Source organism: Lolium rigidum, chromosome 4, assembly GCF_022539505.1.
Source record: "Lolium rigidum isolate FL_2022 chromosome 4, APGP_CSIRO_Lrig_0.1, whole genome shotgun sequence".
NCBI classification, from domain to species: domain Eukaryota; kingdom Viridiplantae; phylum Streptophyta; class Magnoliopsida; order Poales; family Poaceae; genus Lolium; species Lolium rigidum.
This window is the reverse complement of record NC_061511.1, coordinates 190,577,310-190,648,290: the sequence shown is the minus strand read 5'-3', so window position 1 is coordinate 190,648,290 and position 70,981 is coordinate 190,577,310. Positions and strand designations below refer to the sequence as shown.

General features: G+C 44.8%; 5 protein-coding genes across 7 annotated transcripts; 1 reads left to right on the top strand and 4 right to left on the bottom strand.

Moving 5' to 3' along the window:
* Positions 1-11,595: 11,595 nt before the first annotated feature.
* LOC124706706 (heterogeneous nuclear ribonucleoprotein A/B-like) lies at positions 11,596-18,685 on the bottom strand. Of its 3 annotated transcripts, none has more exons than XM_047238374.1 (14): positions 18,583-18,685; positions 17,601-17,824; positions 17,420-17,509; positions 16,893-16,958; positions 15,992-16,057; positions 15,773-15,861; positions 15,640-15,685; positions 14,611-14,665; positions 14,158-14,234; positions 12,757-12,928; positions 12,540-12,673; positions 12,357-12,461; positions 12,117-12,251; positions 11,596-11,960 (listed from the first exon to the last, which is right to left on the bottom strand). In XM_047238374.1, the coding sequence occupies exons 2-14, from the start codon at positions 17,616-17,618 to the stop codon at positions 11,883-11,885; spliced, it is 1,131 nt and encodes a 376-aa protein (XP_047094330.1). In that variant the 5' UTR covers positions 17,619-17,824; positions 18,583-18,685; the 3' UTR covers positions 11,596-11,882. The 3 variants fall into 3 exon arrangements, with proteins under 3 accessions (XP_047094330.1, XP_047094331.1, XP_047094333.1); XM_047238375.1 differs by having other exon boundaries at positions 12,757-12,925; XM_047238377.1 differs by lacking the exon at positions 17,601-17,824 and having other exon boundaries at positions 17,420-17,557; positions 18,583-18,676.
* Positions 18,686-23,844: 5,159 nt separating this feature from the next.
* On the bottom strand, positions 23,845-30,380 carry LOC124647955 (dirigent protein 11-like). The gene is made up of 4 exons (XM_047187795.1): positions 29,926-30,380; positions 29,633-29,825; positions 29,514-29,527; positions 23,845-24,060 (listed from the first exon to the last, which is right to left on the bottom strand). The coding sequence occupies exons 1-4, from the start codon at positions 30,378-30,380 to the stop codon at positions 24,048-24,050; spliced, it is 675 nt and encodes a 224-aa protein (XP_047043751.1). The 3' UTR covers positions 23,845-24,047.
* Positions 30,381-31,227: 847 nt separating this feature from the next.
* Positions 31,228-42,081, bottom strand: LOC124647954. The gene is made up of 14 exons (XM_047187794.1): positions 42,015-42,081; positions 38,946-39,074; positions 38,782-38,814; positions 38,588-38,655; positions 38,064-38,161; positions 37,817-37,868; positions 36,949-37,041; positions 36,268-36,378; positions 34,933-35,131; positions 33,908-34,320; positions 33,625-33,734; positions 33,391-33,449; positions 32,852-33,039; positions 31,228-31,456 (listed from the first exon to the last, which is right to left on the bottom strand). The coding sequence occupies exons 1-14, from the start codon at positions 42,079-42,081 to the stop codon at positions 31,247-31,249; spliced, it is 1,830 nt and encodes a 609-aa protein (XP_047043750.1). The 3' UTR covers positions 31,228-31,246.
* A 156-nt stretch (positions 42,082-42,237) lies between these two features.
* On the top strand, positions 42,238-45,300 carry LOC124648734. Its single transcript, XM_047188447.1, has 4 exons — positions 42,238-42,310; positions 42,902-43,021; positions 43,165-44,137; positions 44,862-45,300. The coding sequence occupies exons 2-3, from the start codon at positions 42,916-42,918 to the stop codon at positions 44,133-44,135; spliced, it is 1,077 nt and encodes a 358-aa protein (XP_047044403.1). The 5' UTR covers positions 42,238-42,310; positions 42,902-42,915; the 3' UTR covers positions 44,136-44,137; positions 44,862-45,300.
* Positions 45,301-47,027: 1,727 nt separating this feature from the next.
* On the bottom strand, positions 47,028-49,624 carry LOC124648730 (acyl carrier protein 2, mitochondrial-like). The gene is made up of 2 exons (XM_047188443.1): positions 49,365-49,624; positions 47,028-47,515 (listed from the first exon to the last, which is right to left on the bottom strand). Exons 1-2 carry the CDS (start codon positions 49,584-49,586, stop codon positions 47,339-47,341), a joined length of 399 nt encoding a protein of 132 aa, XP_047044399.1. The 5' UTR covers positions 49,587-49,624; the 3' UTR covers positions 47,028-47,338.
* Positions 49,625-70,981: the final 21,357 nt, after the last annotated feature.

The window sequence follows — 70,981 nt, the reverse complement described above, 5'->3', positions numbered from 1 at the left end:
GCTGCTCGAGAGAATAAATGTATAACTTAATGAGACTTTTATATTGTAAGCTAAGTTGGGTTCACCTCGAACCCAGGAGTATTCCTCTTAGGACCCAAGAGGAGCTCCGAGACAACATGTGTGTGATATTTGTAATAATAAATGAATGAGTTATGGACCTGCTATGTTCTGTTGTACTACTCTGAGGGATGTAATATTTACGGAATGGTACTTCGTGAATGTTATATCAACGACTGGCATACTACAACATGCAGTGGTATGCAGGGTCACCACACAAATGGACTGCCCGCAAACTAAGTCTAATGTACAAACATTTTTCTTGGACAACTGAGTAGGTTTACATCCAGCCCCTTACCTATGATTGTGCCACATCTTAATCATTGGCCAAAGGAGAACAAGATGCCAAGAATAATGCAAGCAAAATAATAAGACATCATACCTATGAACTCCACAGGTAAAGGGACTATCCCCAAACTATGTCTAGTGTAGAAGCAATGTTCTTGCATATTTGACTAGGTTTAGGGCCAGCCCCTTGCCTGTGATTGTGCCACAAATTAATCACTGGCCGAAAGAGCGGCATGATTAGAACAATAATGCATGCTAAACAATAAGGCCTCAAATCAACAATCACCGCAATTGATGCTATTCAACCTAGTACAAGGCACAGGGAGGAATGTCTGTGCTTTTCTACAAGGTTGGATAGCATCAATTGTGGTGTCATTTTGTTCACAGGTTCATATCATGGGCCATAGCATTGAACATATGACATAATAGTTGGGATCATTGAACATATGACCACATGAAATTACATCAAGTTTGGCGGTGCAAATATTGGCTAATTATGGTGCATTACAAGCCAGGTTATCTTACGTCACTCATCACAAATAACCCTAATCCTCTTAAGTTTGTCCCTGTTAACAGAACCAACTGTTAGCAGGTCGTAGACGGCATACTCAAGCTTTCTCTTGTCTTGTTTTAGTGCCTCAATTTCTGCCCTCACTGCCTCTCTTTCTCCCTCCCACTCCTCCTTCCTAGACCTCAGGATTTTTGCTTGCATTTTGTGCACGTTCTTCAGCATTGCTATCTCATTTTTCAAACCCTCTAGTTCATCTTGGCCTCGGTTCTGAACAAACTAGGGTACAGTCAGGCCTCATTAATCGTAGCACTAGCTAGTGGAACAGATGTTTGATTAGAACCTTATGGCATATCAAACAACGGACTTCGATCATGGCACTAGGTTCTGAAGAAACATCTCTCCAGTGGCTTAGCGCTAGTGTGTAATCATCGGCATGAACAGTAAAACCCCAATCTGCCACAATGTCAACCTAAAACCTAGATCTGGCCAGAACGACATGTTCTTTCCTACCAAAACAAGGTGCAAGAACACCGCTCTACCGATTTAAAGCCAATAATGCAGCTAGACAAGAAAGAAGAACAAATTACAACCCCAATCTAACCAGATCTAAGATGCATGCGGCAAATAACTGTAGATCGGACACCGGAGAACCGCGGATCTATGAAGAATCAAGCCTAAAAGCTTGGACTAGGGTCTTACCACCATGGATGTCGTTGCCGAGCAAAGCTTGAACCGGGAGAAGAAGCGGGTTGTCTACGTGACGATGATGATGGCGTCCCCAAATGTCCTCTCCTTAGGCCTACTCGCGGCGGTCTTCGATCTACCGCTCGTGGTGAGAGGACAGAGAAGGGAGATGTGAGGGCGAGTGAGAACAGGCGAGATTGAGAGAGGAGGGTGGGTGGTGAGGGGAATTATGGTGCGCCATCACGAGGGCGTCTCCCGCCCTTCCCGACGCGTGCAACATTCCCCCCCCCCCGCTCGCCAGTGCCTGGTCACGGAAAAACGGCCGAATCGACCGTTCCCGTCGGGCCAAGTTTTTCCTGCATCTGGGTTGCTTTAAGAACCGTGTTGTGCAGGGAATTTTTTTCCATCTAGGCTACCAAACAACCGATTTTTGGCCTAACTCATGCTAGGCAGGCCGTTGTTGGCAACCAATCACGCCCGAACCCTTGAAACCGTGAAACTCGGCTGTTCCTTGTTTAATTAGTTCATTTCTTTTCACAAATGCAACATCCACACTTCCTTGTTTAATTAGTGGAAACCGTTCAACCCGTCTTTGCACAACGCATGGATGACAGTCATGGTGCTGAGATTTGCGAATTGTCACCTGTGCAAGATTCTAAAATTCAAGACATAGGTTATTTTTTCCAGGGAATTGCAAGACAGAAGAGATCGAGAGAAATTAAAGTTATATATTTGGGCTGGCTCATGAGGCCCTGAAAATTTGGGAGCATTTGGTCCTGAGTCCCGTCCATCGCCGCGTGCCAAAAGAACCGACTACAATCCAGTTCGTATTGTACACGGACCCGCGGGCGTATTCCTCGTTGTCCAAGGCAACAGGGCGGCCGGTACACCACGCGGTGCCGTATCTGAAGCGGACTTCCCGATCCTTCCTGTTACGGCCATCATATAGTGGCCTCCGAGACACAACCCTGCACAAAATGTACCCCAAAACGATCTAGGTATTCCAAATCTCGCGTCTCCAATGGCGCCGGTCCGAAGAAACCCTCGCTTCCGACATGAACCCGATGACGCCTCGCGGTACGGCCCCGTGCAATCGAAGCCAATAAGTCCGACCTATGCTGAAGATCGGAGCATCGCCGGGAAAACCATGGAGATGTCCTCGCGCCGGCAGCTTGAGCAGGCGCCAATCTGCGACCACATCGACAAGCCGCTGTTGCCGATAAAGAAGAGAGCGACGAGCGATTCTAGTAGCAGCGGCCTCAGCAGCGCCGACGGTTCATTCGTGATTCCATCGAAGAAGAGACGGGTGGAGAGCTGGAGCGATGGAGGCAGCGCAGCCTACGAGTACGACACGGTGACGGTATGTGCTATGGCCGCTTCGCTCCCAGCAGCTGCAGCAGAAGAAACTCACGCACGACGCGATACTGAGCGGAGGCATGCTGTCCGACCAGCGAGGCATGGCCTGGCGGGCATGGAGCGAGCAGAGACGTCCGCGGCCGGGGCGGCGCGAGCGAAGAAGAAGACGACGAACAAGAACAGAGACAAGGGGGCACCGAGGGTTGGCGTCACGTTCGTCCCCTCCAGGCCGCTGAGCCTCAGCGAGGAGCTGAGCCGCCGCCTGGCGGAGCTCGGCGTGGTGGACACGGCCCCGCGTTTCGTGTGCATGAAGACCCTCGGCAAGAGCGACGTGGACGCGTACCAGAACCGGCTGCTCTTCTCGTGCAAGCGCAAATCCATCGAGGGACACCCCATCACGGCCATCGTCGCCCGGAGCCCCAGGGACAGGTACTTGGTCCACGAGCACGAGCCCGGGCTGCGCGTCAGCGCCATCGACGGCCGTGGCATGGAGTTCGAGGTCAAGCTCAGGTACCTCTACTCCAACTTCGCCTACCGCTTCATCGGTGAGTGGGGCCGCTTCGTGGCGGAGCACAACCTGCTTGACGCATTCAAGAAAGGCCGCCGTGTCGAGGTGGAGCTCTGGGCGTTCCGGTCGCCGCGGCTGGTCGGGCAGCCCGTTCTTGAAGACGAGGAGAAGCGGAAGCTAGTCGAGGGGCTCCAGGATCATCCCAAGGGCGCCCTCGGGCTAATCTTCCTACCTTACGTGGACGGCCTTCGCGCCGACGAACTGGCCCTACCTTACGTGGACGACGGCCATGGCGCCGCCGAGGAACTCGCCGTACCTTACGTGGACGACGCCCATGGCACCGACGAGGAAGAGCGTGCACCGCCGGTACATGAGACGAAGAGACACGCACCGACCAAGCTAGTACATAGGACGAAGAGGCAGATACCAACCAAGGTGGTACATGGAACGAAGAAGCTTGAAGATCATGTGAGCGCGATTACGATCGAGGAGATGATTAGGACTGATGGGCCGAAAAGAGCGGGTGCATGCGTGGGGCTGCTGAAGCTAGCAAACTATTTTCGTCAACAAAACAGGCACAGCTCTGAAAATGCCGCGCTATAGAGCTGCGCAGCTAACCCCTCCGCCGGCAGATTGCCAAAGGCTGGTCCAGTAACATAGAAATTCCTACTTTTTTACTTTCCTCTTTATGTCAAAATATAGTCTCTCAAAATTATTTTAAAGTCAAACCATGTAAACTTTGATCAAATTTAAACCAAAAAATATCAACATTTAGAATTTCGAATCAATACCATTGGATTCATCATAAAGTATGTTTTAATACCGTATACATTAAGTATTGTAGTTATATATATATTTCTAATAAATTTAGTCAAAGCTAGTCAAGTTTAACTTTTGCGGAAACCAATGCGCACTATAGTATGGCAAAGGGGAAGTAGTTTCTTGTCATGCCCCATTAAACTGTTTAGTTGGCATTACATGCATTTGCATGCTATTACTTTTGTTAGCCTCACTATGAGTATTCTAAGACGATCTAATGATGCATTTTCCCTCTCCCTTTCCCTGGCTCCCGTGAACGCGCTAGCTGAGTCGATCACGTACGTACGCGCTAGGTGAGTCGATCCAGCTAGCGTCTGTCTCTCCTGGCCGGTTAGGCGTAAGGGTATTTTCAACGGGTCGGCGTGTTTTAAACACCATTTGTGTTCGTTTGTGTTGGATTCGAACATGAAAATGGTAATGTTGTCTGTATATATATGTTCCTATCCCAACGGCAGGGCGCATCTTTTATCCAAAAGACAGGTTATATGGGTCATGTAATAATTAGAGAGGAGAGATGTTAAGATGCCTTTTGTGTGAACACATGAACAGAGTGTATTAGTTAGGCAAGGAGAGAGGACCAGCCATATGCATTCGTGGCGTAAATTTGAACCGTGTTTTTGGACGGATGTTGCGATCACTTTGGACGCGTTTGGTAGCTTGGCCTCGCCTTAGCTCACATCGGCCCCGCAGTTTTTGGGCCGTTTGGTTTTCTGGGCTCTTCCGCGTTGTCGCATCGCACGGGTTTTAAAACACCTCCAGGACAGGCCCAGTAGGAACTTCTAGTTTGACAGTTTCTCAAGGGATAGGCTCCGGGGAGAAGAAAATCGACAACGTCGTTCGCGCGGGCGCTCCGCCTCGGCATGGCGGGAGAAGGCGAAATCCGAGCTGCATTGCGCGTCAAAGTTAGGGGTAACCTCCCTCTTCGATTACCCTCTCCATTAGCCCCCTCCCAAATTTTCCCTTTCCCCAATTTTCGCACCGGCGGCGGCTGCGGCGACCCAGATCTGGCTGCGTGCATCTCTCTTTGGTCTCCGGCGCCGGACCAGGGTCCTCGTTTCCATCCGCGGCGGAGCTTGCCCACATCTGCGGCGGCTTTCAGCCGTGGCCATCGTCCGCCATGACGAAGGTAAGGGGAAACTCCTCTGCTCTACTGTAGTGTTAGATTCATGTTGGTAGAACTAGTTGGGTTCGATAAGACCGTTTGTAATGCCTAGATCTTGTTTGAGTAGACCAACCAGCTCCATCTTGTGCATCACGTTGCAGCACTCATAATTTGCATACAAGCATGTATCTTGATGGTGCACAAGAGAGCAGTTAGGCATGCTGCTTTTCCTCGTGTCAGTTACGGTCCTATGTGACAACGAGATCAGGAGAGATTGCCAACCTAAACTACATATACAACTCCAATGATGTCGGGGCTATCTAGATGCTTCGGATGAGAGGATCCCCTTTCTATCCACTTGTGAAAACGTTCAAGGATATAGGACTGTTGGTTGATAGCATCCACACCTCTGTCGAAGAACAAGTCGTAATGTTTCTTTATGTCGTGGGTCATAACTGGTTTAGAGTCATCCATAGCACATTCAGGTGATCCATGGAGACTATCTCTCGGTACTTCCAGAAGGTGTTGTACGCATTTGAGGAGCTCAGAGGTGACATGATCAAGCCAGCATCATCGAACACACCACCCAAGATCAAGAACACCTACAGGTGGTTCCCGTATTTCAGGATGAGTACAAAATCATGTTCGTTCTACTTATCAGATGTGTGATACTGTCAGAAACATGACTGTGTGCTAATTTTTTTGACAGGATTGCATTGGAGCTATTGATGGTACTCATGTGACTGCAAAGGTACCGAGATCAATGTTTGCAGCATTCCGCGGGAGGAAGCACTACACCAGCCAGAACATGCTAGCAGCTGTGGATTTTGATATGAGGTTCACATACGTGCTTGCTCGATGTGAGGGTTCAGCTGATGATGCGAGCATCCTGGCCGATAGTTTGTCAAGGCCTGATGGGTTGCAAATCCCTGAGGTTAAGTTCTACCTTGGAGATGTTGGATATGCATGCCGACCTATTCTACCTCCCTTCAGGAAAACAAGGTACCACCTTAACAAGTTCTCTCCCAGGCACCGACCTTAGAGTACAAAAGAGTTATTCAATCTGAGACACTCAAGCCTTAGAATCACCATTGAGAGGGCCTTTGCGGCATTGAAGAACAGGTTCAAGGTCCTGACTAGAAACCGTTCCACACTTTTGACACTCAAATAAAGATGGTTCTTGCTTGCTGCATTCTTCACAACTGGATCCTAGGTTGGGGCGAGGATGAGTTCTTCGAAGAGGTTGCCACTTTGATGAAGTAGAGACCGGCCATGACGTGGAGGCAGGCGACAATGAAGCCTGGAAGGAGAAGAGGCAAGAGTGAGCAGACGTAATGTGGAAAGCCTGAGGCAACACCACCATCTGAGAAGAAGAAGTGAAGAAGAAGAACCCCCTTTCATCCCCTGTTTCTTGGACCCCAATTTGATCCCGTATGTTGAAATACCCCGTGATGATAAACTGCCATTCGTAGTAGCTAGGAAGCATCGTTCTGAACTACCATTTGTACTAGCTAGGGCTGATTTCATAAACTGCTAGCTTCGTTAGTCTACAACTGTCATGAACTGATTTTTATGTGATGGAAGGTGATAGCATGGTAAGGCTACCAGTTGTAAAGAAGAGGTGACCTTAGGCATGCATAGATGGTACCAAACAGCCGTAATCCCATCTCATCGAGATTTGGTGTTGGCTGCAGCCAAACAAACAAAAAGGCCTTTTTAACCGAAACCATGCAACCCGATCTACCAAAAAACACGCCAATTTCAGCCCGTGGCTCGTTTCGAACGTGTAGGTGCCCTCGCGCCACTACGTCAATAAGCCACGATTTGAACCCAAGCAACCAAACGCGCCCTTTATGGCAAACTGCTAAAATTGAGATGCTCTTAGAGCATCTCCAACAGGCGCGCTATATAGCCCGCGTGGTATATTAACCACCGATTTGCAGCGCGCGGAGGCCGAATCGCTCCTCCAGCATGCGCGGAAAACGGCGCGGCGCTGTAAAAAAAATTAGGGCGTGCGGCGTTTTGCACAATCCCGAGCGCCAAATGTAACGCGTCGGCTACAGCGCGCGGCAACGCTCGACGCACGCGCGAATACTCAACGGGTGGAAATCTCCCCCCCCCCCCGCGCCCTCCATTTCCCACCGCCCCGCCGCCGCGAAATCCAGTCGCCTCCGGTCGATTCCGTCGCCGGCCCCGCTGTTGCTCGCCGCAATGTCGTAGATCCACCTCGCATGCGCCTCCTGTCGGCAGTAGCGGCCGCTCCGCCGCGCTGTACCGACCACGCCACTGCCACCAACGGGCACAAGCCGGCGCTTCTCCCCGCCTCCTCCTCCGCGCTGCCGTCGCCATGTCGTCGTCTTCGTCTTCGAGCTTGCTAGCGACATGGCACGACCATGATGCTCGTCTATTTTCTCGCAAGGTATGCACCTCCACCGGCCGGCCACCATGATTTTTCTCACCGATTAGCTACTATTGTTAGTTATAGTTAAGTAATTTCATGTGTATGTTTGTAGAGTTCATCATACGATTCATCGGATGACGAGTACGACCAAGAGGAAGAGGAGAACATATCACTACTATTAGCATACCGCGCCGTTAAGAAGCCAAAATTTGGTGGATCGGTGTTCGGTAGGCAGAAGTTATGGAGATAAAGGATTGAAGGGCATGAAGTTGATGCGGTCGTATTTCAATGAGAATCCGATATTTCCGGAAAGCTATTTTCGGCGGCGTTTTCGAATGAGTATCAACTTGTCCAAGCACATCGCAATGGAGGTGTCCAAGTATGATCGGTTCTTTGAGCAAAGGAGAAATGCCGCCGGAGAACTTGGTCATAGCACACATCAAAAGGTGACCGCCGCCTTGCGTATGTTGGCATATGGTATACCGGCGGATCTAGTTGATGATCATTTGGCCATGGGAGAGAGCACTTCTATCTTGTGTGTGAAGCGCTTTGTCGTTGCAATTGTGAATGTTTTTGGTTCCACACACTTGAGAGCGCCCAATGCTCAAGACACGGCAAGGCTTTTGGAGATCAACGCCGACCGGGGGTTTCCCTGTATGCTTGGTTTCATTGATTGTACGCATTGGAGTTGGAAGAATTGTCCAGCGGCATGGCATGGACAATTCAAAGGGTATAAGAAGGATGCAACCATAGTCCTTGAAGCGGTCGCCGATCAAGAGACTTGTATATGGCATGCATTTTTTTGGAATGCCCGGGTCTTGCAATGACATCAATGTTCTTCAACGATCACCACTAATGACAAGACTTGCAATGCGGGAAGTTCCATTGGTGGAGTTTGAAGCAAATTGCCACAAGTACAACTATGGCTACTTCCTCGCCGGCGGCATATATCCAAGGTGGAAAACATTTGTGAAGCCGGTTATTCAACCACGAGGTAAGAAGCAAACCCAATTCCAAAATGCACAAGCGGCGGCTAGGAAAGATGTAGAGAGAGCATTTGGGATTTTGCAAGCCCAATTTGCCATTGTGAGAGGACCGGCTAGATTTTGAGACCAAGAATGCCTTTGGTATATCATGACCGCGTGTGTCATCATGCATAACATGATTATAGAGGATGATCGTGGGAAAGATGTGGATCATACCCACTACAAGTTGATGGGGGTTCCCGTGCAAGTGAGGAGGTCCGCACATAGGATTGCCCGGTTCATTGCCTTGTACCATGCCATTCGCTCTACACCTGGGCAAAGCTCGGGCCGGGTCGGGCTTAAAAAAGCCCGCGGGTAAAAAGTCAGGCCCGAGCCCAGCCCGGCCCGACCATCGGGACTATAATTTAAGCCCGAACCCGGCCCGAACGACCAAAAAGCCCGGCCCGGCCAGGCTAAAATGCGCGAAAATGAAGGCCCGAGCCCGGCCTGGCGTTCGGGCTCAGATTTCAGGCCCGAGCCCGGCCCGAAGTGCAAGCCCGACCTGGCCCGGCCCGGGATTTTAGGGCCGGGCCGTCCGGGCCAGGCTGCCCATGCCCAGATGTAATTCTCTCCAACGACACACATGATGAGCTTCAAAAAGATCTCATGGAAGAATGGTGGAATTGGATGGACAACAATAGTTGCATACTTGTTGTATTTGTTTGAAAACTATGTGTTGTATTGTCTCAAAACTATGTTGTATTGTTGTATGTTGGTCTCTAAACTTGTTGTATTTGGTGTGAACAATTTCATGTACTTGTTGTATTTGTTGTGAACAATTTGTTGTATTTGTATGGTACATTTTATTTGTGAATTTATATGGTTGTTTGATCTTGTTTGATGCATACTTGTGTGTTTGTTATTTCCGCCGCGCTACGGGCTGCAAAATGAAGCATCCGGTGGAGGTGCTTTTTTACCGCGCCAACGCGCTGCAAAATGGAGCATCCGGCGGGGCAAATTTCAGCCCAACACACGCTATCCGTTTACAGCGCGACGAAAGCTTTAGCACGCCAATTTTTAGTGCGGATGTTGGAGATGATGATGACGTACGTCGTCGTTTTAATTAGCCTGGCCAAATGAATGATTAATATTTCCTTGAATTAAATAATGTAGGTGCGCGGGTATCTCTAATAGGGCGACGCATAGTAACCGGGCGTTAGCGAAGATGTAAATGCGGCCTAAATATCCGGTACATTTGTGTCTTCGCGGACAATGTGCCAAGTGACCACGTTGGTTGCATCCGGGTCTGCTAGGCAGTGACTAGGTAAGCAAAATAGTTCCTCGTTACTATTGTTGGCCAAAAGGACCATCTTTAGAGAGAACGTTAGTCGAGTTAATCTAAAACTACAACGGCCGTACACTCGTCGTTGTGCGGCCTACCACGGCCGTGGTTACTCGCAGTCGCGCAGCCTACTACTGGCCGCCAGAGAGGCCGGCGCCATCGTCGAAGCGCGTCCGCCTGACGCACACCTTGCGTCGCGCACGCCGTCGATCGGACACCTGCGGCGTTCGAGGGCCTCAGCTAGAGAGGAGTCCCAGTGGACTCTCTTCGCCGCCGCCTCCGTCGTTGCCATGTCGGCGTGGTAGCGGGCCATGTCCCTAGCCGTTGTCGCCACCGCTTCGCCCCTGGTGGCGATGGTGTCCTCCAACTCGCGGTTCTCCCGATCGACCCGCGCGTGCTCCGGTCACAGGTACGCCCGACTCATGGCGAGCGCATGGCTACGACCTTCCTCTTCCGCTTCCCGAGCCTGACAGCGATCGACGTCCCCAGGTAGGCTCTCGAATGACGCGACCCGCAGCTCGCCGCCGAATTGGATGTGATCGTCCTCATCGTTGTCGGCGATGTCGTGGATGATGGCATCCGCGGGTGGGGCCGCCGGCAACGGAGGAGCCACCGCAAGGGCGACACTAGCCACCGCCATCTCCGCCCGCGAGCTCCGCCCGCGCCTCGGCGAGCTCCGCCTGGAGTTCCGCCATGGCCGCCGCCCGCCGCTCATGCTCCCCCACACGCTCTGGCGTCCTGGTGAACATGTGCCCTGCCGCCTCTGCCTCCGCAACCTCTGCAACCTCCGCCGCCGCCACCTCCCCGTCCAACTGCTCGGCCTGAAGGGCGTCGGTGGCGAGTTGCTCCTCATCGGACGCCTCCGTCGCGCGGAGCTCGGCCAGGTCCGGATCATCCGGGTAGATTTCGGGGCACATCTGAACAACACGAGCCCAGGTGAGGTTGTGCTCAGCCATGGATGGATGCTAGGGTTTACATTGAGGTGTGTCCATCACGCCCGCCAGCATCCACCATATATAGCCACGGTGGGGCTGGAAACTGCGCGTAGGTCATTTCCCGCACCCGCGAAACACCGGCTAAACGCGTCAATCTGTTGGCCACGCGGGAACCACCATCGTCGCGCCGGAACCAGTAATCACCGGCAACAGGACTCGGCGGGGCGTTAAACCGCCATTACCGACCTTAACTATGTCAGTGATAAAAAAAATGCGTTTGCACAGCTGGAATACCTCCGACGCAAACGATCATCTCGGACCCGTATGGCCTCCGCATGCCGACGCTAACAATCAATCTGGGTGTCTAAAATGCGTCCGCGGTTGGAGTCGATTGATGGATGAATGCGAGTCAGTGAGTCTGGTCTGCCTCCCGTCCAAAACTCAGTTCGTATGGTACACGATCCAACCTCCGGCCAGCTCCTTGTCCTCCAACACAACAGCGGCCCCGCGGATCATCTGCAATCTGCATCAACAGAGCGACGTGGACGCGAACCAGAACCGCAGAGCATCCACAGCAACGCTGGAGAAGGGAACGGAAATAGGGATTTCGTAACTAGATTTAGGGAATAAGTAGCCAGATGCTTTGAGATTCATTTTTCCAGGTGTCAAACCCATAACTTGGTCCAGCCATGGGAGCATACGACCCATAGGATTTTCTTCCCAAGCCCAAGAAAACGTGTTGCCAATATCCTGAGAAAGATAAGTGGACATAACAATACACGACCCTACTAGCATCCAGACAGCAGAATATCCTTGTACACTCCCATTTTTCTCAGTATGATATAAATAGTCGTATTTTTTCACGTTAAAAATCACGTCGCACGATGCTCTGGTACAAGCTCCAAGAAGATGCCTCAGTACGGTCTGTACCGTGGATGTACTCTTGACCTGCTGCTGCTGCTGCCGCTGCCTCCACTGGGACCATAACCATACTGAAACATAAGAAATATTTGTTAGAGATGTCATAACTCAAGATTGATCAACGCAACAACCGACTGACAGAATTATAAAGCCTATTCCATTTCACATATATAAGCAAAACCACCGGAAAAAAAACAGAAACAGCTTTAGCACTGGTGTCTACTTACATCATAACCAAGACTGCCGGAGAACTGGCCATAAGACAGCATTGGGCCATAAGCTCCATATGGCCCTGGCGGTTCCATGTAACCGCCTCCTCTCGAGCCGCCACCCTCAACTGGTTCGGCTGAGTCTACAGCAACCTGGGAAAAAAAAGGCAGATCAATGAAATAATTTTCGTAATACTTTTTGGCTGGGACGAACATATGCACAGATTAAGCTGAGGCAGTGGCTCGTAATTGTCTCACCTCCTGCCCCAGAATTTCATGACTTCTTCGTGCTACACGATCTGCTACACCATCTTCAGCAAAAGTAACAAAACCAAAACCACGGTGGCCACTTCTTTTAGGATCCTACAAATAGCACTAGGTTTGGTAAGCTGTCAAAACATTTAGAGCATTACCAGCAATGATGGACAGAGCCAAACCTACCTTTGGGATGTAAGCATCCACGATTCTGCCAAATCGACCAAAGTAGTCCCATAAATCATCAGTATTTGCTTCTTGGGGAAGTCTACCAATAAATATCTTTTTGCTTGTTGCAACGGGCTCATGTAAGTACCCTCCTAGCCGATTTCGATGTAATATTCCGTCACAATCAATTGCTTTCAAGTCAAATATCAGACAAAGAATAGAGCTTAAGACTTACTTCCATAAGCAGGTCCAGGATGATCATACAGTGTTGGTACACCCAGAGTTGCGTATCTGGTAGCAGCTGTAATGTATGCATTGTATGAACCATAACCACCATCACCATGCGCGGCTCTCCTTCCATCACCATGCGCGGCTCTCCTTGGAGGGTGTCTCACATCTTCATCCTGCTACGTAGTGGGGAAAAGAAAGATCATAAGTTGGATAATTATCACACTAGTGCAAGGTTATCAATGTCCTGATCCTTTATCTCTCTAATCAAATAACACTTTATCTGAAAATTCATGTACATCTGTGCAGTATTCAAACAGCTCTGTTCAGCAATTATTGTGGTTATGTCTGGGATTCAACAAGCCATAGATCCTGCGGACCAACACTTGCAAACAATTTAGTACTCCCTCCGTCCCAAAATGTAAGGCGCCTAAGCTTTAGTCAAAAGTCAACATATTTTAAGTTTGACCAAATTTATACGTAAAAATATAAACATTCACAATGCCAAATCAATATCAATAGATTCACCAGAAAGTATAGTTTCTCAAAATGTCCATTTGATATTGTAGATATCCATATTTTTTGTATAAACTTGGTTAAACTTAGAAGATGTTGACTTTTGGCTAAAGCTTAGGCACCTTACATTTTGGGACAGAGGGAGTATTTAGTATCTGTTAATGCACTTTATATGATTTCATATTGCCTCCATTTTTCAGTACAAAAGAACTGTTATTGAAAATATTACTCCCCCCGTTCCTAGATGTAAGGTGTATAGTTTTTTGAGAAAAAAAATCCAAAATATAAGGTATATTGTGTTGTGCAACCTGTGTGGACATTTTTTTAGGGATTTGATTGTGTTAGCTTATCTTCTGAAAACTCCTCTATTTTCTCCATGTCAATTATCCGGGGTAAATCCTGCCAAAATCCTGTGTAATTTTCCCTCCACATGTGTTTCTTAATTTCCGTGCCAAAAACTATACACTTTATAGCTAGGAACGGAGGGAGTATCACTTATGGTTGTTAGAAGCTATAGTTTCTTCCATAATTCTACTATTATAACTTCCATTGAAAATCATAGACCTATCTTAGCCTTGGCAAACAATTTCTTGACATTTAACTTTGTTCGGCTTTGTGCATACATTGCAATAGAATTTAATAGTCAAAGTTGCATTTTGAAGACTGTTCCCGCATAACCATTTTTCAAGCGCTACAGGGAGTAATTGGGTAGGGGCGTGCACACAATTTGATATTATAACCTGGTTCAGCTCAACCCTAAAGCAGGTCTTTCCTAGTATTCCCATTGGTGTCAACCTCGGTTTATAGAATCTAGTTCAAGTACTAGAGAAATAGAGATGGCATGTACAAACTGATACTACATGCATTCAGAGCTAAGAAAAATTGAATGTACCTTGGGAGTTGCACGGTCAACAACAACAGTCGTACCATCAAACTCATGGGTTTCTTGCATAAGATTGTCCACACATTCTACAAATTACAAATCAAAGTTACAAACCAAAGGTACACAATTTGTTGAAGAATACTATATTTACTAGTAGAAAAGCAAATGCAAGTTCCAAGCATAATTTAGGAATATAATTTCAAAATTAAAAACAAATCCTAGTCCATGCAAAGTAGATGAGCACACATGCATAAGAATGATAGATCTTAGATCTGAGTCAAAACTCCAGTTACGACACAGACAAGAACCAGTTAGAAAATGTAAACTGGGTGGCTTGCAAGCACCACCGCCATACTGCAAGTAGTATGAATGCAAATGTTTTCATTACATGGAAGACCAAATCCTTAGTTTAATATGAGCTGACCAACGTATCACGCCTCTTACAAGATTCTATACACATACCAGCACTCCGGAAAGTGACAAACCCAATTCCACGATGGTCTTTTGAACCCAATTCCTGCATGCGATAGGAGGGAGAACACAATCTACATTAGCAGAAGCTAAGCATGTCGACTCAAACTGCATTCTCTGTAGAATTATTTGGCCATAATAATCATGAAATTGTTGCATCAAACAAGTAGCCAGCACACAAATAATCAGGTATGTACAACAGTACAGGGACTAGAAAACTACAAATATTAGGAATGTGCAGTTCCAATTTCAACCATCTTGCCTATTCTAACTGGAGTGGTGCAAGCAAGCTGACCAGGCTCCTTAATCGGCTGTATGAGTACACAGGTGTCTAGCAGTAGAATATTCTTTAAGTTTTATCCCTCTTCCACGTTAACCACAATAATTTGGTTTCATTATATTAGATATCAAAGTTTCAAGAATAGAAGAAAATATATTCTAACTTCTAAAGAAAATTGTCCAGAAAATCCATAGTTCTGGGTGAATATATCTTCAGCAGTTCACACTTGACAAAGTAAGGCAAAGTGTCCAAACTATTTTTAATGGATGTATTGAAAGTAGCTTGACCATATTATAACATGTTTATGTTTATGCATTAAAATTGTTGAAGTATGTCAAATTCTTGAACAGCATTAACTTCAATTGTCAGCCAGGAAAAAACTACACCCAATGTTCTTAGGTATTTGCCTCATTTGAGTGTTCATAAATGGCCAGGAAAGATGTCCAGTTACTAAGTATTTGGAGAACTTTACTGTGAAAAGTATCCTTCACTAAGACACTCCACTATCTCACAAATATTACCTAAAACGATTAATACACTCTGGAAAAAGAAAAGAAAAAGGTTTCAAGTCTTAATAGAAACCAAAATTAACATGCAGAAATTGATGCCAATCTGCAACTATTTTATAGGTTTGAATGTTTGATTGAGTAAATAAATCAGCACAAAACCAAAATAGATGACGGCACTTAGATCCAGAATATTATCTCAATGCAGTCTCACAACAGTTTTAACTTCCTCACCTTGGGCATATAAAGATCTGTTATTTCTCCAAAAGTTTGAAAATGCCTGTTGAAACAATGTCATCGCTTAGACAAGATCACATATTGAATGATGCATAAATCAACAACTACAAAAATGTGTGCTGGACATCACCTGCGAAACATTGCCTCATCCACAGACTGTGGAATTCGAGCAACAAATATCCTGGTAGCTTTCTTGTTTCCTGGAGGTCGCATTTCTTCCTGTGTTCAGAACTCATCACATCATTACCAAAAAAAAAGGCAAAACAAGCTAATGCCTGGCACTGAAGAACTGTTGTATGTTGCATATGGAAGATGAGGTCTGAATTTTGAAGTCATCTGTAATATTTACCTTGGGAGTTGCTATCTTCACTTCCAGAGTTCGGTCTCCAAGAATATGCTCGGAGTTCACGACATTCTAAAAAAACATCCAGAGAGAATGAGACATATATAATGGACAGAAAAAATACCCATAATTAAACTAGCCAAAGATGTCATTCTATCATTTCCTAGTTACTTTCTCCCAATTTTCTTCATTCAGTTGACTAGAGAATGACAAGGACAGAGATAATTTTATTGCTTTACTCATAAATCTCACTATGCTTCAGGCATATCGTAGATGGCTAGCACACTGATCAAGAACTATCAATAACTTCACCACTTCCAACTATAGAAAATGTTAACACCTTATGTGCTTGCCTGCCCTATCAAACACGCCTTCTAAAGCATGTATACAAACTGCTTGGTTACATATGGACCTCGATATAATGCAATCGAATACACGTAATCATATCCATACCTATCAAATATAGTGATAGTTTAACATTTACCATTTATACTTATTTGTGGTATTAAGCAATAAGCATGATCGGTTTGGGAGAAGCAATAGCAGGTATTGAATGACTATTTGCCCATTTATTCAAATGCTTCATATTCATATCCTGATTGGCACGCCGCATTACAATTTATAAAAAGTAATTTTCTGTTATAGAAGACAAAATGAAAGATACTATAAGAGAATGTTCAAGCTGAGGAGAATCTCTCACAAAGTAGGGACCAACTAGAGGTACAATATACAACCACATGATAGTCAGGTAAAAACAAAATAGCAATGTTGGCAAAAGGCAATGTGAAGTTTAGTTGCATACATTGTCAGGCAATATGAAATGTAAAGAGAAGCATATGTCCTTTGTCGAAGTGTACATTACCATTTGCTAATGGCCTAACAAACAGAAGGGATTTCATATTATTACCTTTGCATCCTCTACAGACGAAAATGTCACGTATCCAAAACCACGAGATCGACCAGATGAGCGATCCTGACATTTTGTATAGGTAGAGAATATGTTGGAAAATTAGCAACAAAATACCATCGGAAAACGAACAATAATTATGTAGCTGAGAGCTAGGAAAGGAAAGTGCAGTTGTCCTTAACAAATAACATAATGGAGAATGATATAAAAAAATAAGTCAAACATGATTGGAATGAAAATAATGTGTCTTTCAAAAAAAATCCCTATTGAGTACTCCATCCCTTCCATAATATTTGGCATGGTTTTAGTTCAAATTTGAACTAAAACCACGAAAATATGGAACAGAGGAAGTAGAACAATTGGGAGATGGAAGACATGCTATCAATGAGACAAGAGGGAGTTCAGGTTTTAATGTTACAGGATGGAAAATATGACTTACTTAAACACATGTACTGAAACTTAAGAGATGGCGCAAGAAAGAGTGTGCCTCTTATCGAAATTATTGTGCACGTTGAATTGTCACAAACCTTCATAACGATGCAGTCATCCAGGGGGCCAAACTTGGTCATGTACTCTTTTAATCCTTCGGTATCGACATCCCAGGGGATTCCAAGAACCTAAGGGCATGAAGTGGTCACCCCCGTTACTCCTGGTGGAAGGCATCCCTAAAACAGATCTCATGAAATAAAAAAAGGATTAGCAACTAACCACAAGCTTTGAAGCCATGCTATCACTACGCAGCTCTCTTGTTGTTCTCAGGCCAAGAAAACTCCCGGTCTATATTCCTTCAGCAGCAAGCACGGAGATTTAACCCTGGATCCCTCTCAAGCTATATGTCGAAAGGAAAAGGCTCCCAAGTCTGAGACTCTCCCTCACTCTTGACGCTGAATTGGCGACCTCCACTCTTTATCTCACTCAGCTCACAGTAGTAACTAGTAAAACAATGGTAAAAGTCACTCGATTAGTACTTCAATATCTAGGACACGAAGAACAGAAGAAGCTCTTTGTTGTAATTACTCTTCTACGGTACAATACAGAGAACAACTAAAACACAGGGTAACGTAGGTGTTGCTTGATCTCACACTAATTGTAATACTCTAGCATGAAGATTTCATCAATCAAACTTCAAGGGTGATACAGTGTCTCCCAGGTGAGGGCAAGATTGTGTGCTGGCACACCAGAAGTGGTGAGTCGTTGGATGGAAAACAACCTCATGCCTCAGAACCAAATGACCGGGAGTGGTGGAGACCGCAGGAACGCAATGGAACGGAAACGGGCGATGGCTAAGACGACACACTGTGAGAGGCGGGGGGTGTTTCGGGTGGGATTGAGGCGTCGGTGGTGACGCTAAGGTACGCCACGGCGGCAGATGTAGTGCACGGTGGTGGATTAAAGGAGAGATTTTTGTAGGTCGGGACCCGGGAGGAAGAGGGAACAAACGTGCTTACGGGGGTAGGGCTAGAGTTCGACTCTGGATGGATGAATATATGGATAATCATCAAAACATCGCCCCCGGCGAAACACAATTTCCAAATCGAGGGCTCGTCAAGCCAAGCAAGTTATGGAAAACCTAAATCTCGAACGAATTGCTCCCAAGATAGGACGAGGAAGAGGCTGAATTCCGGCACAGGGAACGGACCTGCTACATCTCGTGGAAGGAAGAGAGGAGAGGTGTAACAGAGAGGCGCACCTTGACGACGAAGAAGGAGAAGATTTCGGCGGCGGAGAGGTGGATGCCTCGGCGCAGGAATCGCCCTCGCGAGAGAAGAGGGTCGGGGAGCAGATTTGTGTCCTTGTCAGGAAAAAGAACCAGCTTATGGATTCATCCTGTGGCTTATGTGCATTCGAGTCCTCCGTAAGATGGGGCATTTGCAGTCTACCCCAACTAAAATTGTTTTTACCCGCATTTTGTACCATGTTTTGTGTAGGGGATTCGATAGAGTAAAATACATCATTAGTCACGAAACTGAACTCTTATGCCCACCTCCATCACCTTACACGCCTATACACTAAATACAGTCACCAAAGACACACGCATATCCCATTCAATGTCATTGTTCAATGTATTTCGTTGTATTTGATGACATGGCGTTCGTTGGTCCCTGAACTTTCGTTGAGGGGTTTAAGTGCAAAAACAGTGACAGTTACTAGAGGTCCTAGTCCTCCGTGGGAAATCAGACCACAACTTTCCCTCTTCTCCTACGCGCTCTGAAACCCTAGTTACGCACGCTGCCAATGGATCTCTGCAAGCTCGACGTGCTCTTCTATGTGTCGTCGTGCCCCCTACATCCCCTTCATCTCGTGCCTAGGCTGCAATGTAGTCGTGAAGCGCTACACTTCCAGCACATCGCCTCATGATGGGTGGGTGTCCTTCAAGTGTGAGAAGCATGTGGTGCCTCCTCGTTTCTCTTTCTCTACAAATTTCTTTGTTTTGATTCGGATGAGGTGCTTATTGTATTGAATTTTGTTAAGTATTAACTAAATTTAGTTCATTTTAAATGTGAAATGTTTAGTATTTAAGTAAATTTTGGTTTGCAATGCACAACAAGGCTGCAACTTCTCGCACTAGGAGTTGGACTATGTCATCTATATGTTGGACAATATCTATCTTAGAAGAGAAGCTAGAGTAGAGGCACTAGGCTGGGCAGAGGACAGGACGCTCGAATTGAAGGTGAAGGCAGAGGAACTGGCAGCCACAACTCCATGGCAAGATCAAGTGATGAAGAGCAAAGCCATCACTCTGATGGATGAAGTTGATCTTCTTCTGAATATTGTAGATGTAGTACTTGTGTTAGTGTGTGTGTTGCTTGTGGTCAAGAAATAAGCTCCGTAGGTGTTGCTTTATTTGGATCAGTGAAATGTCGTCTATCTATGTAGTTATGTAAGGATGAGTGCAAATGTGGGTGTTATACGTTGATGAACATGTTGGTGCAAGAATGAACATGTCTATCTATCTATTTGTGTTGTGCTTATGCATGTTTCAGTTGTGGTTATTATATTTTACTATAATGTATGAAAATGTACCTAGAATGCATGATCTAAAATGTAGGACAATGATGGTAAATTGAGGTTAAAATAGAAAAGATGCAATGTAGGATGATCTTTTTTAGGTATTTCGCATGCTGTACACGAATGAAAAATTGGAATGTTGCACAGTCTTGCAGCAGTCACCAAAAGTTAAAATAAGGTAAAATGAGATTAAAATGGCAAGTTGATGGGAGTGATTCAAACTCAGTCGCAATAGACATGACACATACACATGATTCAGCTTCCATAAATTATACATAAATTAGCTAAAGTAGCCATCCACAAGATTAACATTACATTAGCCATAGTTGCGAAATTCATACCCATGCATATCGATCTAGCTGTGCATACATCAAAATTTATAACAAATCCATACATATTGCAGTGCATCAACCTAGAAGTCTAGCAAATATACTTAGTACCCTAGCTAACACTTAGCATTGCATTAATATTGGCCTAGAAAGGTCTCAACCAAAAGATGTTGCTCTCCATCATCTTTTTCAGGGAAGCGGAAAAGGATATTGTCCTCCTCATTTAAGTTGAAACTCCTCACAACCTTGTCCCATCTGAAGTTGAGTTCAGGGCGGATTCGAATCATACACCGATTCTTATTGATTCAGTGGTGAAAGCACACTTGGGTAATAAGCCAAAAATTCTCCTTTGAGTTGCATTGGTTGCGACAAGAAGGTTTTTTGATATGATTGAAAACGAGTGGAAATCGGTTATGGTGGGTTCGAATCCGATGGATGTTTGGTCGAATAAGTTAAGGCACATAAGAAAATTTCTCAAAGGATGGGCAAAAAACCAAAGTGGGAAGTATAAAAAGAGAAGGAGGAACTACTAGGTATTATTGATCATTTAGATGTGAAAGCTGAAACAATAAACCTGACTTTGTTGGAAAGGGAAACTCTCAAAAATGCGAATGATAATCTAAATAAGCTACGACGAGAAGAGGAGTGTAAATGGGCTCAAAGAGCGAAAGTTAAACATATACAAGAAGGGGGAACAATACGAAATACTTCCACTTGATTGCAAATGGGAAGCATCGAAAAAAGAAAAAAAAATCAGTTAGAGCAAAAAGAAGGAATCATTGTTGGTGAAGATAATTTAAATGTTTATATTACTAAATTCAATAAGAAATTGTTTGGGACACCAGCGCCAAATAATTTTTCTTTAGTAGAGGAGGAAGTGCAAGACATTCCACAGATTTCAGCTGTTGAAAATGAGATTTTGATAGCTCCTTTTTCTGAGGAAGAGATATATGAGGCGATATCACAAATGGAACATAATAAAGCCCCCGAACCTGATGGCTTCCCAGCAGAGTTTTATCAAAAAAAATTGGGTGGTAATAAAAGACGATTTGATGGCGCTTTTTCATCAGTTCTAATGGGAAATTGCCTCTTTATAAACTAAATTTTGGCGTAATCACATTACTACCCAAGAAAGAGCATGCGGTTCAAATTCAGCAATATAGACCAATTTGTTTACTTAATGTGTGTTTCAAAATTTTACTAAAGCGGGTACAAATCGCATAACAGGGATTGCCCCAAGAGTTATAAAACCAACTCAGTCAGCCTTTATGTCGGGTAGGAATATTTTATATGAAACCATTCAAAATGGATGGGTTTTGTTCAAGATTGATTTTGAAAAGGCATGCCATAAAGTGAAATGGCCGTTTTTACAACAGACTTTGAGAATGAAGGGTTTACTCCAGAGTGGTGTACAATGGTTCAACAATTTGTTCAAGGGGGAAGTATCAGAGTAAAGGTAAATGATGATATTGGTCATTATTTTCAGACAAAGGAAGGTTTGAGGCAAGGAGATCCGTTGTCTCCGATGCTTTTTAATATTGTAGTTGATATGCTAGCCGTCATAATTGAACGAGCAAAAAATGATGGTCAAGTTGGAGGACTTATTCCTCATCTTGTTGAGGGAGGTATCTCTATACTACAATATGCAGAGGTACGATTATTTTTTTGGAGCATGACCTCTTGAAAGCTGTTAATATGAAACTAATTATATGTATGTTCGAAGTTCTCTCAGGACTTAAGATTAAATTCCACAAAAGTGATTTTTTTTGTTTTGGTAAGGCAAAGGATGGTTGATCAGTACAAGCAGATATTTGGATGCGATGCTGGTTCCTTACCCTTTAGATACTTAGGTATTCCTATCCATTACAGAAAACTCAGAAATTCTGATTGGTACCCAGTGGAGACCCGGTTTGAAAGTAAATTGGGATGCTGAAAAGGCAAGTTAATTACTGTCCTATGGGGATAGACTTGTTCTTATCAATTCAGTTTTAACAAGCTTACCTATGTTTATGTTGTCTTTTTCTTGAGATACCTGTTGGGGTAAGAAAACGACTGGATTTTTATAGGTCTAGATTCTTTTGGCAGTCTGATGAAAATAAGAGAAAATATAGACTTACAAAATGAAATATTTTTTGCCAACCCAAAGATCAAGGGGGCTTAGGTATTGAGGTTCTCGAACACAAAAATAGATGTTTTGGTTGTATAAACTTCTTAATGAGGACGGGGTGTGGCAAGAATTGTTACATAATAAATATCTAAGACAAAAGACCTTATATGCGGTGAAAGCTAAGCCTACAGACTCTCCTTTCTGGAAGGGATTGATGGGGGTTAAGACTTCTTTACTAGAGGATTTTTCAAAATTGGTAATGGAGCATCTACCCGTTTTTGGGAAGACATTTGGTTAGGAAAATTACCGTTAGCTCAGTAATATCCATCTTTATATAATATTGTGCATCATAAGAATGTAACGGTAGCTCATGTGTTAGCCCAAACACCTCTAAATATCAGTTTCAGACGGTACGTTGGTGGGTAACAAATGGACTTTGTGGTTACAATTATGCTAAAAACTTATAATGGTTAATTTAAATGGAGAGGAGGATCGATTTGTTTGGAATTTGACAACTACTGGCTTGTTTACGATCAAATCTATGTATGAGGATCTTATGAATAATCACACCCCCTTTTTGAGAAAATACTTGTGGAAAGTTAAAGTTCCACTTAAGATAAAAATATTTATGTGGTTTCTGAGTAATAAGGTTTCACTTACCAAAGATAATTTAGCTAAACTAGGGTGGAATGGGTGTAAGAAATGTGTTTTTTGCGGAGAGCGGAAGACTATTGAACATCTCTTCATTAATTGCCTTTAGCTAAACTTCTTTGGCGCACGGTTAGTTTCACATACGATTTTCCACCTACAACCAATATTACGAATATGTTCGGTAATTGGTTGAATGGAGTTGATAGACAATCTAAGGCATTCATCCGTATTGGGGTTTCTGCTTTATATTGGTCTATATGGAGGGCGAGAAATGATATTATCTTTAACAAAAAACAATGCTTTCACTTTTTGCAGGTACCATATGGTGTCATATTGGGTTCAGCTGTGGGCCTCTTCTATCACCGGAGGAACAACGGGATGCTATGGTTTCTGGATGCACATGGCTCCAGATGGTCGCTCACGATATCTTGTGCCTGGCTGGCTGGCAGCATAATAGGCGGCTACGTTGATGTGCAGTTGTAGTCATACTTTTTTTTTTGCTGGTTGATTCTTCTATCAATTCTCGGTGATGTGTGATGTGTTTTAAACTCTATACTCTGTACTCGTAACTTTTTAATAAAAGGTCGTGTACATCATCATCATGCAGAAGCCGAGGTTTTTATCCCATTTCGAAAAAAAACTGAATTACAAACAATATATACTCATAAGCCAGACTCGAGGAGTGGCATGTCCGAAAAAACTGTAAAAGTTGGGTTTTTTAGTTGCACGCTAGAGATATATTGCACATAAGAATTATAAAGTCAATCGACATGAAATAGTTAAATATTTTATTCATAACGTTCTCTCACAATCCATCATAAGTCTGACGGGAGTTGGTCCCACCTGAGATCACACGCAGATCTACTGGACAAGCCTTCTCTGAGAGCTTTGTACATTTTTTCGACAGACCAAGATCGGTTATTCCCGGCAGTTTCTTGCAACTTTCTATTCCAACGGAAGTGCTAAATAACATCTAAAAAAAAAGTAAGTGCTAATTGCTAAATCAGCAGACACTGTTCAGGTAGGGTCCTTGGGCCTCGCCAGACCTAGATGGTTTGCTCATGCCTCGAATGTGTCACACACCTAGTCAGGGCACCGTAGAGATACAGGGTGTGTCACAGAGGGCAACACGATTCCTGTGACACTGAGAGAGTGTGGTGGGCCGTGGGCCAGATGTGTGTGCGTGGGCAAGGCCTGAGTGGGTGGCGTGTGTGTGTTGGCTATAAGCCACGAGCTGTAACCCTGAACGAACCAAGCTTGATGAATGGAAAAAAGGAACACGATTTCCTCGCTATCTCTCTCTCCCTTCTCTGTTCTAGATCCTGAAGTCAGCTTCAATCAAGGAACCTCACGCTAGCCATCATACTAGCAAGGGGGTGGTTACACTTGGTATCAGATTCAGAGTCGATCCGCGGGGTAGGGTCGTGAGATTCCCAATTCGCGAGATCCTTGCTAGGATTCAGCGAGGAATTCGCCACGGCTCCGTCCAAGCCTTCGCCGCAGACCAAGTTCGTCCTCGACGCGATGGAGGAAACGGCCGCCACCACGGCAGCGGCCATCAACGAGCTCCGCGCCAACCTCGATCTGCTGCACGGCCGGCTCGCTTGTGTGGACACCACGCAGCAGCAGATGGTCGCACAGCTCGATCTCATCTCCACGGCGGTGCAGGACAGCGCCAAGCTGCACACGGAAGCGGCGCGCCAGCACGCGACGATGGAGGAGCGCCTCGCGGCCACCGCTCAAGCCCTAGAGCGCCTCCGGATGCGATCCCCTTCTCCAGAGGAAGATGACCCAGATCCTGGTGAGGTCATGGCCGTGGGCAAGGGACACCTGCAGAAGGCGCGCGTAACCTGGACCGGGGACGCCACAGGTGCTTCCTCAGCGGCGACGGGAGGGAGTACTGGAGGCGGCGATGCTGGTTCTCCCCGAGATGGCGGTGTTGGATTTCTGGGCGGTGGTAAACCTGGAGGCGTTGGTGGCGGTGGTATGGGTGGCGTTGGAGGTGGTAGAAACAATCACAGTGTGGATTCATCAACGAAACATCAACTGAAGATGTCGTTTCCGCGGTTCAACGGTGAAAATCCTCGCATCTGGAAGGACAAGTGCCTCGATTATTTTCGGCTTTTCAATGTCAATCCCTCTCTCTGGCTAGTCTCGGCGACCTTGCACATGGACGGGAATGCCGCTCTCTGGCTGAAGGCCTATCGGCTGCGACATGAGGTAAACACCTGGCCAGCACTCATGACAGCAGTAGAAGAGAAATTCGGTGCAGATGATCACAGGAAGTACATGAAGCAGTTGCTAGCACTTAAACAAAAAGGCACAATCGAGGAGTACCAAATCCAATTTGAGGAGTTGTCATACCAAATTGCCATTCAAAATCCCAACTATGATGAACAGTTTTATGTGTCGCAATTCATCCGTGGGTTGAAGAGTGAGATACGGGCAGTGGTTGAGTCACAGATTCCAGACACAGTAGAGCGGGCGATTCTGCTCGCTCTTGTCCAACAAGAGGTGCTCGCAGAGACCAAGCCATGGGCACAACGGCAACACCGCCCTGAACTACCTGCAGCAAGACCCGAGGCAGGACGACCAGCACTAAACCTAGGTGCAGGAGATTTCTGGAAGGACAGACAATTGAGGGATTACCGTCGAGCTAATAAACAGTGTTTTCATTGTGGGGAGAAATACGACCCAACTCATCAGTGTGCCAAGAAGCAGATGGCTGGGCTCAATGCGCTGTCAACTGAAGAAACTACACCGGAGCTGTTGTCTGAAGAAGTGCTTAACATGATGGAGATGCAAGATTTAGCAGAAGCTACACAATTGAGTTTGTCCATTCACGCGCTATCAGGGACTGACTCAGGCGACACAATTCGTTTGCGGGCCATGGTGGGCAATCAAGTTCTGCTCATCCTTATTGATTCAGGGAGTACTGGCAGTTTTCTGAACTCAGCCATGTTGCCAAGGCTGCAGTGCTCAGCTCAGCGAACCTCTCCAGTAACAGTTAAGTTAGCCAACAACGATGAAATGATCTGTGATCAGCGGGTGCCAAAGCTGTCTTGGTGGATACAAGGTGAGACGTTCCATACACCTATGCGTGTACTTCCTCTAGGTGCCTATGATGCCATCTTAGGGGTTGACTGGCTGAAGAAACATGGCCCAATTAAGGGTGACTGGGTTCGAAAAACACTGCGAGTGACCAATATGGGCAAGCGAGTCACACTGCAAGGAGTTCATCAAATGGAAGATGCTACTCTCCGCGAGCTACCAGTCGAACAACTCATCAAATGGTCCAAAGGGAATGAAGTTTGGGCCATGGCAATAGTGCATCCTACAGCTGCTGACAGTGAGATTGAGACACCTCCAGTAATACAGTCTGTCTTGGATAGCTATGAAGACGTGTTCGTCGAACCTAAGAAGCTACCACCACCTCGTGCATATGATCACGCTATTTCTCTGAAGGAGGATGCTGTTCCCTTTAATGCACGTCCATACCGGTACTCGCCTGAACACAAATCAGAAATAGAGAGACAAGTTCGCCAGATGATTGAGGCCGGCATCATAGTACCCAGCATGTCGCCGTTCGCCTCACCAGTGTTGTTGGTGCTGAAAAAAGATGGATCATGGCGTTTCTGCATCGATTACCGCAGGCTCAACGAACTCACTATCAAGAATGTGTTTCCCATGCCGGTAATCGATGAGTTACTTGATGAATTGGCGGGCGCCAAGATCTTCTCTAAGCTGGATCTCCGTGCGGGATACCACCAAATCCGGATGCGCCCTGAAGATGAAGCTAAGACGGCGTTCAAAACCCACCAGGGACATTATCAATTTAAGGTGATGCCATTCGGACTCTGCAATGCCCCGGCGACCTTCCAATGTGTGATGAACCAGGTGCTTGAGCCGTGCTTGCGACGCTCTGTCCTTGTATTCATGGACGACATCCTTGTTTACAGCCCATCCATGGAAGCTCACGTCACTCACCTGGAAGAAGTCCTGGCTCTACTCCGCCAAGCGCAACTTTTCGTGAAGCCCAGCAAATGTTCCTTTGCCTGTGACAGTCTAGAGTATCTCGGCCATATAATCTCAGCGGATGGAGTCTCCACTGACCCCAAGAAGACGCAAGCCATGGTGGACTGGCCGCAACCAAATACAGTCACGGAATTGCGTGGCTTTCTTGGTCTAACTGGCTACTACCGCAAATTCGTCCGTAATTATGGCGTAATTGCAAAACCGTTGACGAATCTCTTGAAGAAGAAGGGATTCGAATGGAATGATGCGGCTACAATCGCATTCACCGCGCTGAAGCAAGCGATGACATCCACACCAGTCCTCCGGCTGCCCGATTTCCACAAACAATTCGTAGTGGAGACAGACGCCTGTGACCTCGGCATTGGTGCGGTGCTGATGCAGGAACAACACCCAATCGCATTTCTCAGCAAACCATTGAGCAAGCAACACCTATCCTTGTCCATTTATGACAAGGAGTTCCTGGCATTGTTGATGGCCGTGGAACGCTGGCGCCCGTATTTGCAGCGAGCTGAGTTTCTCATCAAAACTGATCATCATAGTCTTTGTTACTTGGACGATCAAACCCTCCAGTCACCATTACAGAGGAAAGCAATGGCACGCTTAATGGGCTTGCAGTTCAAGATTGCATACAGGAAAGGAGCAGAGAACTTAGCAGCTGATGCTCTTTCTCGTGTCAGTCACCTGATGGCCATACAAGTTCAGTCTGAGGTGCAGCCGGCCTGGCTTCAGGAAGTGCTTAACTCATACGTCACTGATCTGGAAGCGCAACGAAGACTGACAGAATTAGCTTTGACAAGCCCGGACGAACACGGGTATGCACTTCACGAGGGTATCATCAGATTCAATGGCAGAGTGTGGATTGGATCAAATTCAGCGCTACAGACCAAGTTGATCACATCCTTTCATTCAAGCGCTATCGGTGGACACTCTGGAGCAGATGCAACTTATCAACGTCTTAAGCGTTTGTTTGCTTGGACTGGACTCAAGGCTCAGGTAATTGACTTTGTAAAGCATTGTGACACATGTCAACGCGCCAAGCACAACAACCATCCTCCAGCTGGGCTGTTGCAGCCACTCCCTACACCAACTGGTCCTTGGCGTGACATTACTATGGATTTTATCGATGGCTTGCCACTCTCTGATGGATACAATACAGTTTTGGTGGTTGTTGATCGCTTCACGAAGTTTGCCCATTTTATTCCACTTCGGCATCCTTACACGGCTCCATCGGTTGCTCGCACATTCGTGGACTCTGTTGTTAAGCTCCACGGCATGCCTAGGACAATTGTCTCTGACCGAGATCGCATATTCACTAGTAACTTCTGGAAGCTTCTGTTTCAACAACTGGGCACCAAGCTAAAATACACTACAGCCTACCATCCACAGACAGATGGCCAAAGCGAGCGAGTTAATCAGTGCTTGGAAATGTTTCTGAGATGCACTGCACAAGATGCCCCGAGACAATGGAGACGACTGCTGCCACTTGCTGAATTTTGGTACAACTCGTGTTATCACACTTCACTGGGAGGGTCTCCTTTCCAAGCCCTCTACGGTCATGAGCCCAACTTTGGCGCCATGCCTGAACTTGCAATTGATCATGAAAATCCAGCTTCTGGTGTATTGGCTGAACGTGCAACTCAGTTGGCAATTATCAAGCAACATCTGGAGGCAGCACAAGAGCGCATGAAACGGTACGCTGACAAGCACCGCACAGACCAGCAATTTCAAGTAGGAGAGCTAGTGTTGCTTCGTTTACAGCCTTATGCTCAGAAATCTGTGGTCAATCGACCGTTCCCAAAGATCTCTCACAAATTCTTTGGACCATACCCGGTGCTCGAACGAATTGGATCAGTGGCATATCGGCTGGAGCTACCCGTGAACAGTCAGGTACATAACGTCTTCCATGTTTCCCAGTTGAAAGAATATCGTGCAGACTATACTCCGGTTTTCTCAGAGTTGCCCAAGGTACCAGCTCTCGACGTAACAAACAGCGAGCCTGAGACTATACTGGATCGTCGGATGATGAAGAAAGGCAATGCTTCTGTGATTCAAGTGCTGATCAAATGGACCAATCTGCCGGAAGATGCAGCTACTTGGGAAGATTGGGATACTCTGAAGACCAGCTTTCCAGCGGTGCTCACTTGGGGACAAGTGAGTTCTTCTCCGGGGGGCAATGTCACACACCTAGTCAGGGCACCGTAGAGATACAGGGTGTGTCACAGAGGGCAACACGATTCCTGTGACACTGAGAGAGTGTGGTGGGCCGTGGGCCAGATGTGTGTGCGTGGGCAAGGCCTGAGTGGGTGGCGTGTGTGTGTTGGCTATAAGCCACGAGCTGTAACCCTGAACGAACCAAGCTTGATGAATGGAAAAAAGGAACACGATTTCCTCGCTATCTCTCTCTCCCTTCTCTGTTCTAGATCCTGAAGTCAGCTTCAATCAAGGAACCTCACGCTAGCCATCATACTAGCAAGGGGGTGGTTACAGAATGTCCAAGAAGTACCCTACAGGGTGACATATGCATGAAAGGTTAACCTTATTGTCGGTGCCCAAGAAATTATTAGTTGTGTTTCCACAGTTAATCCATGTCGAAATGTTTGTGTTACTACCTTTGATCTTTCCATAGGGGTGTAGAGACAATGAATGTCAAGCTCAATACAGTCACCCTCGTCACGAACGAATTCCGAGTCGTGTTTATAAATGACTCCACGAGCTAACGTAAGTTCTCCAGTTCCACCAACTATGGCCCATTCACCTTTTTCCACAACGGTTCCCATGACTTGAAGTGTAGAGCCTTTGAACCTGCATCGATCAGATCATGGTAATTAAGGCGGGGCGAATTGAGGAAGTGTGAATTGTCTGCTACGAGAGGAAACCCATGGAAGAGCTTGGAGGCGTTTACCTGCCCTCTTCGAACACCATGTTGAAAGAAACGTAGTAGCTGTGGGTGTCCATTCCGGCCTGGATATGGACGCCCTTGGCACGGGCCACAACCTTGGTGTCACGGCTAGGTCCATCGGTGACGAGCCAGTCATTGACAGTCATGGATCCAAAACCGTTCTTGAACTCGGTGAGACGCATACCTTGTGGCCGGCTCATGTGGTGTCCTAAATAGGCGTGATGCGTGTAGAGGCGAGCGTAGAGCTCGTGCTCCGTGCGATGGGTGCAAACGGGAGAGATCTTGAAAGGGGGATCGCCGTCGACGCTAGGGTACTCGCGGACGCACCTCTCGGCGCAGGCGCACTCGACGGAGCTGCTGCAGGTCCGCTCCGGCTGGGGATGGGAGTCGGCCATGGTGGCGATGAGCAGGATGGCCAGCATCGCAACCATCTTCGTCGCTTGAGCACCGCAAGCCATCTGTGCTATGTATGATGAGACAAGTGTGTATGTGCGCTCCACCGATCGATCGAGCACCTTGTGTATTTGTAGTACCCTCATCTGCGTTTTCAGAAGCAGATGTGAGGCTGGTGTGGTGTTCCTCCACTGCGTCACCCCGACGAGGCCACGTACGTGATGAGGCCACGATGCCTGTCAGAGTCAGAGTGGCAGGCTGACGACAAGAGGCAGAGCATCGTCTACAAAAGACGGGGAGGACAGCGCTGGATCGATCGAGAGGTGGTTCTGGACGTCCATGCTCGACGATTATTACTGGTGGTCCGGTCGTCGTGTATCACGCTTCGTATAATCCAATCCAAACAGGGTGTTGAGTATGTATGGATGTGATGGGAGTGACAACAATGTGTGTGAATCACGTTGGATATCATCCAACAGGAAACACCACCGGCATTGCAGATATTTGGCAGAACTTATTGCATTGTTGTCATTCATTTCACTTATCATCATATTTCAGAAATTATCAATTGACATGCATATTTCAAATAGTGTATAGTTTCACATGCATATTTCAGGGGTATGATTCACAAAAAAGAGTTCCAAATAGTGTATAGTATCTATCTTTAGTATATTTGTGGTTAAGGTTTTAATCTGGTTTTCAAACAAAGCACAACTAGTTTTGCAGAAGATTACAAAGTCCTATGCAAAGGTAACAGTGCATCAAGTTGTCTAGCTTCATAGTTTCTAAATGTGTTCACATGGTGGGCATATTTACACAGAAACCCTAAACCTCCGAGACACGAGACTAAGGATTTACAATAGCCAACAAGGCAATAACTTAGCAAAAGTGACTATTCAGTCCGGGGCCCTAAACTATAAACTGGGGCACATTAGAGAGATTCTGCAAACTGTGGCGCCTCAAGATCAAGCTCTTGCTTCATGACACAGGTCATGAGCCAGTCAGTGCTGAATGTTTTTATGCCTCTTTTTGCTGCATCCATGGCAAGCTCCATGCCTTCTTCACACGCCAGGAAGATTGTCTTTGAGAGCTCATCCGAATCTTCTGAGAGCGCATCTAAGTCATCCAGCTTATTGATGATCTGCAAAGTTAATAGATGTGAAAATACTTTAGAATAGACCAGGTAATTATGTTTTCTGAGTAGGAAAATTAAAGATATTTCAAATGTTGGACTCATGAAAAAATAGTAGTTTGATCCAAAATTGTTCTCAGCAGCTTACTAGTAATGACATATAGTCAATACTTAAGTTTATGTATGAACTGTATGTAACCAAAGCATTTTAAACAATTTTCATGCATCAAATCACATGTCTCTAACTGTAGTTTATAAGTTTGCATTTGAACTTTAACTGTAACATGTGCTATTGAAAGATGGTATAACAGAACTCCATGCCTGGCAAAATAGTACTTGCGTTAGAGCATAGAAGTTGGAACACCCTCAGGTTGTAAAGTGATCCATCAAATTGTATTGAGAGTTCTGCTAAATTTGTAACTATTTCAAAAGTTTGGCCATGCATGAGTTTTGCCTGGCCCGAATTCGATCTGAGCTTGCGGCTAAGAGGCAGCTGTGTGCTTGGTTCTGGCGTGGCAGGTTGGACCATCTTCTCGTATGCCTCCGGCTGGTGGCGTGGGGGTTGCTGGCTTGGTCGAATAAAGGAGGCAGTCCTAGGGTTTATCTCACGCCAAGATGAAGATCCGCCTAATGTTTGTCTTCTGTGATCTAGTTGCAGTGTCGTGTTCCGGAAGGTTCTGCCAGCAAATGTAACAGTGCATCTCTTGCCTGGAGTTTGCTAGATCAGATGGTATTCGGTCGTGCGCATCCATATTTTTCTCTAACCGTTTAGGATTAGAGGGAGCACTTCAAAACTCGGTCGGCTGTTAATATCATGGGGCACGTTTTCGTTCCATGGTGCTAACGAAGAATGTCATGGAGACCGTGATCCGGTGGACTGACAATGGTGGTTCGAGTCTGTGCTGTGTTGAGGAATTGGCTTGGTGATCTAGGACTTGGAGCAGCGGCATGTAAGTAGGGGCGACTACACAGGAGAAAGTCACAGTCCTACCTCTCAAGGTGAAAACCCAAGGTCTGCCCTTAGTTGGTTGTGCCTGGCAATGTCCTTGTTGAAGGCATTGTTTTGAGAGCGAGGACTTTCTTCAGGGTGAAAACCTAAATCTATGATCAGGTGATGATGGTGTGTGCACTGTTTTCTTTTGAAGGCGTCGCTTTTGAAGAAGCTGGACTTCAAGCTGTCTTGGTGGTGTTAGTACTGCTGTTTCAAGGACTGAATCACTGTAGCAGGACTTTTCTTTTTTGTAATTCTTCTTTCTTTTTTAGCTGTGTGCGTCTGTAGTGCCGTTAGGGCAATACGTTGTTGCAGAGGCTGGGTGTAATTCGTATCGTCGCGATATTAATATATATACTCTTTATCGAGAAAAAAATGCATGCGTTTTGCATGGCAGGATGATCTGAAGTTACCTTGCCACCAGAGGATTTGATAATTGGAGAGAGGACACCAGGAGACGGTTGGATGTACTTGGTCAGACAGAAAGTGTAGCCAGAAAATAACAAGCAAGGCCTCTCTTTAGCCCTCATGACCACATCTCTTATTTCAGACTTGTATTCCATCTTATATTCTTCATCATCTAGAACATGTTCTGCTTCACCTGGAAACAGAAGTGTAAGAGGAGAAGACAGCATAAGTTGTTTCTTTTACTATGGAAGAGCAGCAACCATCTAACATGTACATTTTTTCATTTTGGATCAAGTGCTAGGGTTTAAACACCTAATTCATCGCAACAACAGCTCCAGAAGCTTACAATGACTACACTCATACATTTCATGTCTTCCAGTACAGACACACATCGCAAGAACTGGTTGGTTGATACACTTTTCCAGGGTGTATCCTCGAAAGTAGACACACATGGCAAGAATTGGTTGGTTGATACACTTTTCCAGGGTGTATCCTAGAAAAAAAGGTACAGACACACATGTCAAAAATTAGTTGCTTGACTCACCTACAAATTTCCCTTGACGGAAGCTCTGTTTTAGCCAGTTTGGAGAAACTATCCAAGCCCTGCAATCAGTATATAGTCTAGTCAATTGAAACTATTACTACACAGTGACTACGATGCTTCAACATCTATAAGTGAAATGTTGAATTAATTCAGTGTAGAGCAAGGAATGGAAATCATACTATGGTTTCAAACATGATGAACTGGGGTGTAAGGAAAATTTAGATGAAAACTAACCCAGAGCTCAAAGCCATACAAAAATTCATAGTCCTACGAGCTTTTCCAGTTACCACATGTGTGCATGAACTTCCTTCAGAGGTAACAAATCCCCCAAGCATTTCAACTACCTGCAGCAAGAGTCGCAACACATTCAGAAGCTAGCACAATAAGTAGCCTGGAGTTTGCTTCAGTGCACCAGAGTGTCAGTTCCTTGAGTAAGCATATACTCATACATTCCATCATTTTAGAAATGCCACTCACATTTTCTCAAAGATAAGAGTATAGTTTATATAGAGACTACCTCTGTAAGCTGTATCTTCTTTGTTTCATCTGCAATATTCATTAGCATAACTGAAGGCCTTCCGCTGGAACAGATAGTGGCCTTAGCATCTCCTGATACGTTGTTTTCAACGTGAACTGCCATAGTAGGAGTATTTACAGATAGAGATTTGTCACAGATATCACTTCGCCCCAGGCCTTGTTTATGGTCAGCATGACCGCTGCATCTCACTCTTTTTGACTTCAGTGAAGATGATGAGGATTGATATGTCCGTTTCTTTGGTTGTTGGTCAGACAATGAACATCCTTCACCAGCAGCAAAAGCTTCACTTCTTATGATGTTTGCAGTCTTGCTGACTTTGTGGCATCCAGATGTCGGGGGAAACAAATTTTCACAGGAGGGTACTGCGCTATCAGTATCACCAGGAGACATGCCTGAAAAAAATATAGCAAAACATCAGCGTTAGACAAAACAATTGATATTTCTGGAATATGCACCAATGTGTATACAACTAAGACAGATGCACTGTCCATGTTCCGAAGGTTGGATGCAATCAAACTTGATAAACCAATAAGTTACGGACTTTCTAGGTCATATTGCAATGTATAATATTTGCTTGCAGCAATATCATTGGTCACTATTTCAGTTTTTCTCTCTTTGCAGAACAGCAGAACTTTCATTGTTAATTCATAAAAATTAATATACTACAGTTTGCGTGATAAAAAGATTTACTCAAACAAACAAATGGACCATCACATTGGATAGATAATGGCATGACGCCAAGGAGAGAGGATCTGCATAGCCAGAGGGTTTCATGGGTCCTCTTCCTTTAGAGATTCTTAGTGAAGTTCTTAATTATACAGCTTACATATCAAGTAACGTTATACAAAATAAGGATATCTTATCTGCTTAACCCTCTCAGCTAGCATATTACATCGCTTTTACAGCTATATTTGCATGGAAACATCAATTCTACTGGAATTGGTGGGTTCCAGATATATCTGAACCTAAAAAATTTAAACACCTATGGGTTCATGAAGACTTACTATCTGGTACCACAGGGTGGAGCTGAGAAGTTTGCAGTTCACCCACTGAATTTTTTGGCACAGTTGGCAAAACCTTCTTAAGATGTGTAACCATAAGTGTTGAACTTCCTGGAAAGCATAATGTTCTCTTGATATCAGCTCTTACTGGAATTCTGCGCATCTTACCTTTAGTGTCCACCTCTCCAACAGATACAAAACCCTGTAATGCACTCAGGAGTACAAAACAGTTATATCATTAGATCCTTGTAGTTTTTTATTAGGTAACCATGTTGTTAAAGTAGGACAAGGTACAGGAGGATCTTGTGCAACGAAAATGGTCTAACAGAACAATGACTTAATAAGAGCAAAGAAAGTTCAATTACTCTGAACTGAAAATTATCTGTTTCCTTATAAGTAGACCTGCTTAAAACCTGAGCCCAGCTGGGCTTTGGTCAAGGTTTGAAGAGGCCAACTAGACAATGCCAACACACATAAAACTAGCCTCTGCGGATTATAAACTACAATATTCTAATCACTCTCAGCAAACTAGTAGTTATTTTCCCATGAACCTCTCAGTCTTTTAGGGGATTTCAGGCCAAAAAACAAGCTGGGACACCCATGATCAGGTCTACTTAAAAGTAGCTAACGTTTGCTAATGGCATTGAGCAATTATAGTAGTTTAATATAACTCCTATCAGGAGCATAAGACTCAAGATACTAAGGACTGTCAAAATACAAAAAGTATAACAAGTCAAGCATTTTTTTCTCCAACAAATCGCCAAGTTATGTCAGAACACTAAATGAGAAATCAATAATATATTTTTATTTGCAACGTATAATCATTAAAGCAGCGTTATTCTTATTTGTAACCCGCATTCACGACTGGTTTGTTTCTTTTACAACTTAAGTTATGCTCCTACACGAAGTCATTTTATACCCCTATATAGCCCATGTAGAAGGGATTGAAGAGAAAAAAAAAAGTGAGCCTCCTTGCAATAAGCATACTTCTCTCTGCTCATACAATATTCACCTTGTGAGCACCCATAGTTTTCGCCACTAAGGTTTTCTCTTTGTGTGTTGTGACTCGCCTCGTAGGGTAGTCTTTTATTGCCTGTGTGACAGGTAGAGGATCATGTCCTCTTGGCTTGAATTCAGGGTCATTGCCTGCTCCATTAACACAACATATAGTTCCTCCTGTGTATCTTCATTTCTGTTTGCTGCCTATTTCTTTAACCAGTAACACCAGCACTAGATTGCTAAACTATATATCATATTCCAGACTTAATATTAAGATATAATCATAATGTAGAAGGCAGATCAAACAAACAGTGTTGCCAGATTTCCATTTTCACTTGCCTGGTTAAACCAAAATCCTTCAGAGTCCTTATCTGCCCAGCAGAATATAGTTGTGACACCAACATTTTGAAGACGCTGGCTAAGTTCCTTATACAAGAGATGACCAAAACCCTGAGATAAATATTAGAACTACATTGGTTATGAAACTTTGGGAAAAAAGTAGACAATTGTGTACATATGATTCATCATGCGCACTTTAGAATGCAGAAATGGCATTTACCAAGAACAGCATAATGGGTTTATAATTAGTTGGCAGTATCTTTCTAGTTTGGACTGAGAATGTCAGACAAATATAATTGAATGATTTGCTTGTTTGCATACCACAAAAGGTCTAAGTGCAGTCTAGGGAGAACAATAAGCATTTCAGGTGACTTGTTTACCTTTTAGTAATATAGTGTTCCCCTGTAATCCAAGATTGGTCAGTGTAAAAAGTGTGTTGGATTAGATGAATTGTAAGCATCATATAAATTGTTGTAGAATGTAAGTAATTTCATTTAGTGATGACAGATTGAAAGTACACATGTAATATGAATTATAAATAACCAGTAGGAACCAGTAAGGAAAAAGAAATGTACCAAGAAGGCATGCAGAGATAATTCAGCTTTAGTAACATGAGATTGGAATGAATCTTGCAAAATGGATGCTAGTTCTGAAGTTTAAAAGAATTTAGGAATGACATACCACACGTTGAAAAGCTGGTGTCACAACTGTCAGGGGTATTTCAGCATATTGTGTGTCAGCTGGCACTATCTGATATGAAACAGCAGCTATGATCTGTGTGATAAGAGTGGTTAGATTTGAACTTCAACCAAACTCGGTATGGTTTTTTACATGTAAAAGCAAGTAGAAATTTCTATTATACATATAAAATTCACGGTAAATCAACTTCACCTGTATCTGCAATTCAGTCATTTGTCTGTTTTCACTGGCCACTAATGATAGTGCACACTAGTACACACATTTATTGAAAAGCTCAAATTATTTAGAAGCGATACGAAAAAGTGATATACCCATGGGGAAATGGAGGTTAACTGAATTTGAATTCAAAATTTGCTATGTCAAATTATCAATTGGACACCAACCTTCAGGTGATTGTAGTGAATGGTGAACACATAGTTACTGAAACTGGACCAATCATCAAACCGGTTGATTATCAGGTTCGCTGGTTTGTCAGTCCAGCCAGCATTTCACAGGGTGGACCACCAGTTCAATATAAGGTAATAGATTACTAGTGGCAAACATCACTACCAGCAAAAATCTTTGGTTGGTCAGATGTGTCTATTGAAGCTTCTATCCTAATACAACACGACGGTCATGCACATAGCTGATGTCTGCCCAAATCATAACGGCATTCGAGCAGTTCACGCAACCAGCTGGACAGTAAAACTACAGAATCACCGTCAAGTGGCTCAGGAACATAGAGAATCCAGTAAGGAAACCAGACCAGCTGAGGCTATGGTTCCAGGTTTTTTCTGATTGAACGGCTAGTCTGGTCCAGTTTTAATAAGTACGGATGAACTCTTATTTTAGTTTATTATTTAATGCTTACCTCTTCAAGCCCTGCAAGTGAGGTAGACCTCAGAATTAGAGTCTTGTACTTCCTGAGAAGGAAAAATATGAAACCCAAATGTTAGCTCTTTCTACTCTTACGAACAATATGAGAGTAATAATATTTACTCTGCTCTTGCAAACAAGCCAAAATAGTACGACATGGAAGCAAAAAAAATTGCAAGAATTTTGTCGCTGTCATCGATCACAAATGGTAGAGAAGAAATAAACAGGAGAAAAAAATGTACCCGCCCATTACGCATTTTTCGAGAAATCCTGACTTTTTCCCAGTGTTAGCAGCATAATCCATAGTTGGCAGTTCATTCTTATAAAGCATTAGTACTTCCTACAAAATTAAGAGCAAAATGCACATCAGTAACCGCATAACAATCATCAAAGCTCTGTCATCATAGAATATCCCTGCAATATGATATTGGGCAATTACTATCTGATGTCTAGCTTTGAGTAACCTACCGTTGCAGTTACTACAATTCAAGGAATGTTGCTACTAGAGCTACATGTATGATTATTTCTTGCCTAATTGTAAGAGCGTGCATAACCAATATGCGTCCACGTAAACCTTTCATTTATTTTCTCCACAAAAAAAACCTTTCATTTATTTATTGAGAAAACAAGAGTAAATCTTTTGGGTCTACAACCAAGTGCTCCATCAAAATAGAAAACGTAAAACTCCGATAAGATATAATTCATTTTCCCTTGGAGCAACGAAAAGCTAAAATACAGACGTTGATTGAAATATAAGCTATATTACCTGAAGTAGAGATTTGCTTCGGCTATCGATATCATTGGGGTTCAGAAGGATGAAATCAGAGCCATCACCTACATGTAGTACAAGTATTAATACATCGTACCAATGAACAGAACCACCACTGGTCCAACTCCCTCAGCTATCTCCTCCCATAACCCAACCGAAAAAAAAAACAATTCGGATAATCTCACACTGACCGATCCCATCTGAAGAAGTCTTGGCTCCATCGACTGCGCAAAGATCGATCATTAACAAAAGGCCGTAGCATCGAGAACGGCATCTATGACAGAAAGTAGATAGAAGAAAGAAAAATGCGGGCGGGGGGAAGCGATTGATACTCCCGGCGGCATATTAGTATTACCAGCGATTACGATCTTGGCGCCATTGGTCCCGGAGATGGTGAGATTCCGCTCCGTGGACGCGCACCTTAGGCCGCTCCCGTGGATCTCCACCTTGCAGTTGCCTGCGGAAGGGGGCGGTTTGCTCTGCCCTGTGAGACACGATCTGCCGGCTGACAATGGGGAATCGTTGCGTGGGGGAGCAGGGTTGCGCGTACCGATGGAGAATGCGGCGGGGGAGGAGGCCTCGGCCTCGGCGGCGGCGGCGGCGGCCTTGGGCTTCGTCTTCCGTGGTCTCCCCATCTGGTCAGCGGCGCTTGCAGCTATGGCTGACTGGGGTGGGAATTTAGGGGGTGGCGGGTGGGCGGCGTGAATTTGGAGTTTGGGCGGGGGTTTTACGCGCGGGAACGAAAAGAGAAGAGAATACGCCGACTATTGATGCAGTGAAAGGCCAAATCAGGTCGGCCATTTATGATTTAGTATTTACTTATTATTACTCCTTCCTAATTCTAAAAAATATCTCCAAAAAAACTACTTACACGTTATTACACCTACCTAAAAAATAACTCAGCTGGCGGTAGCAAGAGGAAGACCAACCGTCCACTCGACCCCAACCTCGACCTTGACCGTCCAATCTATTTAAAATTGTGAATCTGGATTATTGAAAGGTAAAACTCAATCTTACACTGTTTATTCTCTTCCAACGGTGTTGCAGCAAATCTCCCCAAAAGTCATGTAAAGGGTCATCCAAAATCATTGTAGCGTCCATGCATCAATAGATTCATCATATGCAACAAATCCACATTGGTTGCAATAAGGCATTGAAAAATGTGTTGCAACATATGAAACATGAGAAATGCAACATATGTGACAAACGCAAACAACAACGAGGAAATACATCTCCAACATGAGAAAAAAACCTTTAAGCATACACCTAGAATATTTGCAACACGTCAACAAACGGCATACACGTTTGCAGCGTGTCAAAATAGCCTTTGCAGTACAATAAATTCCCAAATAAATCGCTAACCTCTACCATTAGCAATTGAGGCGCCAGCCTTCGCCTTTTTGCGCTTGTTGCCATGGATTTGGCTCAGTGCAGTTGCAAGGTTGTTGGATCGGGTGTGCCCACACTAGTTCCCTCCTACCTACATCCATCCTTGAGGTGTTGCCATGGATATAAACTCATAAGAAAAATATAGGTAGCATGCCATGGTCATCCACCTTGTGCATCCTCAACCCTAGTGTTTATAACCTTCACTGAAAAATGGATGGGACATCGATAGTCGCTGGAGTTTCTTTGGGAGAGATAAGGTAGTGTTAGGTGCAGGAGCACAACCTATGGAGATTGGAAAGGAAACTGTAGATGGAGATGGAGAGGCATCATGAGGAACAAGACGGAGCATCACATCATGGACCACGTACGAGAATCCATTTTCAGCATAACAAACCTTGATATTTCCCCTCGTGGTCATATCATGGTATCAAATCGTTCTACTCACTTTTGCCTTCAATGTTGTATTAAGGTACGACACATTTTGGCACATTGTGGTGATTATTCAAATGTTTCTATGGGATGACCATTGTTCCGATATCATTTACGGATATGATTGCTAGCACACTTTTCCAAGCACCTTGGTTAATACTTAACATGAGTATTTCCCGTAGAAATAAAAATATAAACACATTATCATGCTCCACACAAGGACCTCCTATGGAGCGCACACACAAACACACACCCTCGCAAACACTTCCTCTCTTATATATCTTCATCCTCTTACTCTACCTCGAAAACATGGTTCTCCTCTTTCAATACTCCATGTGAGTTTTCTTCTCTGCCGTCGGTTCTTCCCCTCATCCACCATGGATTGGATATCGCGGCATCAAACCCACGTACATCAGAGTGGGAGCCTGAGTTGGAGGCTAAAATAGTTCGAGCCATCCAACTAGCGAAAAAGGTGCTTTGCCGGATCTAACGATAGATGGACACATGTGATGTGCTTGAGTGTATGCTTCGAACGTTGATCTCATGATGCAGACATATTTTTGTTCATGTTGAATACATTGGCCTCTACGCTGCACTCATTTTCCTCGCTGACTTAGTGCGACAAAAAAGGGTATGTTGCATGCATATAAATAAGTACATGTCTGAATTGGTATAACACTTTTGCACCTTCAGTAAAATATTGTTGCCATGTTGCTTAGGACAAACAATAACACATAAATATAGGAATTTGTGTAGATTGCAAATTCCACTTTTTACCCTGTAAGTATGCATTTTTGACACATATGACCCTGTTTAGTGGAACTTCTACCGAAATATCTCAATTAGGAGACCTTAAACATGGTTTTATCCCACTTTAGAATTTTCTTGTTTAGTTAGATAGGAGTGGCATGTTACGTACATGTGGCATGACAAAATGTGTAAAGATCGAAGGCCGGCATCGACGATCATGTCCATATTTATCATCTAAATTTGTTCCACTCCTTGTCATCATTCTGTCGCTGCATCACTTCACACCTTTTTCAAAGAACACACATCAAAAGTTGAGGTTTAGAAGCTTCTTAAGAGGGTATTATAGATAAATTCTCACTGAATAGGGTAATATGTGTCACAATGCACAACTATAAGGTAAAAAGTAGAATTCACTCTTAAAAAATCGGATCAAACAGCACATGAGGTGGACATTTTTTTCCACTCACATTTGTAGGTTTTTTTTTTTACCTTAGCTGACATTTGTAGATTGTCCACTCAAATTGCCCGGGTTAGGCGGGGTTGGCCGAGGTCCAATACCCATCAAATTTACCGACGTGGTTTCGTTCCAGTACACCTGGGCATTTCTTGGGCCGGGCTAGGTGTGCCCGAACCTAAATTTCAGGGCTCGTCCCGGCCCAGCCCGGCCTTCGGGCTTATAAACCAAACCCGAATGGAAAGCCTGGCCCAGCCTGGTCTAAGCCTAAATCTTGTTTTATGCAAGCCCAAGCCTGGCCCGACATTTGGGCTCCAATATCAGGCCCGACATGCAAGCCCGATCCGGTCTAGAATTTTTGGGCCGGGCCGTCCGGGCCGGGCTGCCCATGCCCAGCTGTACCTTCCAGGCCCAACAAATTTCGGGCTTCAGTTAGGCCCGGTGGGTATTCTTTCCCGGTGCACCCCATGGAAACCCACTCTTTTGCAGGGGTCCATAGAAATATCGAGCTCAGCAGGGTGGAGGCGATCCGGCGTGGAATGGGGAGAGGAAATACGAGGGCGACGCCGCGGCGGGCGAGGAAAACGGAGGCTACGCGGGCAGGCGGTGCAGCGGGGCGGAGAGAGGCTACCGGTGCGGCGGAGTAGAAGGCGACATCAGCAGCGAAGACGGCTCGACGGCCACCTCTGCTCTCGCCGGTAAGCTCGTCTCCTCCTCTTCCTCTTGTGGATTTGGGGGGTTATAGTGGTTCCAATTTGGGGCTCCGGTTTTCTTTTCGTTTTCCTGTCCCTGTTCTTAAATAATTATGCCAGTGATGATGTATCCGTGGAAGTATAGCTGTTGACCCTGTTGTGCTAGCCCTTGCAATTGTTTCTTCTTTACTGATCAAGGAGAACGTCAAAGCTTCTGCCCTTTAGTTTCATGCTTGAAATAGTATTTTAATCTCTCTATGAATGCTCAATTTGTATCAATCTGGTAAAGGAAAGATCAAACCAATCGGCACATGAGTTCAGGAGCACTACACAATGCTACCATCTCCTGATAGTAACTAGTATCCTGAAGTTTGGAAAAATGATCCTCTTCTCGAATAAAAACAGAAACAAGTACATATCTTATCATGTCACTTACAATGTTCAATTGGCGTGACTATTGTATTTAATTGTGTCGGGAAAAATAGGAGAAATAATTTGTAAGGAAGGATATGGGTTAGTTCAGATTCGTGACCAGACATGTTAGTTATGAAATAATTAACATTCAGATAATTATTTATCGGTTGTTAAAAATTGTAGGAGTAGCTTGGTCAATGGCTCCAAGAGTTTCCCCCAGATACAACTTGAACGTGAAGAAGGCAGCTGAAAGCAAAAACATATCTCCTAAAGTTGGCTCGTCAAAAGAGGCTAACAATCAAGGTAACTGGTTTTTTTTTGTTGAACTCATTGTTCTATTTGTTTCATAGTTGTAGTATTACCTTTTGCATCTCTTAGAAAGTTCTTATTTTATTTCGTTACATCTCCATTCTGCTATAACCATTATGTGACCTTGTCTTATATAGAAAACGAAAGAGCCTCTTGGAACTCGCACTTAGAGAAGTCCCTTGTTGATCTGCTACATGAACACAACACCGCTCGCTACAGGGGTCAGATTGGATGGTCTTCTGAAGCTTGGAGCAAAATTCTCAAGGAGTTTCATGAAAGAAATACGTATGTGTCTTACACAAAGAGCCAAATCAAAGAAAAAGAGAAGGAGCTGAAAAGACAGTATAAAATGCTCAAAGATGCAAGGATGCAAAGTGGAGTAGGATGGAATGATACAAGGTCTATGCTTGAAGCAGAAGATGCTCTTTGGGACAACCTAGTCATTTCATTCCCAAAAATCAAGAAGTTCAAAACTAAGTCCTTCCCTTTGTTTGATGCATTGGGAGAGTTGTACGATGGGCAAATAGCCGCAGGAACCTACAATGTCAATTCTACCCAGCCACCACAACATCGAGATCTTACACAAGTTGATAATATAGATGAGCTCAGTCACATCGAGGGTACATTTCCAGGCTTTGAAGAGAGTTGGGCTTACAATGTACAAGAAGATGCAAATTTAAGAGACCACATTACTATCAATGATGAAGATGAAAATGTGGCAAGGACTTTACAGAGGATAAATAAGAGACCTCCTACTGCAACAAGGAACAAGGAAGAGAAAGAGAGTAAGAAGACAAAGAAGCAGAGTTCCAATGACATTGCAGGAAGTATGGAGAGATACATTTTTATGAGGGAAAAACAAATTGAGATAGAATCTGCCCAGTTGGCTAGTAAAAGTAAGGTTGCTCAAGCTGGAGATTACTCGATCAAGAGATGCATCTCTGAAATGATGACAATGGCATTGTCAACTGATGAGAAGGTCACAGCAGCTGATGTATTCAAGGATCCAGATAACAGAGAAATCTTCTTGAGCTCAAAAGAAGATGACCCCCGAGTGGCTCTGCTTTGGTTAAGGAAGGCAGTGGCCAAGCTGTCACAAGTGGTGTGAAGGTACGTCTTCTATTTGCTGAGGCACGCATCATATATTGTTATTATTTCCGTATAGTTCTCACGATGGTTGTTTATACTGTCATTTGAAAAATGTACTAGTTCCTTGGATTTTGATATGAAAACTTCAATATATATATGTTCAATATCTGGTGCTTAATTCTTCGTCTAGATCTGATTAATATTGTCAGTACTATGTCTCTGCATGCGCTAGTTCATTCATTGTAGCATTAGTTAGCTCAGATCGATTACTTCTTAATCTGAGTGTCGCATTTCAGGGTAGTTGTAGAGAGAGTTAGCTCTTGAATTTATCTATATTGCTAATAGGTAGATATATAATTTGGACATGAGATTATAATTTGCACATTAGGTAGAGATAGTTAGCTGATGAAGTTATCTAATTCTCACTTAGTATTTTTAAAGTTTTTCTGCCAATGGCAGCAAGCAGCTGATCGTAGCTATTTTTGCTCATATTGATTAAGCATATTACCTGTACAGTGGTTTAGAACTATCATAGTTTATGGTTATATTTTTTCCTGCTTTTTTTCTGTCGTGGTAATGACATGTTGATATTTAGTGTTCAAACGCTGTTAACTTGAAAACATGGTTAGATGCAAATTACCAGAAACCAATACTAATTGTCCATGAAGAGAGGGCTCATGCGAAATTCAATTATTGGAGACCATTGGTTTAATGAAATTGCCTAACTCTTCTTTATGCCGTTCAGGTTAAAATGCTGCAAGGAGGCTGTAGATGGAGCACTTGCCATGTGTTTGTCATCAAGAACTTCTAAGATGTTGTTGAGATCCTAGTGCTTCCATAGATGAGCTTTGTTTTACTTGATGTCTGGAAATGTTGACTGTCACTCAAGTAGCAGCTAGGGATGCAGATCTGCGCCTGGATCCAACCCGCTTGGTAGTCCAAATGTTAGGTTAGTTGTAGCATCTTTTGGCAAGTTAGTCTAGTTTGAATTAGCCCCTGTTTATGCAGGCTTGTACGGGGCGTCTGCTTGCAACCCGAGTAGCAGCTATATTTTGCCCAAAAGACTCCATGTTACTTTGTGCGGAAACTATGCAATCCTTGTAATTTATTCTGCTAATAACAGGCTGTTAAATGTAACTGCGATGCAAGACATTCCTAATCCTAATATTATTATAGTGCCATTTATTTTTTTTGGTAATATTATTGTAATTTATTCCTAATATTCTGCTAATTTCAGGTCGTATTTTCCTTGTGATTATCGTCCATTTGATGTTCTTTTGTCAAATGTACTCTTCTAGCCTTGTGCGGTTATATCCAAACCCCACTTTTTTTTTGAGAATCTGTCGCTGAGATTTATATTAATTCACAAAGTCCAACTTAAACTGGGAATACAATTAAAGCCGGTGCTACACGTGCCATACATTACAACTCTTATTTTGGCAGCTTTGATTTTGCTAACAAGTGTAAAGCTTCATTCGTCATACGTATGGAGATGCTAGCGGGAAAGGGGACCAATAACAGAACGAGCCCTTTTGCCCTGCACATGTGAGCGTTCGTGCACATGGCAGATCAAACGTTGTGACGCCTGTTCATGTGTGTGCCTCACACTGCGCGTGCGCCTGCACATCGCAGAATCTAAGAGCATCTCCAGTCGCTGTCCCCCAAAGCGATTTGGGGCGCGTCGGACAAAAAAAAGGTTCCCAGCCGCGCGCCCCAAAGGCCCTTTTTGTCCGGCGCGGCCCGATACGGTGTCCGGCGTCCCGAGCCCGTCCCCGTCCCACAGGGGACGCACCGGACACGCCAGACACAACGAAATGAGAGGCGAGGAGGCGCGGGGCCGACCCGTCAGCGGCTCGGACGCTCAACCGCCATATACGTAGCGACGGTGCAGTTGTCAGGAAGCGGAACCGTCGCATTGGCAACCGCGTCGACGACGCGCCAACCCCGCCGGAATGGAGCGCCGACTCCTCGGAAGAGCAACCGCTGCTCTCTTCGACTTCGCGCCGCCGTTCATCCGCGCTCAATAAGACCCGTACGTACGCCGTACGCACGCCACCATTCATCCAAGCCTTCATCCGACACCTCCGGCCGACGAGCCGACACCTCCGACGAGGGAAAGCCCGCTGGCCGGCGCCATTGGTGGGAGAGAGCCGGGACGCCGAGCAGCGGCGACGATTCCCCGCCGCCGGTTGACAGCGAGGAGGAATGGCTGGGCTGGGAGGAGGACGCGGAGGAAGAAGAGAGCGAGGACGCGGCGGCGGCGGTGGCCCGTGCGAAGGCGAAGGCAGCCAAGGCCAAGGCCGCCAAGGCCAAGGCCAAGGCCAAGGCAAAGGCGCAGCCGACGAGCACCGCCGACGACGAGGAGGACTCCGACGCGTCGGGCGCCGACACCGCCTCTTCGGAAGAGGTGACGAGCAGGAAACGCCACCGCGATGACGACGACGAGGCGGGGCCATCGGCGAAGAAGAAGAAGTAGATAGTTTATATGTATTTTATTATATTTTTCCGAAGTTTTATATATAATTTGTTTATGTTCAACCGATTTGAATATTAGTAAATAGTTTTTTTCTAGCCAAAAAAAAGTACTTTTAATGTTTGGGGGCGGCGTTTGGGGGACGCGGCTGGGGAGCGACGTCCCCCAAAGGCAGCACGAACAAAACACGTCCCCCAAACGCTCGATCCGGCGCGCTTTGGGGGACGCGGCTGGAGATGCTCTAAACCTTAAATTTGGGGCGTGTCGGACTCTCGTTCTCCTTTGTGTACGGCTAAGAATTTAGCATGAGTGGTATTTCTTTTGAACACTTGGATTCACAACAAATACTGTACTCAAGGTTGTGCAATCAGAGGCCAGGATCTAACTGCTAACTAAAGCCTATCTGGCGATGGCTAGTGTAGCGAGACCGTCAACCGAGGCAAAAACTGACAAATTCCATCTGAGGCTACAATTTCTCATTACAGATGAATTAGTGTGAGCCAGCAACGCAACTTTGGCTGCAAAAGAAGCTACCATCGCCAACAAATGGTGCGGTGCATTATTTATTCCAGCAGATACAGAAAAGGAACCAACATAGGCTTGCTATTGAGCAGGCACAAAATCAGCAGAGTAATCCTCACATAGTTCCACCTAACGGGAAACTACGACAAAAAAAAAAAAACCCCTGTCCTTCCCAGAGACAGAGCACGTCCAAGGTGGGAACCGAGAAATGCTGCAAGAAAGCATCCTTATTTCGCTTGAGGATGCGAGGCGATGAAGTCGACCGCCGTCTTGATGGAATCGATCTTCTCCGCCTCGTTGTCAGGGATCTCCAAGCAGAATTCCTCCTCAAAGGCCATGACGATCTCGACCGTGTCCAGGCTGTCCAGCCCGAGGTCCTTCTGGAAATGAGCATTAGGAGTCACCTGCAAAGGTTTCGCGAGAACATGAGAGCGGATTAATGGCAGTTGAAAGCATCTGCATAGTACGAATTAATCTTCTCTTAACAAACATCACAGAAAATTAGAAACACCACTTCATACTAGTCAGGTTCGGTTTATAGAGAACTAATGCAAATGTTAGAAACACCACTTCATACTAGTCAGGTTCGGTTTATAGAGAACTAATGCAAATGTAGATGGGCAATAAAAGTACCACTGTTTACCAAAACAACAATTAAACACAAAATGCCTGGAAAAGTGGACCAGAAAATGTCAGCATGCAGGCAGACTACCACGCCAATCTCTATCTTAAAATTCTTGACAGTAAGAAAAACCCGTAATTGTTTCTCAGTCCAGCAAAAGCAATTTGTAGGCAACCACAGAGTTTCCAGTAGTCACAAAATACTAGCTCTGCATCCAATGGCCAAACTTGGCACATTTTTGAGCTACCTGTCGAGTGTAGTCATGTTTAGGACCCAAAGCAATGGTTTGAAAAGTGGACCAGAAAATGTCAGCATGCAGGCAGACTACCACGCCAATCTCTATCTTAAAATTCTTGACAGTAAGAAAAACCCGTAATTGTTTCTCAGTCCAGCAAAAGCAATTTGTAGGCAACCACAGAGTTTCCAGTAGTCAGAAAATACTAGCTCTGCATCCAATGGCCAAACTTGGCACATTTTTGAGCTACCTGTCGAGTGTAGTCATGTTTAGGACCCAAAGCAATGGTTTGAAACGACCCTATCAACAGTGCAGCCATGATTAGCTAAACTACAACACTAAGCTTGACTAAACTGCTTACATGAACTTAGTTAGCATGCTTGACATGCTCAAGCTTAGCTCAAAGGAATGCGGCAAGGCTGAAGGTAAACAGAAAAGGTATCAGTATGCCATGCTGTTATTTTGGGGTGAACTTAGCATTATCGAGTAATTACTTTATATGTGCCTGCTAGCACTGACATCATTTCCACATATTTCACATACTAGAGTTTTTGTGCAATTCACACCAAAAATTCATGCTCAAATACTTCACAGAGACACTTCATACGGCAATAAATAGTAAGGATGTTTACAGAGCAAATAAACAGAAAGCTGCAAATAAGATGGATCCACTGACATAAGATACCAAATATTTTTTCCAACATATCTACATGGCACACATAGTCCTAATTTCAAATATGCATACATACACAACAAATCAGGTCCTAGGAATACATATTTGGCTCATCGATACTGGTCTATTACTTATAACGGGGTAAATCAACATTTTTCCACTTCACAGTCATGATATATGTATATAGATAAGAGAAACGAAGAAACAGTATTAAATTAATACTATGAAACTAGAGGAGACAACAGAAAACAAATATCCCCTAATGGTAACTAACAAGCAAGAACATAATGCAGTGAAATTGATACTGAAGGCACCGAACAGTCAATTGATCTCCACAAGTCGATGTGGAACTAGATCATTGCAGGGGCGGCCAGTGTTCCAGTTTGGACAAATCAGCCACTAATCAGAGGTCTCCGAATGTATTTTCTTAACTATCTTGTGTAATGGTCAATATATAAAATAGAAAAAAACGCCACAGTTCCCTCTGCCCCTTCTCTCTTCGAACCTCCAAAAAAAATGGGCGATTTGTCAAAGCTACGCCTTGTTCTGCGCAAAACTCCGAAAACCCACCTACTTTATGGCCAAATCTTCCTGGAGGATCCAGTTCACGAAGCAAACATACCGCGATTGGAGCCAAAAACCCTAAATACATGCCTAAACGGTAGGAGATCCATACCATCTATGAAACGTACGGGCCACACGAGCGCACTGTTTCGCTGTTACCTTGGAAGGTTCGATCTTCTGGAAGTTCTTGATGACGGAGACAACGCGGTCGGCGACCTCGCCCTTGTCGAGGAACGACCCCTTCTCCACCTCCGTGGTCGAAGACAGGAGCCTGGCAACAGGGACGCTTCCCGCTGCCGCCACCGCCACTGCAGTCGCCGGGTGCGCCACCGGCACGCGGAGGTGATTCAGGAGGGCTCTCCTCGCCGCCGCCATCGCCATTTTCTCTCCTCTCGGTTGGTACAGGCCTGCAGCGAGTGGGTAGGAGAAGGGCAACGTAGGCAACCTGCGGTGGTCCGGGCTGATACAATGCGTGATCAATCGAAAACGTCTGGGCCCATCCCGACTAAACCCGGCCTTACAAAGTCGCTCGTGGGCTCGATGTGACATTATCCACTTCATCATTCATAGAACACCTAAGAAACAGAAGAAGTATTCTACTCCCTCCGGTCCATGATAAGTGTGGATCGGAGGGAGTAAAAAATAGCCTAAAGAATTAAAAAATAAAAAGATCCCATCTTAGCTATTATGTAACAATAAAAACTTGATGGGAGTATTTATACTCGATAGTGGGTTCATGCCTCTATTTAACCATGGGAAGTGACCTTGTTGTAGATGTGTTGTTGCTACTAGGAAGAAAACAACGGTGTTCTATTCAAGGGTAGTTTTATCGTTTACTTTACACACATTGCTTAAAGCGATAGTCCGTTGCTTGCAACTTAATACTAGAGGGTGTCGCGGATGCAATCCTGAAGATGGGTGTAGGGGTTGCCTAAATCATCGAAAGCCTCTGACGCTTCATCCTCTTGACGGCTTGTTCCCCCGATTATGCAGACTTGATGATATGTTGCAGTTGTGTTCTTCTCAGCTTCAGGGTTGGTGATCGTATAGATCGGTGAATACCTCCCTACTAGCAGTAGAGTTGTTGGTCAAGTCGAAGTTGGTGAAGCCGATGTTGTCGAAGCTTTCCTAGTCGCTGTCCAGATCGGAATCTGTGAACGACCCGAAAGTCATGTCGCCGAACAGATCGGCGAGTCCTCCGCCAGCGGCAGGCTTGGTGAAGCTTTGCGGCGAAACTTCCTCGTCACCTGACTCGATGGATGATGTTGATGATCCCGAGAAATCGGAATCGGTCGCTGACGGTCCCGAAAAAATCGATCCTTCTTTCCCAACGAGGAAGCAGAAGCTCCCGAACGTCATCTCCGTCGACTCCTCCAGATCGACATATGCATGCAAACGGGCGGGAGGGTGAGGAACAAAGTTGTCGAGATGATGTTGACGATGCCATCGAGATCACCTCCTTGCAGCCTCCAATTCCCACAGACGATGCCAATTGACAAGGGATTAACTTGTCAAAGCCTACAGATTATAGACTTAGGGTTTCGTATAAAGTAGAGGGCAAGTAGATCTCAAAGGTTCAGCCGAACAGGTGCTTGACTCAGAAATTACTGTGGTGTATTGACAATAGATTCGATCCGTTCTCTTTCCCTCGGCTCCCCTTTATATAGAAGGTGGAGCCGAGGCTTTTTGTGCCGTGTAAGTTACAAACTCCGAGAGGCTTATTGGGCCTTCCCTATATTGCTACATTATTCCTAATACAACTCTATTTTCCATATCCGAAGTTCTCTGGGCATCTGGGCCTTCAAATCTTCGGGTTCTTCGGGCTTCACGTCCTCTCCAGATAACCCGAGTGTCTTATTCGACATGCCTATTCGACATACCTATGTCAGAATGGGCACGCCCTCTTGTATGCTTCAAAATCGAACAGTGAGATCCAGCTTGCACAACCTTTGTTCTTGCACTACGCCACAGATGTATGATGACGCGTGAAGCACACGACCGTTGGGAACCCCAAGAGGAAGGTGTGATGCGTACAGCAGCAAGTTTTCCCTCAGTAAGAAACCAAGGTTATCGAACCAGTAGGAGATGAAGGCCACGTGAAGGTTGTTGGTGAAGGAGTGTAGTGCGGCGCAACACCATGGATTCCGGCGCCAACGTGGAACCCGCACAACACAATCAAAATACTTTGCCCCAACTTAACGAGTGAGTTGTCAATCTCACCGGCTTGCCGTAAACAAAGGATTAAACGTATGGTGTGGAGAATGATATTTGTTTGCGAGAGAACAGCGAGAGAACAATGACTGCACGATGATTGTATTTCAGATGTAAAAGAATGGACCGGGGTCCACAGTTCACTAGTGGTGTCTCTCCAATAAGATAAATAGCATGTTGGGTGAACAAATTACAGTTGGGCAATTGACAATAGAGAGGGCATAACAATGAACATACATATCATGATGACTAATATGAGATTTACTTAGGGCATTACGACAAAGAACATAGACCCCTATCCAGCATGCATCTATGCCTAAAAAGTCCACCTTCGGGTTAGCATCCGCACCCCTTCCAGTATTAAGTTGCAAACAACAAACAATTGCATTAAGTACTGTGCGTAATGTAAACAATACAAATATACTTAGACAAAGCATTGATGTTTTATCCCTAGTGGCAACAACACATCCATAACCTTACAACTTTCTGTCACTGTCCCAGATTCAATGGAGGCATGAACCCACTATCTAACATAAATACTCCCTCTTGGAGTCACAAGTATCAACTTGGCCAGAGCCTCTACTAGCAACGGAGAGCATGCAAGATCATAAACAACACATATATGATAGATCAATAATCAACTTGACATAGTATTCCATATTCATCGGATCCCAACTAACACAACATGTAACATTACAAATAGATGATCTTGATCATGATAGGCAGCTCACAAGATCTAAACATGATAGAACAAGAGGAGAAGACAACCATCTAGCTACTGCTATGGACCCATAGTCCAAGGATGAACTACTCACGCATCAGTCCGGAGGCGGGCCTGGTGATGTAGAGCCCTCCGGTGATGATTCCCCTCTCCGGCAGGGTGCCGGAGGCGATCTTCAGAACCTCCCGAGATGAGGTTGACGGCGGCGGCGCCTCAGTATGTTTTCTCGTATCGTGGCTCTCGGTACTAGGGTTTTCGCGACGGAGAGATTATATAGGCGAAGGGGCAGAGTTGGGGGACGCTCGAGGGGCCCACCCCATAAGGCGGCGCGGCCAGGGGTGGGGCCGCGCCCCTATGGTGTGGCCGCCTCGTCGCCCCTCTTCGTCTCCTCTTCGGACTTCTGGAAGGCTCCGTGGAAAATAAGACCGTGGGCTTTTGTTTCGTCCAATTCCGAGAATATTTCTGTGTAGGATTTACGAAACCAAAAACATCGGAAAACGAGAACCGGCGCTTCGGCATCTTGTTAATAGGTTAGTGCCGGAAAATGCATCAAAATGATATAAAGTGTATATAAAACATGTGAGTATTGTCATAAAACTAGCATGGAACATAAGAAATTATAGATACATTTGAGACGTATCAAGCATCCCCAAGCTTAGTTCCTACTCGCCCTCGAGTAGGTAAATGATAACAAGGATAATTTCTGAAGTGACATGCTACTATCATAATCTTGATCAATACTATTGTAAAGCATATGAGATGAATGAAGTGATTCAAAGCAATGGTGAAGATAATGACTAAACAACTGAATCATATAGCAAAGACTTTTCATGAATAGTACTTTCAAGACAAGCATCAATAAGTCTTGCATAAGAGTTAACTCATAAATCAATAGATTCTTAATAGAAGGTTTTGAAGCAACACAAAGGAAGATATAAGTTTCAGCAGTTGCTTTCAACTTCAACATGTATATCTCATGGATAATTGTCAACACAAAGTAATATGATGAATGCAAATAAGCAAGTATGCAAGAATCAATGCACACAATTGGCACAAGTGTTTGCTTATGAGATAGAAAGAAGTAGGTAAACTGACTCAACATAAAGTAAAAGAAAGGTCCTTCGCAGAGGGGAGCAGGGATTACTCATGTGCTAGAGCTTTTTATTTTGAAAACATGGAAACAATTTTGTCAATGGTAGTAATAATTCATATGTGTTATGCATAAAACCTCCTATAAGTTGCAAGCCTCATGCATCGAATACCAATAGTGCTCGCACCTTGTCCTAATTAGCTCAGATTTCCATTGATTATCATTGCATTACATATGTTTCAACCAAGTGTCACAAAGGGGTACCTCTATGTCACCTGTACAAAGGTCCAAGGAGATAGATCGCATTTGATTTCTCGATTTTGATAGATCTCAACTTGAGGACATCCATACCGGGACAACATAGAAAACAGATAATGGACTCCTCTTTAATGCTTTAAGCATTCAACAACAGATAATATTCTCATAAGAGATTGAGGATTAATGTCCAAGCTGAAACTTCCACCATGATACATGGCTTTGGTTGGCGGCCCAATGTTCTTCTCTAACAATATGCATACTCAAACCATTTAATCATGACAAATCACCCTTACTTCAGACAAGACGAACATGCATAGCAACTCACATGATATTCAGCAAAGGTGTAACAGGTTGATGGCGTCCCCAGATAACATGGTTACCGCTCAACAAGCAACTTATAAGAAATAAGATACATAAGCGACATATTCTTTACCACAATAGTTTTTAAGCTACTTTCCCATGAGCTATGTATTGCAAAGACAAGGAATGAAATTTTTAAAGGTAGCACGCAAGCAATTTACTTTGGAATGGCAGAAAAATACCACATGATAGGTAGTTATGGTGGACACAAATGGCATAAGTTTTGGCTCAAGGTTTTGGATGCACGAGAAGCATTCCCTCTCAGTACAAGGCTTTGGCTAGCAAGGTTGTTTGAAGCAAACACAAGTATGAACCGGTACAACAAAACTTACATAAGAATATATTGCAAGCATTATAAGACTCTACACTGTCTTCCTTGTTGTTCAAACACTTTTACCAGAAAATATCTAGAATTTTGAGAGACCAATCATGCAAACCAAATTTCAACAAGTTCTACGGTAGTTCTCCACCAATAGGTTTAAACTACATGATGCAAGAGCTTAAACATGATCTACTTGAGAGCTCAAAACAATTGCCAAGTATCAAATTATTCAAGACAATATACCAATTACCACATGAAGCATTTTCTGTTCCAACCAAATAGCAATAAATGAAGCGGTTTTCAACCTTCGCCATGAACATTAAAAGTAAAACTAAGAACACCAGTATTCAATATGAAAAAGCGGAGCGTGTCTTTCTCCCACACAAGGAATGCTAGGATCCGAATTTATTCAAACAAAAACAAAAATAAAAGCATACGAACGCTCCAAGTAAAGCACATAAGATGTGACGGAATAAAAATATAGTTTCACTAGAGGTGACCTGATAAGTTGTTGATGAAGAAGGGAATGCCTTGGGCATCCCCAAGCTTAGACGCTTGAGTATTCTTGAAATATGCAGGGATGAACCACGGGGGCATCCCCAAGCTTAGACTTTTCACTCTTCTTGATCGTATTATATCATCCTCCTCTCTTGATCCTTGAAAACTTCCTCCACACCAAACTCAAAACAATCTCATTAGAGGGTTAGTGCATAATCAAAAATTCACATGTTCAGAGAGGACACAATCATTCCCAACACTTTTGGACATTACCCATAGCTACTGAAAGTTAATGGAGCAAAGAAATCCACTCAACACAGAAAAAAGGCAATGTGAAATAAAAGGCAGAATCTGTCAAAACAGAACAGTCCGTAAATACGAATTTTTTAGAGGCACTTAACATGCTCAGATGAAGAAGCTCAAGTTGAATGAAAGTTGCGTACATATCTGAGGATTACTCATGAATTTTCGCAGATTTTACTGAGTTTCCTACAGAGAGATCTACTCAAATTCGTGACAGCTAGAAATCTGTTTCCGCGTGAAATCCAAATCTAGTATCAACCTTACTATCAAAGACTTTACTTGGCACAACAATGCAATAAAGTAAAGATACAAATGTATTTCTACAGTATTAACAAGCACCTTGACTCAAATATAAAACAAAAATTGCAGAAATAAAATAATGGGTTGTCTTCCATAAGCGTTTTTTTAACGCCTTTCAGCTAGGCGCAAAAAGTGTAAATCAAGTAACATCAAGAGAAGAAACATCAATATCATGATTTTCCTTAAAAACACAACTTGTCACAATAGGTATCTTAGATGCTCCATTATCTAAATTTCCCATAGTGGTACTAAGGGCTTTATCAATTTTAGGCTTATAATAATTCTTTGGCTTAGGCACCTTAGAGACATACATGAACTTTTGCTCCTTACCCACATAAGCTTTCTCCTTAAACTTAAGAAAAGTTGAACCCAAGGTTCCCATAGCTTCTTAAAGTTCGCCAATCCTATGGGTTTGATTATCATGGATAGCACAAGTTTCTAAGACAGCAATTCTTTCATTAATTCCTCCTAGAGATTTATCAAGTTTATCAGTGTTATCAAGTAATATTCCCAATTTAGTCTCAACACTTGGGAGATTTTTCTCTATAGCCTCCAACTTTTTCATGATATCTTCAAGAGAGATTTCAATTTTAGCTTCATTAACAGGTGGTATTCCAACTAGACTCTCAATAATGCAACTAGCTTCTAAAGCAGGAGTGCCTAGGAAATTACCTCCCGCAAGAGTATCAAGAACATACCTATTCCAGCTAGAGATACCAACATAAAAGTTCCTAAGGAGGATAATAGTGGAGTGTTTCTTAGTGCACCTATGATGAGCATCACTAATTCTATACCAAGCATCTTTAAAACTTTCTCCCCCTTGTTGCTTAAACGAACAAACTTCAACTTCAGGATTACTCATTTTAGCAATAATAAAAATAAACTAAGCAAAACCGAATTAAGTAAAGTAAAACAAGTAACTAATTTTTTTGTGTTTTGATATAAAGAAAGCAAACAAGACAGAAAATAAAATAAAGTAAAGCAAGACAATAAACAAAGTAAAGAGATTGGGTGTGAGAGACTCCCCTTGCAGCGTGTCTTGATCTCCCCGGCAACGGCGCCAGAAAACGAGCTTGATGACGCGTGAAGCACACGTCCGTTGGGAACCCCAAGAGGAAGGTGTGATGCGTACAACAGCAAGTTTTCCCTCAGTAAGAAACCAAGGTTATCGAAACAGTAGGAGATGAAGGCCACGTGAAGGTTGTTGGTGAAGGAGTGTAGTGTGGCGCTGATACGTCTCAAACGTATCTATAATTTCTTATGTTCCATGCTACTTTTATGATGATACTCACATGTTTTATACACACTTTATGTCATTATTATGCATTTTCCGGAACTAACCTATTGACGAGATGCCGAAGTGCCAGTTCCTGTTTTCTGATATTTTTGGTTTTAGAAATCCTAGTAAGGAAATATTCTTGGAATTGGACGAAATCAACGCCCAGTACCTTATTTTTCCACGAAGCTTCCAGAACACCGGAGAGAGACCAGAGAGGAGCCAGGGGGGCCCCACACGCCAGGGCGGCGCGGCCAAGGGGGGGGCCGCGCCCCCTATTGTGTGGCCCCACCAGGGCCCCTCCGAGGCTGCCCTTCCGCCTACTTAAGGACTCTGTCACGAAAACCCTAGGGGGATAAGCCACGATACGAGAAAAGTTCCAGAGCCGCCGCCATCGCGAAGCCAAGATTCGGGGGACAGAAGTCTCTGTTCCGGCACGCCACCGGGAAGGGGAAGTGCCCCCAGAAGGCATCTCCATCGACACCACCGCATCTCCATCGACGCTGCTGTCTCCTATGATGAGGAGGGAGTAGTTCTCCCCTGAGGCTAAGGGCTGTACCGGTAGCTATGTGGTTAATCTCTCTCCCATGTACTTCAATACAATGATCTCATGAGTTGCTTTGCATGATTGAGATCCATATGACGAGCTTTGTAATCTAGATGTCGTTATGCTATTCAAGTGGATTTTACTTATGTGATCTCCGGAGACTCCTTGTCCCACGTGTGTAAAGGTGACGAGTGTGTGCACCGTGTGGGTCTCTTAGGCTATATTTCACGGAATACTTATTCACCGAGTTATGATTTGAGTTGGATGTCTCTATGAAATTGTGGTGTGTTAGTACCTCCTATGAATGCTCACAGGTGACGGCGTGGGGTGTTTATTAGTACTTGGGAATACATCTTTAAGGTTTGCCTACATGATGAATTAGTGTTCGTTATCTTGCCAAAGAGTAATTCAGAGTAGCATAGTGAAGTGCTTATTTATATTCCTTTATGATTGCAATGTTGAGAGTGTCCACTAGTGAAAGTATGATCCCTAGGCCTTGTTTCCGAATAGAAAAGTTACACCACAGAGAATTGCCTCCCACGCCGACAAGCTATTTTCCGGCACCGTTTGTTTACTCGTTTTACCGCATCTTTACTTCCTGCAATATTATCACCATCTATACCACCTGTGTTTTACTATCTCTTCGCCGAACTAGTGCACCTATACATCCGACAAGTGTATTAGGTGTGTTGGGGACACAAGAGACTTCTTGTATCGTGATTGCAGGGTTGCTTGAGAGGGATATCTTTGTCCTCTACCTCCCTGAGTTCGATAAACCTTGGGTGATTCACTTAAGGGAAAACTTGCTGCTGTTCTACAAACCTCTGCTCTTGGAGGCTCAACACTGTCTACAGGAATAGAAGCGTGCGTAGACATCAGGCGCAACACCAGGAATTCCGGCGCCAACGTGGAACCTGCACAACACAATCAAAATACTTTGCCCCAACTTAACAGTGAGGTTGTCAATCTCACCGGCTTGCTGTAAACAAATGATTAAACGTATGGTGTGGAGAATGATGTTTGTTTGCAGAGAACAACAGAGAACAATGATTGCAGTAGATTGTATTTCAGATGTAAAAGAATGGACCGGGGTCCACAGTTCACTAGTGGTGTCTCTCCAATAAGATAAATAGCATGTTGGGTGAACAAATTACGGTTGGGCAATTGACAAATAGAGAGGGCATAACAATGCACATACATATCATGATGACTAATATGAGATTTACTTAGGGCATTACGACAAAGAACATAGACCGCTATCCAAGCATGCATCTATGCCTAAAAAGTCCACCTTCGGGTTAGCATCCGCACCCCTTCCCAGTATTAAGTTGCAAACAACAGACAATTGCATTAAGTACAGTGCGTAATGTAAACAATACAAATATCCTTAGACAAAGCATTGATGTTTTATCCCTAGTGGCAACAACACATCCATAACCTTAGAACTTTCTGTCACTGTCCCTGATTCAATGGAGGCATGAACCCACTATCGAGCATAAATACCCCCTCTTGGAGTCACAAGTATCAACTTGGCCGCAGCCTCTACTAGCAACGGAGAGCATGCAAGATCATAAACAACACATATATGATAGATCAATAATCAACTTGACATAGTATTCCATATTCATCGGATCCCAACAAACACAACATGTAACATTACAAATAGATGATCTTGATCATGATAGGCAGCTCACAAGATCTAAACATGATAGCACAAGAGGAGAAGACAACCATCTAGCTACTGCTATGGACCCATAGTCCAAGGATGAACTACTCACGCATCAGTCCGGAGGCGGGCATGGTGATGTAGAGCCCTCCGGTGATGATTCCCCTCTCCGGCAGGGTGCCGGAGGCGATCTTCACAACCTCCCGAGATGAGGTTGATGGCGGCGGCGCCTCAGTATGTTTTATCGTATCATGGCTCTCGGTACTAGGGTTTTCGTGACGGAGAGATTATATAGGCGAAGGGGCAGAGTCGGGGGACGCTCGAGGGGCCCACCCCATAAGGCGGCGCGGCCAGGGGTGGGCCGCGCCCCCCTATGGTGTGGCCGCCTCGTCGCCCCTCTTCGTCTCCTCTTCGGACTTCCGGAAGGCTCCGTGGAAAATAAGACCGTGGGCTTTTGTTTCGTCCAAATCCGAGAATATTTCCGTGTAGGATTTCTAAAACCAAAAACAGCAGAAAACAGGAACTGGCGCTTCGGCATCTTGTTAATAGGTTAGTGCCGGAAAATGCATCAAAATGATATAAAGTGTATATAAAACATGTGAGTATTGTCATAAAACTAGCATGGAACGCAAGAAATTATAGATACGTTTGAGACGTATCAATGTGGTGAGCATGTTTTCAACAGATGGGTAGTGCTTGAAGACAGCTCCCTGGTCGCACAGCCTGCCAGGTTCCCGGAGTAGGCACCGCATGGACCTCCATTCTCGAAGCAGGCGGGGCGGGGCATGCAAAATGACCAGCATCCTTCGTCCCATAGCACTGGAAGATTGAAATAGTGTGATTCACTATGATAGATAAGTAACATGAATCGAAGTTCTGAAGAACTTACATAATAGATGGGTGGGTGATGGTGCTTATCGTAACACTGACTTCACACTGTTAGGGAACCCCTAGAGGAAGGTATGATGAGCACAATAGCAAGTTTTACCTCAGTAAGAAACCAAGGTTTAACCGACCAGTAGGAGAAAGGCGTGACTTCTGAAGGTGTTGCCGGCTGACTAGTGGCAGGGCGCACTACCAGCGTCAGCAACAACGTGGAACCTGCACACAACAAAACCAAAGTACTTTGCCCCAACTTACAGTGAGGTTGTCAATCTCACCGGTTTGCTGAACACAAAGGATTAGACGTATCGAATGGAAGGAGATGTTTACAGAAAGTAAACAGAATATGATTGCAGTTGAATTTATCAGTAAAGAAAATAGGACCGGGGTCCACAGGTCACTAGAGGTGTCTCTCCATAAAGAAATAACATGTTGGGTAAACAAATTACAGCTGGGGAATTGACAGAATATCGATCGATACATGACAAGATGATTACTATGATAATTTGGTATTGGGCATTACAACATAATACATAGACCATAATCCAACTGTGTATATGACTAATAATCCACCTTCAGGTTAGCGTCCACACCCCTTCCAGTATAAAGTTGCAAGCAACAGACTATCGCATTAAGCAATGTGTGTAAAGTAAACAATAGAATTACGACTCAAACAATCGGCACCTCGCAATTCACCATCATGTTCTTGGTTTTCTTCGGAGTCCTCACTATCATAGCCTTCCCCTGCGGCGCGCCTACGACGAGCTTTGTCAATCTTTATTTGAGTGATATCGGCGCGGGTGCATCCTTAGAACGGTGCTTAGACCCACTATCGTGATGCGCACTCTTTTCTTTCCTAGGAGAAAGTTTATATCCAAGTATTTCAAGGCTTTCCAGAGCACCTCGATGAGCTTGCACCATCAGATCATTGGGTGCTGGTGGATGGTTGATCAAATAAGCTGTGAGGTTTGCGGTTGCTCCTTGGGCAGTCTTTGGCCTGATCATGCCCGCAGTATCCCTGGTCATGAAAGATTTAGAGAGCTTCGAAGTAATCTCCTCACGTCGTCTTCCGAGAGGCGAGGAATTGGTGGCCGAAACCTTCCTTGGTTGCTTCGATATGCACTTCCCTTCGAGGGTTGTCCTCTTCTTCATTCGCTCGATTGATCGGCTGCGTTCCAGCGCCGATCGAGTTCGCATTGCTCTTTGGCCAACCGATCCCGATTTTTATCTAGAATAGCATGATACGCGTTGAGAGTTCCTGGCGAAGCTCCAGTGCGAATTGGAGTACGATTGGTTATGGCGTTCCTAGCAATCTCCGACTCTTCTCCAGTGATGGTGTAATCACTGTTGTCGTTGCTGGCGCTAGTTTCCATGTATCGACGCCTACCATGATTGGCGCGTGGAGTGCGCTCGCCTTCCGAGATCTCTTCCCCCGTAATAGGATTGATGATGAGCCGCCCCCAGACGGCTGTTCTGGTGATACTACCGATACTTTCTTCATCCAAAGAGCACCTGGCGCTGCAGACGAAGGGCATATCCTCCGAGCCTAGCCTGTGCCTAGTGTCGCAGTTGAGGCAGTAGTACCATGTTAGATCTACCGACCCAGAATCATCGGACCTGACGAACGTGGACGATGCGGAGCGGGATGACAACGCTGATGGCGAAGATGTTGGGAACAACGCCGAAGTCGTAGTCAATAAATCGACAACGATTAGAGACGAAGAAGTCGATGCTATAGCCGACGAAGCCATCGGCCTTGATGCACTTGGGACGAACGAATCAGGTAGCCGAAGGATACCTTCGGTGTTGACGCAGAAGTGAACGCTCCCGAATTCCATCTCCAACCCATCGCGTAAACCCGAGAATCTCGAACGCGATGATTCGATGTGCGGAGTAAACTCGAAGGACCCGAAATGAATCGAATTCCCCAAGCTTGGTGATGAAGGAGCCGATGACGATACCGGCGATGCCAACCCTGAAGTAGCCGGCAAGATCGGGAGTGCCGATGAAGTGCCTTGTACCAACAGATTTCCCACAGACGGCGCCAATTGTCGGGGGTGCTCCCCGGCAATGCCCACCATGAGGGGATTAGGGATGACGGAATTCTGCGGGCTAGCACGAGACATCAGTAACCAAACAAACGGGGAGAGAGATTTACCCAGGTTTGGGGCCCTCGATGAGGTAAAACCCTTACTTTCTGCTTGTCTGATCTTGATTATCAAAATAATATCGGGATACAATGGGGTAGCCGATAGGCTATGGTGGTGATCTTGTCGAGAGGCTAATGTTCTAAGCTCTAGATCTGATCTTGCGATGATTCTACGTGTGTAAGTTGTGTTCCGGCAGACCCTCTCCTAGCCTTTATATAGCAGGCTAGGTCCCGAGAGTTATGTCCGGATTCAGCTAAGTTACAAAGAGACCTATGCCAATCTTTCCTTGTATGGCGCCTTGTTGCCTTGTCCATCAAGAAGCCTTCTTCGAATAAGCTTCCTCCTCCGGAACCGACGTGCTGGCCCACCTTGATACTGGGCAATCTTCGTGGGCCCCTAGTTGGGCCGGGGGAGGTAGCCTAATGTTGGTTACCCGAAGGGTAATGCCCACATCACTTTACTTTAGTTGCTAATTTATTTTATTTTACTTACACGGAACCTTGTGCTTCACAACCACACGGTGGAGTTGGGGATACAATGATTTATTTTATTTTGCAGGATTGGTAGAAGAAGATAGGGAGGGATACCTCTATACTCCATTTCTCGAGAGTTTGATATAAACCCTCGAGTCATCTTTGTGGGGAAAATACTCTACTGACACAACACTCTGCACTTGGAGTCCTAACGTTATCAAATAATTAAGCAATGCAACATATCAAGTAAACCACTTAGAAATTCTTCAACATTAACAAATATGCTGGTGATATAAGAGGAATAAACATCTAGAAGTGCAACAAAAACAACAACAAATGATAGAACTAGTTCCGCGGATTAATGAAATGGAATCCATACACGAGCCAATGCGAAGCCATAGTTAGTCAAGCTAGCTTACCACACTCCATGAGATCACACCGTTGTCATGCTGCATGCCAAGTCGAGTCGGAGTACATCAAGGGTGTTGCAATAGATGAAGAGGCATCCGTCGTTCACCATGGAAACCCTGTAAGCTCTACCTGGCAATAGCTCATGCGCCAATATTGCTTGTTTTTAGGGTTGTAAATGGTACGGATAATTTCCGCTCCGAATCCTCATCCGCATCCGCTTTTAGATATGGTATGCATTTTTAGAAATCCGCCGGATATGAATGCGGATGCGGGTAGTGCTCATGCGGATATCCGCCGGATATGGTAGAAGATATAGTATTGATACTATCCGACGGATACGGATTATCCGTCATTTTTTGCGGATTATCCCAGGTCCTCAATGAGGATAATCCGAGAATATTACCCAACCCATAATATTTAGATAATATAGTTAGTTCATCAGCTAAAATATGTATGCTATTAGCACGCAATTTGCTTTGTTGTACGAACAGGTGTGTATATTTAGCTATAGCCTATAATTACAAACATATTATACATAAAAAACATACTTCTATTTTTTATGTGTATATTTGCTTAATAATCCGCTTCCGATCCGAGTCCGGTCCGAATCCGCTCCATATCGTAATCCGATATAATCCGCATCCGACCATTATCCGCTCCGATCCGAATTCGTCATAAAAATATTATAAAGGATATGGTAATAAAAATATCCGATCCGAACCGATCCGTTTCCGTACCTACCTGTTTTCCCCATCACATCTAGTCTCGTCTACGCGGCGGGTAAAACCTAGTAGCGCCCATCACAGGGCCCATCCCTACACCTTCACGTGGCTGTCCCGCCACAATGCACCATCATTGGAGACGATGTCCCTAATCTCCTCACGGAGAAGGTTTCGCTCCACACTTGCTTCCTCTTCCACCGACCCACGCGCATACACATTCTCCTCCAGGGCATCGAATAGAGAACGGCAATAGCTAATCATGTTCTTGAACCGTTCCCCTAAGTCCATGCCGTTGTGGTCAGCCTCCTACTCCATCACCGCCACCAACTTCGGCAAGAGCTGGCGGAGGTTACGACTGAGCGTGTTGGCCGCGTCATCATGTGCCACTAAGATTCACGAACCTGCATTTCTTTAAAAGAATAGATTCTAGATTACTGGTCTTAGCGGAAGAGGAGCTCTTAGCGATCCCCCGCTTTTTGACTTCTTTCTCTCTTTCCTTGGAAAGAACTGTAGTTTATTAAGGCCTAGCTTTTGCTTTTATAGAATCGACTTTGAAAGTGGAAAATAGGTCTCCCCTTACCTATCGTGAGTAGGAGAGACCACTTCAACGAACTCATTGATGATCAGACGGTGGAGCTATAGGACGGAGATGACGAACAATGCTTCCTACAACACCGCCGGTGTCGGTGGAGATCTCCCAACATGGTAGCACTGTCCCCTGGAACTGGTCGTGTGCCTCTACGTGGCATACACTCCCTCTTTGGGATGCATCGGTGGTGGGACAAGCCTGCCTGGCCATTTCGGGCTTGATCTACCTTGACAGCTGCTGTTGGGGACATGTCCTCCATCTGCATTTAAGTTTGTAACCCTCCGCGGCCCTAGAGCCCGAAATCAACATGGACACGACACCGAATAATCCGGACCACATCGGCACGAAAGGGTGGTTAATCACGGTCCTACCTCATGGGATCGCCTCCTCCACGACTTCTGACACTGGCCGCCGACATGGCGTTATCCCCCCACTCCCACCTGGACGTTGTGATGCTTCCCATAGTTCTTGCTACTTAGTTAGACTAGATGCTCTTTCACAAGGGCCCTTGGCCGCTCGGCTAGACGATCAGGATAGGCCAGCATGACAAGCAACAGAAGGCTAGTAGTAGAAGGTACTTTATATTTGTCTCCATTTTTGTTGTTCAAGATTCACATTTATTGGTATTGATATTTATGTGGGTATTTATGTTTATAATTGAGGAGTCATGTTTATAAATGGAGTTTAGTATTGAGAATATATGTTGTTTATATGTTTCTATTGTAATTTTAGAGTTGGTTATGAAGAGGCATGTGGATATCATGGGGGATAGACCCATTAAGGCACTTTTTCGGCAACAGGAATCAAATAAGGTTGCACCATGTTCTTCATCGTTGGTGGTAGATGATGATAAAACCAACGACAGTGTGCTTTTGTTGATGTACGTTGATTCTGCACCTCCGGTACAATCCAATACCGAGAGTGAGATTGAAAGTCAAGATGCAACACCACATCCACCATCACCCCAAGAACCATACGTAAGGTCATATGGCGCTTGTTGGATTGACAAAGGATAAAATGCAACGTATGAGTTCTCATGGTTGAGAAGGATTTCTTGCAAATGTGACATAGTTTGCAACAAACGTGTCAATGAAGTTCCTCACCCGAATGATAGCCAGAGAAAGGAGAAGACTAAGCTGCTCAATAGGGTCTCGAGTACGACTATAGTACCAAAGCTTGGTGCTTCTACCAGTCAAGCAATTACCACGGGTGGATATTCAATAGAAAGCCTACTTGAGTAGGTCAAACAGCGGGGATCTCTCAGTTCCAATGGCTGGATCTCAGAATCGCGTAGATGGGTAGAAGTAATGGGCAAACGCACCTAAGTTAGAGATTTCAACTACTAGGGTAATGAAGGCAGGAGGAAAATTTTGTGGCTCATGGAAGATAACATCATATTATGAAATCCAACAAAATAACATGGAGTTACTTATTTCATGTCGGCTTTGAATCATTTGAATTCATTTCCTTCTTATGATGCACAAAAAGTAACGAGACTCGCAGAATTCTACCCCAATGATATATCAAGCTCGGATTTGATAAAACTTGAACTCCAACTTGAAATATGTATTGATGATATGTGAAAAGATGATAGGTTCAACTATGTCCATCATCTTGGTGAGCTCTCTATTATGTTCTTTGAAACAAAACAAAAACATGTTGTTTATAATTTAGTTTAATGCTTCTCAAATTGATATTGCTCTTACTGGTTGTCGAGGATACTCCTCGGCAATGCCCTCCGTTTGGGGCTTAGGGTAGATGGAATCCTGTAGGCTGACACGAGACATCGGTTATCAAACAAGCGGGGAAAGCGATTTACCTGGGGCCCTCGATGAGGTAAAACCCTTACGTCCTGCCTGTCTGATCTTGATTATGAAAATATCGGGTTACAATGGGGTGCCGAAGGTTTTGGCTGTGATCTCGTCGAGAGGCTAAGTTCTGCATGGACCTAGCTCTAGACTTATGGTGGCTAAGATTGCGTGTGTCCTCGGCAGCCCCTCTCCTGGCCTTTATATAGGGAGCCAAGTCTCAAGAGATCTGTTCGGGCACGACTAGATTACAAAGGGTCCTAGTCCTAAACTTTCCTTTTATTCTCCGTTTCTTCATCTTGTTCTCCAAGGATTTCTCTTCGGCACCGACGTAGTAGCCCACCTTGCCATCGATTGTCTTCATGGGACTCTAGTTGGGCCGTATAGGGTAGCGTAATAATAGTTACACGAAGGGTAATGCCCACGTCAGTAGCCCCCGAGTGTCTGGCCGAAGATATTTCGGGTAGAGACTAAGGCATGCCTCCACCAAATGTTCTCCTCTCTTGATAAATCTTGTCCTTCTTGTAACAACATCATCTCCTTCTATCGGGTGCGCGTCCAGCGCTCCCGATGGGAGTAGCCCCCGAGTCTAAGTACGGATGCTTGCAACCGTGCGTAGACTCAAGTTGTGCCACTCGAATGTTTTCTTCTGCCGAAGCTTTTTGCAGGTCTTCATAAGTCATCCGATACATTTATATCGGAGCTTCAATTTGTCAAATAAAGTCTAATGCGTAAAGGATATCGAGTAACGTGCCCAGCTTTGCTGGTTAACTGGCAATGGCAAAACAACGTTACCCTACACAGAATCAAGTCCCCGGGCATGATCCTGGAGTGCAAAAACATTTTGTCGGGTGCGCAATCAGTACTCCCGATGGGAGTAGCCCCCGAGTCTGGTCGCGGGTGCTTGCAACCGGGTGTAGACTTAGGCCAAACAATTCGAATAATTCAACCTTTCTTCAAATATGCTCTTCCTCGCAAGAAAGTCTTCGGGTCTAAATTTATCGGGTGCGCATGCAGCGCTCCCGATGGGAGTAGCTCCCGAGTCTAGACATGAATGCTTGCATACGTGTGTAGACTCAAGTCGATCCACCCGATGGTTTTAACTTTTCTTCGGATGCTTCAAGCGGACTCGACACCTTTCATGACATCATTGATGACGTTGCCACTGCTGTGGTTTGATTGACGAGACGTGACCTGACGGGCCCACCCTACTTCTGCGTGGTCAGTTTTAGGAAATGACTAGTGCTTGTGCATTGACCGAGGCGCCTCCTCGATTTTCGCACGTAGTGGGAGTAATGGGCCGCCGGTTCCGCTTTCCTTACAGCGACACGTGTACGACTGGATCTTTGTCCACCTCCCACGATAGCTTTGGAGTTATGGCCACGATTTCCCAACAGCTCGTGCTATAAATAAGGGGCCTTCCCATTATTTTTACTTTTCACGCCTCCATACTGCTCATCTTCTTCCTCAGCCTTTTCGCTCACCTCTGTTCCTGCTCTCAAGAACTCCAGACGCCATGGGCAAGAAGAAAGGAACCGGCGAGGCAGGTTCCGCATCAGGCGTGAGCAAGGTCAGCCGCGATTGGTGCGCCTCCACCATTTCCAATCGCGAGGTGAACAAGTTGCGCACCCTTGGTGTCATCTCGTCATTCGATAACGACATTCATCTCCTAGGTCCATCTTCTCACCCAAAGCCTCCTAAAGGCTTCACTGTTATGTTCGTCGCCTTCTTATTTCGCGGGCTTTCTCTTCCTGCCCACGAATTTCTTCGTTCCCTTCTCTTTTTCTATGGGGTTCAGCTCTGGCAGCTAACCCCAAATTCCATTCTCCATCTCTCCATCTTCATCACTTTATGCGAAGCTTTCCTCGGCATTGACCCCCACTGGGGTTTGTGGAGGAAAGTCTTCTATGTCAAACGCCATAATGGCAATGACGGCCCTCCCGTTGTTGGTGGCGTCGGCTTTGTTGTTAGAAAGGAGGTTGATTACTTCGATTATCCGATGAAGGAATCCGTCCAGGGCTGGCGACAAAAATGGTTCTACCTGCGAGATATCCCAGCACCTGGTCGACGCTCCAACCTTCCTCCGTTTGAAGATGTCTTAGAGGCTTACCAGAAGAAGTCCTGGCAAAACATCTTAACTTCCGAAGAGAGTGCTATAGCCGATCAGTTGTTCGAACAGGTTGTAGATCTAAAGAACACTGGGGGCCTAACAATGTGCGGTACTGAGGTAGTCTCGGTGTTTTTAAAACGTCAGGTGCAACCGCTGATGTCTTGGCCTCATCAACTGTGGATGTATGTTGGTAAGGAAGATAAGTCAAGAGTTAGCTCAGCCGACCTGTCGGATGAGGAACTCCGCGACGAGGTGCGGCGCCTTACTCGCTTCAGCCAGAAGGACAATATGGTCCTGACTTAGGCCCGCCTTCCATACGACCTCAAGCATCTACCGGCTGAGGTAATCTTCATTACACTTGCTCTGATCGTTGTTCTTATTCTATCTTTCGATCCTTTGTTAATTTTTTTTATCTGTCAACAGGCTTCTACCGCAGCTCAATGTTATCCTCCTACACCCGAAAGTGGGGTAGAACTGGAGGATGACGATGACGATTCCGAAGAAACCGAAGATGCTCAACACGCCCTTGAGGATAGTGACGTCCAAGGAGACGAAGCCCCCAAAGACGATGTTCTCACCAGGAGTAGGCGGTGCATGAGGATCAATGAAGACTTGATGACAACGGTTGAATCGAGTCCTAGCGGACAAGATGGCGATGCCAATGAGACTGCATCGCCTCCCCCAGTTACCAAAAGTTCGATAGGCTTTTTTTACTGTTGAAGATGATTTGGATCTGTAAGTATCTAACTTTTCCTTTATGATCATTATTCTTCATTTCATGTAACGGACGTCCTTTCTTTCAAACAGTTCTGATGACGACGAAATCCCTCTTGCAAAGAGGGCTAAGTTATTATCTGAAAAGACCGAATCAGCCAAAGAATCAAATCCTTCGCCTGCTGCTCCAACGCTGCCCTCAAGGGCCAATGTAGTGAAGATTCCAGTGTCGAAGGTTATTCCTTCCGCTAGCACTCCCGTTCCTCCAGCTGCCCGTGATCATGTAAGCAAACCTCTTAGCTTGATTTCCTTTTACAATAGACTCCCACACTCGGTTAAGACTTTTTATTCTCTTCCTTGCAGCCAATTTACGCCACAGTCGACTCTGTGGCAGACTTTGCTGATCAATTTACTCACCTGGAGTCCAAGAATGTTCAGCTTCGAAAGTCCATCAAGGTTTCGGCTGACCAAGTGCTGGAAGCTAACAAGCTCACAGCCGATGCTAAAAATGAAAACATCATGCTGAAAGATGAGCTAAAGGAGCTGAAAAAGAAGATGAAGGACGAGCAGGATGCTAGACGCGAGGCTGCTGTTGCTGCCGATAGAAAAGAAGGCGCCCTCCGTGAATCTATCACGAAATTGATGAGTAAGTTCCTTCGTGCTTAATGCAAGATATTTCTCCAATACTATCCTCTGGATTGCTTATTCGTTCTTTTCCAGGTGTTGCCGACGTGCCTATCAATCGAGCCCGCATGCTTCGGGAGGATTCGATGTCTGATGCCCTTTCCCTTGCCACTGATGCCAATATCCAAGTCTTTGGTCTGTTGCATAAAACCAAAGGAGCATTGATGACCCACAAGTATAGGGGATAGCAACAGTCTTCGAGGGAAGTAAAATCCAATTTATTGATTCGACACAAGGGGAGACAAAGAATATTTGTAAGCCTTAACAACGGAGTTGTCAATTCAGCTGCACCTGGAAACAGACTTGCTCGCAAGAGTTTATCAGTAGTAACAGTTTTATAGCGATAGCAGATAGTGAAATATTAGCAAGCATTGTAACAAAGACAGCAGTAGTGATTATAGTAAACAAGCAGGATTAAAATACTCGTAGGCACATGGATGGATGAACGGGCGTTGCATGGATGAGAGAAACTCATGTAACAATCAAGGTAGGGCATTTGCAGATAGTAATAAAACGGTATCCAAGTACTAAACAATCCATAGGCATGTGTTCCATATTTAGTCGTATGTGCTCGCAATGAGAAACTTGCACAACATCTTTTGTCCTACCAGCCGGTGGCAGCCGGGCCTCTAGGGAATCTACTGGAAATTAAGGTACTCCTTTTAATAGAGCACCGGAGCAAAGCATTAACACTCCGTGAACACATGTGATCCTCATATCACCGCCTTCCCCTTCGGTTGTCCCAATTTCTGTCACTTTGGGGCCTCGGGTTCCGACAACAATACGTGTATACAACTTGCAGGTAAGATCATAAAACAATGAATATCATCATGAAACAATAACATGTTCAGATCTGAGATCATGGCACTCGGGCCCTAGTGACAAGCATTAAGCATAACAAGTTGCAACAATATCATAAAAGCACCAATTACGGACACTAGGCACTATGCCCTAACAATCTTATGCTATTACATGACCAATCTCATCCAATCCCTACCATCCCCTTCAGCCTACAGTGGGGGAATTACTCACACATGGATGGGGGAAACATGGCTGGTCGATGGAGAGGCGTCGGTGGTGATGATGGCGATGATCTCCTCCAATTCCCGTCCTGGCGGAGTGCCAGAACGGAGTTTCTGGTCCCGAGACGGAGTTTCATGATGGCGGCGGTGTTCTGGATGTCTTCTGGCGATTTCGTCTAACCCCCGTGCGTTTTTAGGTCGAAAACTTTAAGTAGTCGGAAGGTAGGCACCTGGGGCTACCCGAGGCGCCGCCACCATAGGCTGGCGCGGCCCAGGGGCCTGCCGCGCCGCCTGGTGGGGTGGCTGCCTCGTGGCCCCCCTCCTTCCGGGTCTTCTCGGCTCCGTTATTCTTCTCGTGAAAATAGACCCATTGGAATTAATCCCGGGGATTTTCCCGAAAGTTGAGTTTCTGCACAAAAACGAGACACCGGGGCAATTCTACGAAAACAGCGTTAGTCCGGGTTAGTTGTATCCAAAATACACAAATTAGAGGCAAAACAATAGCAAAAGTGTTCGGGAAAGTAGATACGTTTTGGACGTATCAACTCCCCCCAAGCTTAGCTTATTGTTTGTCCTCAAGCAATTCAGTTAACAACTGAGTGCGATAAAAGAACTTTCACGAACATATTTGTTCATATGATGTAAATATTCTCATGATA

Coding starts and splice junctions, on each gene's coding strand:
- LOC124647955 (XM_047187795.1), bottom strand. CDS start 30,380: ATGGCTTGCGGTGCTCAAGCGACGAAGATGGTTGCGATGCTGGCCATC. Junction 29,826..29,925: donor ATGGTGTTCGAAGAGGGCAG/GTAAACGCCTCC, acceptor TGATCGATGCAG/GTTCAAAGGCTCTACACTTC.
- LOC124648730 (XM_047188443.1), bottom strand. CDS start 49,586: ATGGCGATGGCGGCGGCGAGGAGAGCCCTCCTGAATCACCTCCGCGTG. Junction 47,516..49,364: donor AGAAGATCGAACCTTCCAAG/GTAACAGCGAAA, acceptor AAACCTTTGCAG/GTGACTCCTAATGCTCATTT.
- LOC124647954 (XM_047187794.1), bottom strand. CDS start 42,081: ATGGGGTGCACCGGGAAAGAATACCCACCGGGCCTAACTGAAGCCCGA. Junction 38,815..38,945: donor CGCCAAGATCGTAATCGCTG/GTAATACTAATA, acceptor ATCTTTGCGCAG/TCGATGGAGCCAAGACTTCT. Junction 35,132..36,267: donor AAGGATTTTGGTTTAACCAG/GCAAGTGAAAAT, acceptor AGTGCATTACAG/GGTTTTGTATCTGTTGGAGA.
- LOC124706706 (XM_047238374.1), bottom strand. Junction 15,862..15,991: donor TGAAGATAGCAACTCCCAAG/GTAAATATTACA, acceptor TTCTGAACACAG/GAAGAAATGCGACCTCCAGG. Junction 14,235..14,610: donor TGTCACTTTCCGGAGTGCTG/GTATGTGTATAG, acceptor TGTAATTTGTAG/AATGTGTGGACAATCTTATG.
- LOC124648734 (XM_047188447.1), top strand. CDS start 42,916: ATGGCTCCAAGAGTTTCCCCCAGATACAACTTGAACGTGAAGAAGGCA. Junction 43,022..43,164: donor AAAAGAGGCTAACAATCAAG/GTAACTGGTTTT, acceptor TGTCTTATATAG/AAAACGAAAGAGCCTCTTGG.